The following is a 72,089-nucleotide window of genomic DNA, read 5'->3' as shown; positions in this document are numbered from 1 at the left end:
TTCACAGAAACACGGAGATACGCGGACATACACGCGAGGGCACTAAGCATTGCCATGTCATTCGCCCGTGGTTTTAAACTTCGCTTCATTTAACAGCTCGCATTTCAGACGACTTCCTCACCCTGTAAGTCCTTCACAATGGCAGCGTGAAAGTTCTGACTTACAGATACAGCACACGCCAGCAGCAAACACTATCGCAAACAATCGTTTATAACGAATACTATTTTTATAGGCGTGAAATGGCAGCCTCCCTTTGTCAAACCTAACAGGGGAATACCTATCAGGTGATTTTGACCTCATAACTCATCTCAGTGACCTTTTGTACAGGAATTAGGCCATTTTCCCCTATTTCCACTAAGGTGTGTGGGTTTGCTTGTGTGTGTGTGTGGGGGGGGTATTTGCATGAATATCTGTTAAATGATCGCACACATAGAGAGAAGCCAGACAAGGAAAACAACATTAAATATGAACTGTGGGAACAAACTGTTCTTTCCACAGTTTCGTTTTTACTTTTTTTTTTTAAAGTTTCAATTGCCCTTAACCTCCTTCATCGGTTACAAATGCACTGCCAACGATCATTAATTCTGCTGGAATCAGACATCATTTTCCTCTTAGGCTTAACATTAAATTATAGCAGGGAGCTTTGTCTACATGTTAAGGGCGGACGTTTAAAACAATAATCAGCCACTAAATCTAACAGCTGACTGAATTTGGCGCGAGTCTGTACTCTGGCACTTAGCCACCACAGATGAGATTTGAGTGGCACTGAACTTAATCATTTTCCTATAACAAATGTGGAGGTAAACGAACCTTTTATATGTTGTAAATTCATAAGTGAGCTAAATGTTTGTTCGAAGCAGAAGCGGCCATTGTCTGCAGATTTAGTCCATACCCATTTAGACCAAATATATGTGTGTGTATATTATATACTATATAACACTGTCCATACCCATATAGACCAAATATATGTGTGTGTATATTATATACTATATAACACTGTCCATACCCATGTAGACCAAATATGTGTGTGTGTGTGTGTGTATATATTATATACTATATAACACTGTCCATACCCATATAGACCAAATATATACGTGTGTGTATATTATATACTATATAACACTGTCCATACCCATATAGACCAAATATATGTGTGTCTGTATATTATATACTATATAACACTGTCCATACCCATATAGACCAAATATATCTCTGTGTGTGTATATTATATACTATATAACACTGTCCATACCCATATAGACCAAATATGTGTGTGTGTGTGTGTCTGTGCGTGTGTATATTATATACTATATAACACTGTCCACACCAACGTAGGATAGATAGATAGATAGATAGATAGATAGATAGATAGATAGATAGATAGATAGATAGATAGATAGATAGATAGATAGATAGATAGATAGATAGATAGATAGATAGATATTTTTATCTGCCAATTATGACACGTTACCTTTAGGAATTCTGGAATGCTTTGATCATGAATGCGAATGCTATTTCCACACAGAAAACCCGGAGATGATAAGGAAACCGGTTGTGGCCTGATGAATAATAAGGCGGCCTGCACTCTCCCCCCCCCCCCCTCGCCCCCACTAGCCGGGCCCCTCTCCCCACCTGCCCGTTATTCTGCTCCGTCTAAATAATTCACAGACAAAGTGAAACCAAACAAATACCAAGGGATGCCAGACAGTAAGTTAATCCCCCCCAAATAAAATAAAACTTTATCTTGAGGCTCAAATAAAACAATAACATAATATTAAAGTGTGCAAGTTATAAGGAAGCACAACCATGGCAACAAATAACCCAGAGCCTTGGGTATATGGTGTTAGTGTCGAAAAGATTGCTTTTTTCATATTGCCAGGAATCGTTTTCTGTATCTCTTCCTCTCCCTGTAAGGTGGATGCATAGTGAGATATTATGAACACATATGTACGTGATCTAAGGCTTCTTTGGAGGACGGCTGACTGGTATGTATGAAATCGGTTACACTGTAATATCGTATTAAAAACAGAACATCGTTTTCCATCATTTATTACATTTTTTATGGTCGAATTTCCCGTAGATGAGCAGGAAAATACCTCTGAGAGTCTCCCAGCCATGGTCGCGCATGCTGGCTACTGAGGGCTCACTGTGTCACCAGGATCTTACATCAGCCCCATTTATCCTGACCCGCACACCCGCCCCCTTCCTGTCCCTGTTAACCTTATAAGACACACATGCATCGCTCAACTCAGCCATTTTTTAAAAAAAAACAGCACTTTCTCCCTTTTTTAGGTGACAAAAAAACGGTACGACGCGTCATTTTAACTTCTATCTATTATATTACAGTAGATTCAACATTATGTCTTTGCAGGAAGTACAAGCAGTCACATGACAAGATGCTGATATACATCTATACAGCAGTGTTCTATAAATAAGATTAGAAATTTGGCAGGAAAATAAAAACACGTTTGATGTCACAGGCAATTAAGCAGACAGCACAATCAGGTCCCGCTGACCATGAGTTTGGGTTGGAACAAAATACAACTTATCCATAGGGGCGATTCTAGGATTATTTTAAGGTGGGGGCGTATTTGAGTGAATGGCAGGGGAGGAGGCACTCCAGGGGCCAATCAGCATTCAGCTGGGCCCAGTGTCCCTGTGACTCCGCCCCTGTAAATGCCCCTTGGGGCAGGTAGTGCTGTATGAGCCTCCTGAGGAGTCAAACCAGCCACATCGAAACACTTGGTGTTGAATAGGGCTCCTCCTGGGGGGTTTGGGTGGGGCACCCAGACAGGTGCCCTGCATCTCTCCACCTAAAGCAGCTGACTGTATTTATCCTGTCAAACAGCTGGAAATTCAGGTTAAGCAGCTTTCTTAAGTGTGCCGTGGACGGGCTGTGATGCCACACAAGTGAAGGATGGGCAAAACATCATTGTTTATTTGTATTTGTTTGGGAACCTGATGCTGAGCAGTATTTAAACTTGCACATCTAGTTGGACTTGCACACATGTGCAACCCATCCTGGGTTGTTCCCTGCCTCGTGCCCATTGTTTCCGGGATAGGCTCCGGACCCCCCGCGACCGAGTAGGACAAGCGGTTTGGAAAATGGATGGATGGATGGAAATCTGCACTGTATTACTTAATTATTTTAATTTCAAAATTACTATTACTATTATTATTATTATTGCTGTTGTTGTTCTTGTTGTTGATGCTGTTAATGTTCTTCATTTATGTGCTTTGTTGCCTGTGAATTCATGCACCAATGCAGCCAAGACAAATTCCTAGTACTTGGCCGGTGAATTGAATTCTGATTCTGCTTATGGTCAAACCGTAGACCAGCCTTGCGTCAACCAATAGGGATGCTGGACAACGACTGGTTTGGATCCGCAACTGTCAGCTGTGTACAACAGCCACAAAAATAAAATAAAAAACACTGAATGAAAGCTGCCAAACAAAAGCCAAAGTCATGAAGCAACCCAATGTCACACTGCAGATCCCTCCATAAGAGGCCTTCCCATACTTTTAACTAACGGCAGAAGACGGGTGCCTTTTATTTAACGTTATCTTTGAAGTATCCGGTCTGAGGCTTGTGTTTACAAAAAAAAAATTTAAAGAAATCCATACTTTCTATCCGCTTTTCATATCTTGGCATTCACGCGACGAGGAGAGGAAGGTTACTGTGACAAGTGCCACTGCTTCACAGGCCGAGCGAATCGCTGGTGACACCTTAGGAAGTTATTGGCAAGAAACAAAAGGCTTTTCTGTCTCGGGATACATTACACGTCGGGCTGAGGAGATGCACCAAAGAGTTCGAACTCAAATATTATCAATATATCTGCATTACTTATTAATCTGATTGTTTATTCCTGGGCCATATAACATGCCACCTGCAATGTCCTCCACGAGCAATACTTGGGCTGTGTATTGAGTTACAAGCTCCTCTATTTACCGGAAAACAGGTCTTGTCATAGCGATAAGGAGAAAGGCGATATTTACAGTCCCTCCCCACAATCTTTTCAGCGAGATCTTCCAGCTTCAGGTAGAAGCTGCACCAGGGAAAGTGAGTGTAGAAGGACAAAAACAAAAGGTTATCAACAAAGGCAACTGGGATGGAGCTGTTAGACAAGGACAATAGTTCAAGGAAGGAGGGGAGTACTAATTATTCTGGGGGGGGGGGGTCCAGTAGGGGATGGGTTGTGTGGGGGGACACTGATGTTAAACGAGGCCCTCAAACATACATTGCTTTGGTTAACATTGATGGGTCAGATGTCAGTAGAATAACTGGTCCCCAGTGCATATGAGCATATTGTGACTCAATCTGGGATGTAATAAACTACTTTGAAAATAAAGTTAGCAAAGAATTTAGCATATTTGTGCCACAGAACCTGGCATCCAGAGTCATTCCTGCATGGAGGGATGGATGGATGGATAGGTTTAGCATATGAGGTTAGCCTTATCATTAACCAATGATTCTTTTTCAGTCAGTGACAAGGGACCAATCAGCTTTCAGTTTCAATGTCCCATGTGGCTCCGCCCCTCTATGTAGGTGAGTGTTTCACAGAACATTCCATGAGCCCCTCACGCATGCCATGTGCTTCCTCAGCAAAATCACATCTTTGGCCACAGTGGAGTAAAGAAGTAAGTATGAAAGTACAGAGTGCATTTGGACCTAGAAGAACTTTAAGTTAATGAACGGGGGGCCTGCAGCTTTAGGGGAAGGGATTCCAGCCGGTGATGAAATGATCTTGGCAAAAGGAGAGGAAGCTCCACAAATGGCTACATGTCACGTCCACAAGCGGCACGCTCCGCAAACCTTCCCCCCCCACCCTGAAGGGGGTGGCTATTTAAGTACCTCTTTGGTGTTACGGACCCCTGTGTTAGTCAAAACTGAAGCAGGTCAGGCGTCTATCACCGGAGCAAGTGGAGAGAGAGAAGCAGAGAGAGGGCAGGCAGGAAAAGAAGCAGTGGGGGGGCAGCGCATGTGGCATAAAACGACTGCAAACAATTGCTTTGATGTATCTGGACGCCTCGGACCGTCTGCTCTGAGGGTAATGAGAGCGCCGCTCATTTATAATTTTAATAAGACGAGGCGCGTAAATGGATTTTACCGTCTCTCGGCGTCCCCCATGACGCCATTGATGCCGAGAGGCTGACTTACAGCAGCCGAGTCCAGAAGTGGGCGAACAGGACACGGCTACCTTTTAATAGCAGTCCGGCAACATTCCTGCGAGACCGAGGCCCAGAAAGACGGAGAATCTGCCCCATGACCGCGCTGGCTGCACAAGAGGAAGCGCGCTTACGGCGTCGTATTTTCCTCAGGCGTGGTTGTTTCCGTGGTGACTGTAGGGACAGCCGTGGCACCCTCTGAATGACTTACCATCTTTTTATTCTCACAGCCATTGGGTAGGGTGGCCAACCCTCCCATTATTTGCCGGAAGACTCAAGGAATAGAACGATGAGGCCTCCTGGAATTTCGAAGCTTCAGTCCAGGAGATTTTTTTTTATTAAAGAAAAGATAAATAGAATAGAATAAACAGAAACAGAAAAATAAACCGGTATCATGTCAATATTTGTGTCTCTCATTTGACTGAGGTTCCCACAATCCTATATGTAACCATTTTAGAATTTGATTGGCTGTCAGATTCATGATGCATTATGGGTGCTACTGCACACTAGCTACTGTTACTGCCCTCACTCTTTCTCTTGAAGTACATGACATAACTATAGTAGCTTTAAAAAAGTATGCATGATGGGATATGTGAAAACTCTAATTGCAATGTACTGGGTGCTTCCAAAGTATTTGTATTCTTGCCAATGATAAATAAAGTGTTTAATTACTGGGGATAATTATCAGGGTTTTACATTCTGACATTTCTAGACATTGTTATTTATATAAATTAAATAAGTTAACTTAAACAAAACAGTTTAAACATCTTGTGCTATTTTTTGTGATCTTTTGTTCAGGGGTATGGGGTAATTAGCATTTATTTTCTTTATGATGTTGTTATCGCTTGAATGCCAACAGTAAAACTGACCATTGGTGAGGACTGCAAGGTGCTTGAGAAAAAGTGAAAGAAAAAATGTTTTTTTATTTTGTGTCCGATTCAAAAAGAAAATAAGGCCTCTAATTCTGTTGAGGACCGTTGCTTTTTAAAGAAAAGAAGAATTAAGCTTTCCTTTTTATGATTATCCTAAAAATGGCTCCTTGCCTTGTGGATTTCTTTGCATATTCGTTTTGATTACCTGCCCCCCCCCCCATTCGCCTTCCACCCCCATTGGGTATTTGTGTCAATCCCGATAATGCATCTCGCCGATGAAAACATGTTCTTTTGTAAGCCTATCAAAAGCAGCTAGGCAAACAGGACTACACAGTTCATCAGGGTCCAGGCGGCTCCGTGGGGCGCGCACACACACAAACACACACACATTTGTAATTATATCTTTGTGGGGACTCTCCATCCATTTCTATGGGGAGAACTCTAATCCCAATAAGACGATCTTAACTCCAAAGTAGCCCTAACCATGACCATAAGCAACCAGACAAAATACGAGACTTCTGGCATTTTACTTTTTTGATTGCATTCATGCATCTTGCATTTTTAATTGGTAGATGGCAGCGGCATTTATTTTCGGGGGCGTAAAAGGGACCATAATTTATACAGAGGGGCTGACCGTTAATTAGCCAATGATATGTTTTGAATCCGTGAGTGACAGTGGAGCGGGCCAATCAGCTTTCAGCTATGGCTCCACCCCTGCAAATGACCCCTGACCGCCAAAACACACCTCTCCCCCCACTCACAGTCACCATGGGTGCCAGCAAGGTGGCCATCCAGCACAGATACCCAGACAATCCCCCCCCCAGGTTGCAGGCGTAATGTGCTTTGTGTCGTGCGAAGGTATCAATCAGCCAGGAGCAGATTATTAGAGTGTCTGAAACAGATCAGGCGACGTTGCCATCTGCGGCCACACATATGGCTGATTTACAGGCAGGCTGATAAAGCGTCGCGCCTCTCTGTCAGGGAGACGTGACGGGCCGCAGCACTCGCCGGATGAATCACGGCCACGACCTACGCTAATGTCTCCCCGCCCGGGAACCGCTGGCCCGTGGCCACAGGCACCACAGTAGGCGGCCGTGTGTATGCATGCGGTGTACGTAATGCTAAACTGTCTGCTGCTGCCCAAAATGCACTCCATGGGAGTACGCCAGGGGTGATACTAGGATTTGTCAAGGTGGGGGGGCATGTGAGGGGCTGTATTTCATACAGATGGGTCAGCCTTATCAATAGCCAATGAAATGTTTTGAAATGGTGAGTGACAGAGGAGCGGGCCAATCACCTACCAGCTGGGGCCTGAGGTCCAGTGGCCCTGCCCCTGTATACACCCCTGTGTTATGGCCACATCCCACAGGAAAATCTACAGTGAAGACTCCTAGACCACAGGTGACCGCTGAAGCTATAGCCAGCAAGGAATTTCAACCACACAAGCCACGAAGCAGCCTCAGAAGGCTGGGGGGGTCATTTTACCTTTGACTTGACTTGTTAATCGTCCCCTGCACTTGATATATTCCGACATATCAGAAACCAAAACTCCCAGCAGGATTGGAGTAATTTTTTTCTTTTTTTTCCCCGCAACATTGAAAATAATTTAATGCTGTCAAATAAGAATGAAATAACATTCTTTCCCAGGGCTCTGTGAGGCCCGTCAGTGCTGTGACATGCAGGTTGGTAAGGTTATGTAAGCTGCCAGTCAGAAGTGGGGCCCCTCTTACTCCGAAAAGCCACAGAATATCTCTCACGCTTTTGGCAGCGGCTTACGCAGCCCCTTAGCGAATTAGGCCTAGCTGTTAGCCTATAGTTTTAGCAGGAACCAGCGGAGAGGCCCAAGATTCCTAGAAATCGAATCCAGGAGGCTACTTGCTTAAGCTTTCCATTTAATGTGTGGTTTACACAGGATACCCCCCCCCATTCTTAATCAAGTTATTAGGCTGTGTGACTTCGCGGTCTAGCACACAGTGCCTGTGATCGGAAGAAGGTCGGCGGTTCAGATCCTGGGGTGATTTCCCTGTTGGGCCCTCGAGCAGGGCCTGTAACCCCAACTGCCCCAGCGGCCGTCTGCTTTCTCCATTCTCAAATTTCCTAAATGGCCGATCTCATTTCCAAAATGTGTGTCGCTCTGAATATCAGCATCTGCTAAATAAATAAAGCTATGATGTCATTCACTGCATTCAAACAATAAAGTTGAATTTGTCCCTGCTATCTGCTTAATTTCTGCCCCCCCCATGACTGTTTAAAGTAACCTTAATGCGTCTCTGTTGATATGAAGCCTTACGAGCTTTCCAACGATTTGCTTATGGCTTATAAACAATGGAGTCAAACAGCAGGGGCACTGTGGTATACAGGGCTGTGAAGCATCTGGTGGTACTAGATTTGCATGAAACTTTGTGCGACAAACTGAAGAAACCCCATAACCACAAAAGAACAGGCTGTCGCTTTAACCATCAGCCCACCAGACTGACTGCCCCTTCTCATTGACTAGACAAGCTCTTTCCTCATCACGTTAATATTAGTTCCTCTAGTGCTGCTTTACTTGCCCCAGTACGGGTACATTGGCATGCCGCTTTTCACATCTCCCATAATGCTCTCCTTTGAGTCACACATTTAGAGGTGGGAGTGAAGCCTGGGGTCCAAGCACAGGGTCAGCCATTTATGCAGCAACCAAGGAGCGTCTTGGGGGCTTAAGGTTCATGCTCAAGCACTCAACAGAGATATGACTATACTGCAGAGGATAGGATTTGAACCGACAACCTTCCAGTAAAAGGCGTAAAGGCCTAACCCACACCACCACCAATTTCTCTTGCCTACAGAAAATGGAAATAACTTTATTATTGTTGTCCCAGACCTTGGAAAGGTCTTAAAGATTGTATTATATATATATATATATATATATATATATATAGATAGATATATATATCACTTCAATATATATCGATCGTGAAATATATAATATACTGCCAACATGTTATTTAATTTTATCTCAAACTGATGAAAAAAAGGTGCAATTTATAACCCATGTGTCATTGTCTCTATTAATACTTTTCTGAATGAATGGATTAATATGAACAGCATCCATCCACCCATTTTCTGTATCCACTTGCAGAGTTGTGGGGGTCCACAGCCTATCCCAGAACCTACGGGTGCAAGAGCCAGGATGGGGCAGCAACCCATCATAGTATGAGTAGTATGTCAACCGAGGATGAGTGTAATTAAGGTTCATTATTAGTAAGTTTACATTTGCTTCTCCCCTATCATTGTCACCTCAGAGCTGTTATATTCCCAGTCAGCAGTATCAGCAGATCCCCATACCGCAGGGTCTTAGAGGATACGGTCGTCTAGGTGTGACACCATGACATCACATCCTGCCACAGTACCCAGCTTCCCCGCTGCCTGTGTGCCTTTGTGTCTGTGTGCCTGTGAACACTGCAAAGGATGCAGGGTTGGCCTTTTTCTCCGTTGTTTTTTTGTATCGGAAAACAAATGCTCAACTTTAAAATGTATAACAAAAGTAAACGACAATAAAGTAAAGCACACAAACTGAGGCGGAACAATGCAAAAGACGCCGTGGGAGCCGGCTCGCGACTTGAAAACAAGGTCTAACGATGGCTTGGGTTCGGTGTGAAACTGAACAAATGGCATAAGATGAGATCCTTGAAAATTGGCAGCTGAGAGGCAGTTATTTCTAATATGAATCCCATTAACACTTCTGTCTGCTTACCAAGCAATTCGCCAGAACTGCTGAACTTGAACAAAAGAGAAAGTTGCCCTAAAGACTCAAATGAATTTTTGTCACTGAGTTTTTATCCGGTTGCTTTTTCTGGCAATGTGATCGCAGGCACCTTCGCGAGGTCAGTCTCCCTAAATAGTATTGAAGAGTGATGCGTAACACACCTCAGCTGGCTTATAATTAACCAGGGGATGAAGCAAATTGAGAGAAGGAAAGCCCTTTCGGGTATATTTTTGGCTAATTGTCGGGAAATAACGTGCAGGCAGACAACAAGGATTTATGTCGTTTTTCCGGCACTTTCCGCTGGAGCGGGGAGGCAGTTGGGCTCCCAGGAAAGGTCCTTGTGCTAGTGAGGAGCCCCCCACTCAAATGCCTGAGTAAAAACACTAAAGACATTACATTTCTAGCTGTATAAACTGTAAAAAACTAAATAATAGTATAGTTAAATGCTCGATGTTCAAAACATTGTCTGTGCAGCCATCGTATTTACAGTACTGTACAAAAGTCAAAGGAAATAATGTTCACATATATTATGTTTGCAAACGTCTGTCAGCTTAACCATTTCAGAACCTCCTTTAGAGTCACCCCAGTATCTGTAGCAACCATCCAATATGCTCCTGTAGTTCTTTATTTGACCACTAGCATAGTATGTTTGGCTAATCAATACCTCAATGAGTAATTTGACTCATTTAATCAATTAATTAAGTGAGCTGGCGGTGAAATTTAATGAATACACGGAACGTCAGTGGTGCCCCCAAGGAGAGGTGTGGGAACCGAAGTGATGTTCAGTAACACCGGTAAGTAGAACTTTCTGGAGAAGAGAAGAAATTCTTGTTTTTCTTTTTTATTGTGTTACTGTTCATTTGCATACGTTCTAATGTCAAATTTGATTTTTTTTTCTGGACAGATATAGACTTACTACCCCGATAAATAGCTTGAAATATTTTCTTCGGTTGCCTGAGACTTTTGCACTGTACTGAATGTCAAAATTTTAGCATAGGAAATGTGGCCCTGAGCAAATTCATCTCTGGCGTAAATGCGTAACTCCTACAAGAGCCATTTTATCAGACATCAGCGGAGGCAACTAAAAGCCCCCCCCCCCCCATCCGTCCCTCCCCCACTCCAAAATCAGGCTCTCCTCTCTGCAACCAGAGACTGCGTTCCATTCCGAGCCTCCTCGCTAAGCACACTCGCCATACGTCTCCCCGGTAAACTCGGCACAGCCGGTGGCTCCGAACACCACGGGCCGGAAGACGGACGGCAGTGCCGCTGCGATTTTTCTCTTTTAAAAGGCCCTCCAGAGCTGCCCGAATGTAGCCGCCCTCCACAAATTGCGCATAAGGGCTCCCTGTAAGTTATGGGCCCTATTTGACCTAAACAACACGAGTCGGTCGGGTTTCCGCTTCTCCGACGTGCCCATCTGTAAGGCTAACGGCGCCTCATTCTGCCGAGTTCTCTTCCCAAAGTCCTACCGCAGACAGCTAAGGACACAAGCCATATTTGCTTGAGACCCCTTCGTTATGATGCATTAACGTGCAGGGTGACAATTAGTAATAAGCCCCACCCATGACCCTGCCCAACCTGAACTAATATACATCCCAGTGGGAAAACCCTGGAAGTACAATGGAGGCGTATAAGAGGGGCCATAATTCATACACAGGGGCCAACCTTATTATTAGCCAATGATGTGTTTCGAATCTGCGAGTGACAGGGGAGGAGGTATTCTGAGAACCAATCAGTTTGGGCTAGTCCCCCATGGCCCTGCCCCTATATGTCCCTTGCCCGAAGCTACCATGCATGAAGGCAACCGTGATTGTCCAACCAGCACCTTTTCGAAGGTGTTAGGAAAACCAGATTATCCTGCAGGCCGGTGCAGCACACTCAAGGCTTGAAATTCCCACCCTTTCTGCCAGCCGAGAAGGGCGGGATAACCGACAAGCCCATTCGCCATGACGGAGACTCATCCGTGGCCCACCGCTTCATTCTCAGACAGTGACCTCAGAACGAGTGCTGTACCTTACTTATTTCCTCAGTGTGACGCCGGAGGCGCCCGTGCAATCAGAAGCCTTTATAGATCCAGCAAAGTAAGTGAGGCAAAGAAACTAATTCATCATGACATTCCAGACAACAACCCGGAGCCCCAGGCCGGGACCCTAATCAGGCAGCGCTCAGACTGCGGGTCGCAAAATGATTTTCCGAATATGCTAAAAAAATGAAGTTTAATGCCTTCTTGTCGGCCTCGACAAATTTTACTGTTAGCATTTTTTGTCAAATAAATTTTTAATCCACCAATTTTTTATCATTTCACAAGGGGCTCCAGACAAAAGGAGGACCACCACCCCCACCCACTGTTTCTCAAATGGTGGGTCACGACGCAGAAGTCATCCCGGTCTTATGCTGACAAGTTTTTGCCGGGAGCTGGGAGGACGCAATCTGGGGGGTCCGCAAAAAGCAGGCTGAGAAACATTGTTGCAGAGTGTCATTTAACTCCTGCCCACCCCCCTCCCCAAGCAAAGTACGCATTATAGGTGTATTGCTGTTTATTCCCTTTCTCTCCCTTTTTGCTGCTATTTCACTGTTGTTTATGAAATAGATTTTTTTGGTTCAAATTAGTTTTTTTTAATTTTGGTCTTGGCTTAATGGCCAAGGAAAAAATGTGGATCCTGAGACTGAACTAGCTGTGAGCCACTGCATTAACTGATGCTCCACCCTGTGGATGACAAAGTCAATGGCATCTCGGTGAAATGAAATATTGGCCGCACACGGAGGACTGCTGGCACGCCGCGCGTGATACCTCTGAGCGGAAAAGATAGATTTGTGCATAAATAAATAAATCGCCCTGGAAAGTGAGTTTCACTCAGGCCTGGGAACATGACTATTTGATGGCCCTGCTTCTGTCTCAGGCTGCTTTACACTTTGATGACCTTTTTCAGTTCTGGACGCGGCTGAAGGTCGGAAGGAAAGTTCTCATGAAATAATAAAAAATAAAAAAAATGGGAAGAAACTTTGGCATTTTGCTAAAAGATACGTGCGCCATCAATCGAGAATTATGAATATTTCACGGCCATTTTATCCATTAGCGCTTTTCTCCACGCGGAAGAAAGAGGGCAGAGCGGCTGCGTTCTATCAAAGCTGGGGCTGGCGGAGGGGCAGGGGGTTAGCGCTTGGCTATAGCACCACTCCAGTGCCATTTCGACTGCCCCCCCGCAGCACCTAACCCTCCCCTATCTCCCTCAATGCAGCACCACCCTCCCATTGTAGCCGCACCTCCACGCAGCCCTTGAAATGACCTTTCTTTAATTAACTGCATCTTGATGAGCAGATCTACATAGAATGTGAAGGTTAATTAATGAAGTATCGCCGGTAAGTCTTAAAACCATCACCTACCGGATGACAGCCGGCCCGGCACTCTCAATATTAGCGCGGATCTCATTAGCAATATGGCCGCCTGACTGACGGCTCGGCTTTGGTCTTTGAAATAATAGCAAATTGCATTAACGACGTCCGCTGATTCCCAACCCCCCCTCCCTCCCTTTCCTTTCCGTCTTTCTTCCCTCCTCTCCTTAAAAGGGGGCTCTTTTAACATGGGAGGAGGCCTCCTGTAATGCAGAACGGCGGTGATTACTGTGGGAGGCATGAAATGCGACGGGAAGAGAGAGGTTTCAAAAGGAAGCACACCCCCCCCCGCACGAGTGCGCCCCCCCCCCTGCATTGCGAGTACGCTACATCGCCACACGCTAAATAATAAAAGTGCGAAATTCAAATTTAATTGCCCCCCTCGCAGTTTTCTAGTTCTTGTCTTGCTCCATTTTAGTCGCAATTAGACGTTAATTCCCCCTTAGTTATGGAAGATTAAGATTCATTCTTCGTGGCCAAATGAAACCAGACAACTAAAAGACACTATAAAACAAAAAGAGGTAAATAAAACCTTGCAATGTTTAGAGCATTTGAGCAATGAGGTGTTTTCTGTTCGCACTGTGGCAAAGCTTATAGGGTAGGAGCTGTTTTTGCCTGGCTTTTGTTTAGACGTGGAATCTATGTGGGTCATGTGACCTGGTGGGTGTGTCACAGGGCTGCAGGTTCCAATCAGGCCACAGCCCCCTGCTTGCAGGAGATCGAGTCGATATTCTCTGCATCCCGCGCTCTTGTCCCACATTCCATAGATCAAGTGGTGAATCTAAATTGCTCCGTGGCTGTGAGTGTTTGTTCCTAATTGTCCTGTGAAGTAGGCTTCTCTTTCAGGGTGTATCTTGCCAGTATAGACCCCCCCCCCCACCCCGATCACAGGATAAGCAGTTAATGCCTGTGTGTTTGTTTTCTTACTGTTTTTCCATTATAAAACCCCTCCCATTATCTTCGCAATAAAAACAGAATCAAATTCCAAATTATTCTTTGTCATCCTACAATAATGTTGACACGAATTAACTAAATGATTGATTACACAACTCGAGCCACTTGCTCTTTTGGGCCGATATTTAACTAACTTTGCTGTTTATGGGTGAATCTCTCTCAGGTTAGGAGCTATGAATAACAAAGATAAAGAGGAAAGTAATTCTGGAGGAGAGAGATGCGCACATTCAATGATCCGTTCTCTGTAAACCAATCCTTGATGGATGGTGCTGGATAAAGAACAGCCCGCAGGCCCTGTATTGGAACAAGGTCTCGTTCCGATAAGACCACCATTTCGGCCCGATTTTATTTCCAGATTCACATACAGGACACTTATCAAGACGATTTGGAAACCAGATCCAGGTTAGCAAATGGATTCCAGCAGTGGGGGGCTCTTCTTCCGGCACTGTGACCAGTCACAGTTCAAATGATAAGGATTCCAGAATTATAGTCTAATTTTTCAGTTTCGGAATCTATCTGTCCCTGCCAGGCGGCCATATTTATTTATCCACCTGGTAGAGGAACACACGCCCCTGCGTTTCTGCACGTGTCTGCAAGTCGGCGAGCTTGTGAGGACAGTGTCCCTGCCGTGACTCCCCCTGGGGCTGTTCCTCACTTGCATTTCAAGGTTCTTAACGTCTGCCTCTTCAGCGTCTGACTTCCAGGTGGACACCTCCTCCCCCAGCCCGGCGGACGCCTGGGGGCTAAGTCAGCGGTAGCCTGTGGCGATTCAGCCTGGCTGCTTATGAGCTTGCGGCCCTCGCGGGAGGTCAGACACAGACACCCGAGCCTGTAGCTCTTGCCCCGGTGGCCTGACAGGAGGGATGAAAAGCATGCTGTGTTTTATTCTCAGGCGGGAGATCCTCTTTGGAACTCTCCCAAGTCGACCCTGGATAAAGCAGATTTTACTGCCTGTTTAGGTGGAGGTGTCTCTTGAGTGCTTGTGCACTGAGGTGCCTGTGCTTGAGGTTTCAGCCTATTGGGTTCCTCCTGCTCATATAGCCAATGATGATGACGACAACAGTCACATGATCGAAGGTCAAGCAACATACATGTTTCAAGGAACTAGAGTCAGTCCTTGAAGCAATTGAGGTTTCATTTGACCTCGGGATTCAAACTGAGAACCTTCTGATCACAGACACAGCAGCCTAAGCCAGCACACCACTTAACACCACTTTCTTAGTACAGAACTGGCTATTAGTAAGCAGGAGTTTGTATGACATTTGTTTAGCTGTATTTTAAGATAAAGAGTTAAAATCATAATTTTTACGCTGCGTCTTTAACTGTCACCCCCGATTTTAGTTCACTGTGTTAATCTGCCATCTTTAATTATAAAATGTCATCCCCATCTTGACTTCAACACTGGAAAAAGGAAAACTCGATGGAGTCATTCGTCTCACGTCAACCAAGAAGGCGGCAAGTTTAAACACTTTGAGAAATACAACAGGGATAGCGATGCTTTCTTGGTGACATGGAGGTGTAGCGTGTAGCTCTGTTCCCTCACCTCCAGGCCTGGGGGGTTCAGATCTTATCTCGACCTTGTGTGTTTGGGGTTTGCGTGGTCGTCCAATGTTACGTGGCTTCACTTTGGGTATTGCGGGTTCCTCCTGCTGTCCACAAACACGCAGCTAAGGGAATTGGAGTCTCTAAATTGTCCATAAAATGTGTTTGGGTATGTGTGCTCTAGCATGAAACGGTATCCCGTCCAGGGTGCACCCCAGCCTCTTGCCCCCCCTTGACCCTGTACCGGATAAGCAGCTAGAGGATGGATAACAAGCCTTTTCCAAAGAGGTCATGTTACATTAGGGATATGGACCTGATTATATAAATCATGCTGAACATACGGTATGATGACTGTGCTGTGAATTACTGAAATCTGTTACTGTCACTTTAAACCATGACCTAAACACAAAAGCCCCCAGGCTGTACTAATTGTTCCTATTTTACCCAGAACTAGGGTAACCTATGGGTACCATTTGTGCATATATTTTAAATCACTGAAAAAAATAAAAGAAAATTCATATTGACGCTTTCCACACTCCACAGTGCCTGGGCAGTAAATCACAGTTGCACGAAGGGGGGGGGGGGTTCCACATTTGACCTGCGCCGAGTCACAAGCCGAATCTCCATTTTAATAAGTAATTATCGAGTCTTCACTTTGATTTATTCTCTCCAAGGTTCGTCCTTCCGTTGAGGGTGTGTCCACAGACCAGACGTCTGATCTGTAAGTCAGGTGCCCAGCATAACCGAAGGTCCTCCTCGTGAGGTGTGAGATCTGAGTTCACGGCCACATGTTTTGCTTAAAACTCGGAGAGAATCCGGAAAGACGGGAACCACGTCTATGACAAACGGTAAGTTCCCATGACGATGCCGTGAGCCAGTCCAGAGGCCAAGCAGACGGTTCTGTTTTCTTATGATAGTCTGAGTGGCTATGTGGAATTATTTTGTTTAAATTAGCATGATCCATTGTCTAAACATATGCATCATCTACCTGGAGTATTACAGGTTTGGTCTTTTAGAATGAATCATGTCCCTTAAGAAAGGGTGATTGTTGTGAAGGGAAAGCATGACTACATACACACACATTTGTGTGGTTCCCATTACTGATTACATATCATTACACATGGAATTGTCACAATCAAATGATCTAAAGACGTCCCATGTCCTGTAACCAAGGAAATGTAAACAAACATGTATGTTTACACATGCACATATGCAAAGGACATGGAAGCACTACATGTTCACAAGCATCCCGAGTAAATACCTCCAAGAGAGGAAGACAAATTTCAGCTCTTTTGAGTGAGAGTGTGTGTGTGTGTGTGTGTGTGCGTCAATTACATTGTGGAGCCCAAATGTCCCCATAATGTGATAAAATCCTGTTATTCTGACGTTTTGGGGACATTTTTTCAGTCCCCACAAGGGAAAACCCAATTTTCTAAAAATCTGTGACTGCAATAAAAACACTAAAAATGCCAAAAGTCTCGTATTTCCGTTGGTTACTCATGGTTAAGGTTACGGCTGAGTGGGGGCTAAAGTTGTCATTGCTGGGATTAGGGTTTTGCCCATAAAAAAGAATGGATGGTCACCCGAAAGATATGAATACCGATGTGTGTGTGTGTGTGTGTGTGTGTGTGTGTGTGTGTGTGTGTGTGTGTGTGTGTGTATGCTCTCCGCGGTACAACACATTTCCTGTTTACCAAAAGATGAATGATGAAAAGCGGATTTATATATGCAATATATAGAAAGATAAATGCTTTACATACATCCGTTATATATAAATATTCTAAAGGAATGGTATTCCCCATTGATAATTGGGATGGAATATTAACCAGGTGAGTTCAATTAGATTTTATTTTCTTCTAAGCTTGGCAAAATGATGTAATCTTCTCAACCATATCTGTAATATTCTTCACTGTCTTTGTAATATAGGTTTTATTGCATGACGTCTATAATGAAACATAGTCCAAACAAGCAATATTATAGAAATATGCATATATGTACTATTTCTTGTCTTCTTGTTTATGAGATGGTGAGGAGTAGAAAAAACATATATTTGTGTTTTCTAAGCTTGCCTCATGTCTCCCTTTCGTATTTTTTTTTTAATTTAGCAAAGCATCCTACTTAAAATCTGTGAATGTGTTCTTTTTATATTTTCTGCATTTAAATTGGCATATAAAACTTCTCTCAATCTGTCACAACACCTGTTCCCCTCACTTTTGTGCAGTCCATTTGAAAAGGTATTCTGCAAAATCAGAAGTCTGTCTTATTATTTCATTTCCCAGACTACCCAGCTGTCAGAAGGCTCCAAAAGACTAAACATTCTCAACATCTGAAGAGAAACTGCTGCCATGGCGTTTTTATTCAAACTGAAAACCTTGACACCAGATGTTTACACCTTATTTCCTTACTTCCTGTTTTGTTTTTTTTTTTGTGTGTTTTTTTTCCATCCGCTGCTGACTCTGGAGACCACGGGAAGTGACAGATCCCTCAGGTTTCACGGGCGTGAGGTTGGACTTTGTTATCTTCCTGACACCTCAGCCAATTAGGAGTCCTTCTCTCATTACGCCAGGACCACATGATCTCCCTACCGGACTAACCTGTTTTTCCCTAAGATGTTTAAATGCTCTTCTGTCTTTTGGTGTCACCACAGCCTGTGTCAGTCTAGGCAACACTAAACTCTTCTCTTGCCTGCCTTAATTTGCCTGGGGAAAAAAAAATGATATAAAAAATAATAAACACAACACCAAAAGCTAACCGCTTAAGCGCAAAAATTAGGCTAGCAGCACGTGTGCAAAGTTCCAAAATGTTAACTGCATTAAAACAGAGTAGTGCCCACACGGTGATATGAACACGCGTCACTTTCCTGATCTCAGGCCCCCCCTGCTGACACATCTTATGATTGCAGGTTTTAACACCCACCAACCACCTGGACATTCGGCGCCCAGCCATCTACACACAATGAATTTTATTCACAGCTTTCCCTTCTCTCATTTTGAGAATAGCTTCTTCAGAGGAATGTGTTTGACTTAAATGGGCCTCATTTCAGAATGAGCCTTTCGCCTCACAATAAATTTTACTTGGTGTTTAAATGTGTGATGTTCTACTGGAATCTCATCCAGGTCCCACCCCCTGTGCACTGTGGCATAAGCTCTAGACTCACCGTGACCCCACAGCCGATGTACAGTTATGGATGATGGATGGATGCATGTATTGTTTCTCCATATGGTCGCAGGTTCTTTTAAAGGCGACGGATTCTGTTCTGGAGCTGGGGACTTCCAGCGTTGTAGATCTTGTCAGCCAAGCCAGATGAGCACTAGCAAACTATAAAAAGCTGCAACTTAAGACAATATTTACATCGACGGAGAGCCGAAAATTCCTTCTGTTGCACTTAAAGCTCCACCATCACCACCACTACCTTCAAGCTTGACGTATTATGGCTGGTGGATTTACCGCCTAGCCCTGCCTGTTACTGAGCTATGCAGATTCCCCCCTTAAAGACTCGCCTTGAATCCACAGCTTGCTTCGCAGTCCCCCTTGCCTCAGCAAGCCCCATATCATGGCCATCGCTTGGCAGATGCCATAAAAAGTCCTGATTTGCAAGTAGGCACCTCGCTGTCGGCCTCGGTGCTCATTCCGGAGTGTTTCTCTCTTCTGCTCTTTGTGGGTTCAGAAGCCGCCTGACAGGCTTTAGCTCCCATCTCATCCAGAGTAATCAAAACATCATTCGACTGCAGAAAACAGCGAGTCTGCATGGTTACGATTCAAATACCAGATTCACAGGTTCCAAGAGCTGATCCAACACAAATATAAGGTAAATAGTATATAACAGACGTAAACAATGTACAAAAGAAGTAAACAGCCTCTCCCCTGGTCACGATGGGGTCACGTTCCAATAAACTTCTCGCAAGGTGAACATATCGTACGCCGAAAATGGATTTTAATGCAGTACACCTAACCTAACAAAACATCATTGTCTAGCCTAGTCTACCTTAAACATGCTTAGAACACTTACATTAGCCTACAGTTGGGCAAAATCATTAACACGAGGCCTATTTTATAATAAAGTGTTGAATACCTCATGTATTTTATTGAATAAAGTGGAAAACATTTACCCATCATAAAGTCAAATTATCATGAAGCGGGCCATCACAACCGTGCGTCTGCATATGCAAAATTAAACATATATTGAGGTAGTCAAACAGTAAAACAGATTATAAGATTATAAAGAGACCATTATCAAAGGTTATTGCACATACTTGCATACTGCACAATGCATCCATTACTGTAATATTTTTGCAAGATTCATCTTTGGGTCACAGAGTTGGGCTGTGAGATGGTCCTTGTGTCTGTTTGTGTGGGAGCAGTTTGTTATACAGGTCAAATTAAACATGAATTTTGGGACAACTCATACTGCTCTGCCAGGTGCCATATTGCAAAGATTATTTTCTTGTTTTCTTCTTCTTATCCCTTTAATAAAGTTAAAGGGATAGTGCTGGTCTGGGAGTCACGTGAGAGCTGTGAAGATGACAGAGGCCTTGCATCAGTCAAGGGCATCAGCTGAATAATAAAGTAAAAAACAAAACAAAGGCTATTTTGATTAGATCAGAAACTCCCTGTAGCCTTAATTATGTTGATCAGCTATTGTTTTCTCTTCCACTGCCAAAAGACAGCAAGTCCGCCACTGAACGAGAGGCCTGCATTGATTCCCTTGCCCTTCCAAACGTTGCACTTGGTTGGGTCATTCCCCAGGACGGTAAGCAGGCTGCCTCCGCCTAGCACCATGGGCTTCATCAACAATGTCCATAGATTCACTGTTTTTTTTTTCTTCTAAAAAACTGTAAATGCAAATTATCAAAATATACTGGTCACCGGGATATGGCACATGCTGCAGTGCTGGTCTTAAGAATGTCCAATCTTCCAGAGGTAGAAAGCTAGCATACAAAGGCTATCAAATCTATGTGAAATTATATGCATCCCTACTAGGATTTTCAAGTAGTTAGACTTGCAGAATTCTCTGTGGAGCTGGTCCTATCGCCTCTGTGGTTTTCCAAATTTCATCAATGTTTATGATTCATATACAAAAATTAAGGCAATAACAGCAACAAAAAAACTAGACATTTCATCAAATCAGCCTTCATTCAAACATGATTGTTGGGCAAACTCTTATATCCTCTTTAGACCATTCTGTGCCAAAAAAAAGTATATAAATAAACAGAAACAGTTATAAATTAAATTTAGCCTCATGGGTTATTTTATGTCTGTTATGATAATTTGTGTTACAATTACCTGGAGAACGAGTTTGGTAAATGCACTCTCTATCAGCCAAAACTGATGAAAAGATCTAACTGAAAAATAAATAAAATGAAATTAAAATAAAGCTTAAATCCCTCACTGTCATAAATAAGTACGAAGCCTTGGGGTGGCAAAAACACAGCATGTGAATATTTCATAAAAATAGTGGTGTTTCTGGCTCATATTGTGCTATCTTTCATTCATATGGGTGCTAGAGAAGCAACATGGTGTTTGAAAGGGGGTGTAATAGAGTTATTTTTGGGTCAGGAATGCAGGAGCATGCTCTAGTGGGGGTTACTGAATAGACACCCACATCATTACCTGTGGGTGCAGTTACATTCTGGTCCTCCACACCAGCAGGTGGTAGCAGAGCAGCTGGCAGTAGGTGGTGTTGCTCTGGTGCCCTCAGGTGGAAATGTACTATAATTGCTGTTGACAACCCACAAGTCAGTCTGCAATTAAAACGTCTGCCTGTACCACGGAGCCGCCCGCCGTGATACCTTGTGACAGCTCCTGGCCATTAAGCAGGCGTAAGCAGCTGGTGCGCCTCTTTAGGGGGAAATAATGTGACAATGGCGTCGTCCCCAGTGCTTCTGCCCTCCTCTCCGCAGGAAGAGGAAGGACACGGCTGCCCACGGACTATTCCTTCTTCATGTGGTATCAAAAGGCTAAAACGTGAACAACTGAGATGAACCTCAACATGGCTGCTTTAGCTGCCTGATCAGCAACAGCCCCAAACTTCGTAATGTTACATGAGGTGAAGCTTCCTTTGTATGTTGCGTTACTGTACATCGTAAATACTCAGATTTCGAAATACTGAAAAAATGACAGGAAGTTTACTATGGACATTTTTTGAAAAGTCGCTCAAATATATTCTGTCATTGATGTTAATTAGGGAGAGTTTTTTATTAAGTTTTTCTCCCTTCATAAATAATTTATTTTATTTGAGAAAGTACAGTTGTTCACCTTATCCCCCATCATTTCAATACGCCTGCCTGTCAGAACCTGGGCTAGCTGTGAATTGCGGATTCCATTTGTGTCCTTATAAAATTAAGGCTGAAAGTCAAAAGGTGACGACGAACTTTTCACCTCAATTATCTAAGGATTTGTAGCCTTATATTTTTCTAATTTAGTCATTTCTTTTTATTTTTGATATGTCATTACTTAGACATTTTAAAGATTTTTTTCTTCAACCTAGTGAATTTATTAATTAGGTAGGTGAAGCAATTACCTACATGTTGATTTGCAGGACCACAAAAATTATACCGGCAATGGTGATGCATAGAAGGTACACAATTCACACATGAAATATATGTCACTTTAAGCCTGAAACCGCAATTTTGCAGTCGAAATTGGTTTAATCCACTGAAGAAGTGCACGGTAATGAAGAAGGAAATGCAAAGTATCCATTTTTGTTTTGCAGTCTGGTGACAGATGTCTAGGCTTTTAATTAAATACAATTTGAACGAACACACATAATGCTAATAGACACCTAGAGCAGCTACAGCCTGTTCTAATTACTGACACTCATAAAGCTCCTATAAAAGTTACTTTGAATGGCAAGACTCTCCACAAAGGCATGGATGTCTGCAAAGCCCAGCGCGCTTGACTTGTTCGTCATGAAGCACAATGGGTATGATCTACCGACCAAGCCGCCTGAAGGACGATCGCGCTTTTCCAGGACAGGGTTGGGAGTCCTGAGGAAGCAGCGGAAAGAGCTTCCGTTGCCGAAAACTTTAATCCCCGATTCTTCATAAAGTCCGCAATTATACGCTCTGACGCCAGATCAAAGTGGCCGCTGCAGAGCTCATTCTGGCTTACGGCGGTTGCACGTTTCTCAGGGCGTTAACTCGTAGCAGCAAGGCTTTTTAATTATCACGTCTGTCAAGGGGGCGTCACACGTTTGGCATATGCAAAAGCTGAACTTTATGATGCACATTCAACAAAGGGTGTTTTTGGAGATTTTACGTATCACTCATGGAAATGCTCTTTGGCCGAGAGTGGTGCTCATAGTATTATAGCAGTTTTTTTTTTAATCAAGGGGAGATAAACGAGTGCAGATCCCTTCTTCTGCTCTGCATCCTGCAAGCTGAGTAAATGCAGAAGAAAAACGATAACTCGATGTCTTTTGTCTGTTGTTTACCTCCTAGCAGAGGCAGCACCCATAAAGAAACACCAACAAAGCATAACTGCAGAAAACAGGGGAATCTTCACATGAGCCATAAATTTTAAAGCAGGAGTACTGTTCAGGGACTAAAAGCATCGTGAAAATGATAATCAAATATCAATCATGATATATGGCTTCACCAAATTTGATTATCTAACCATTGCTTACATTTTACAACAATTCATCGCAGTTAGGCCTATGTAAACTTTTATAATAACTGATATCTGATTCGAAATACCACTGCACAATTAAATTACTGTGTTTATACCTCACAAAAACTGATATAGGCTTATAAGATGTAGGGCTGTATATATGTGCTGGAAAACACAAAGCAGTCCTCAGAACAACTGCTGTTATGTTATGTAACGAACATGAATATATTTAAATAGTATTGTTCTACAGGAACAATGAATGAACTACACGTTTTTTAGTGGACTTTTCCATAAGGTGATTTGAGGTGGGCAAAAAATATTACAAGGCAGGCGCCATTAACTAAAAAGTCACCCCTGCATGCGAACTGTCCCGATAGTCGGGTCATACATTAGCACGGATCCATCTGTGCGTCATACATCCTGGAGGAAGGGGGGACGGACACTTGGACCGACAACGATGGGAGCCAAAGCCATGCAGCCACCTCAACGGGCTCCAAATATGCAGCGGTCCCTTAGTGTCACCGGGTTGTTGCTGTAGCCTTCAAAAAGTAAATCAGCTCCGACAATATATGTCCGTCGGGATTAATGAACTTCGGAAATAGAGCGCAGTCTTGAAGATCCTCTGCTTATCAATGAACTGCGTCGCTGAATATCAGAATGGAGCCTGTCACTGAAAGACAACTGATTCAGCTATAAGGCAAAGAAGAAAAACCAGCTGCCTATATCAGCGGGAAGCCAAAGCATTTGTGCTGTATACAATGACTAACTGCATTTCTGTGTGCATTTTACTGCACGCCGATTTACTTTCTAACACCAGCGCATAGAAACGACATTAGGAAATGTAAAGTGTCATTAAAGCAATAACGTGGAGAACCCGCTCTAAAATAATAACCGTGGCATGATACGAATATATTTCTAGTTTAGGAGAACAAAAGAATTATACTTCAGACTGTTCCTCCCAGACAAGTGAAAATTAATAAAAGTGTAGAATTGTTCCCTATAGAGAGAGATCATGAATAAAAGAAAGGGAAGGCAATACGCAGAAAAAAGTACAATATTTGGGGGGCAGGGTGAGCCACTCACCGAATGCCCTCTACTGGGAAACTCTTTTTGTTATCGAAACCCATTTCTTGCTCATACAAACACCCAAATATCACAAAAAAATTATAATGTCTATTAAGGTGACAAAATGCTGATGCCGAGAACAATGTATTGTCACTTTTCTGGGGGGTCCGTTTTAACCGAATTAGGCACCTCACTGGAAATTTTTGGTGGAGATTAAAACGTTAAAACATAAAGCGTCGTTGCTTGACCTGAGAAGCTGAATCGCAGCAATGTAGTTTTCCCTAGATATTCAACAATTACTATCGCCATACAGATCCTTATTTCATGTAAAAACGGATATATCGTCGAGCCTGGATTTTCCTCTAATTGCTGTTCAACTGACCAGGGCGCCGCAGTGTTTATTTCCAATATATTTTCATGCATAAAAATATATATTTGATGTCGCATTAAAATTTCATCTTGGGTTTGGAAAGCTAAAGGCAGAGGCCGAGAGGGAGAAATAAAAGAGACATGTGCAGGCTTTTGGTAATGAAGCAGTTGGTCGCGTAATCTCTGCTAAGGAACAGCTCAATGTGCTGTCAGCCGTTTGCTGCCTCAGCAAAGCAGAGAGCGGCGGCCGGGCGCGTTTCTCCGCCGGTAAATCGGCTTCCCTCCGACTGCGGCTCTGCCGTAAGGGATCGGACACGGCGTCACTCATTCCACCGGGGGGCCCGGCATCCACCGGCGCTGGAGGTCGTAATAACTAAGGGTCTGAATATAAAACCCCGGGACAGGACACCACCTCTTCCTACAGGCTGAACGCAGAATGAAGCCTGAGAGCAGAGAAAGACAAATCCATTGTGAGAAGCGTGCGCCATGCATTTGTTTTCTCCACGCATAAACCGCTAAATATGATTGCTGTTGAGCTGCATTTAATTTTCAGTCCCTCCGGAAAGTCAGCAATTGCTCTACTTATGTACTTGAAGCAGTAACAGCATGGTCTCACGCTGCCATCTTTTAATTGACATGGGCAGATGCAGGTCTGTTTTGTGGACTTTTGACACTAATTTATGTTTTCATAGCTGAAAAATATTCATGCAAAAACTACGTGACCAAGTTTTCTAGGAAATATTAATATTTAAAATATAATTCAAAATGCCTTGTGTTGATCTCAGCACTACTTCGTGTTTTCCCAGTCTTAATGCCGTTTGTGTGTAACACACATATTTTCCAACACAACCTTGGAAGAATTCACCCAAACCTAATAGAATGGAAAGTACAGTTAAGCGCTATTAAACTGCGCTGCAATGGCTCCGCCTACAGCCTATAGTGAAAACTGCCGCGACAAAAGAAAATTGCCAGACTGTAAGTTCAATGTATTTAAATATTTCTCTATAAACAGTAGTGAAAAGACTAATTAACGTCCATTTATTTATTCCAGCATTTATCTGATTATTTTGTGAAATGGTTACTAAGGTTACTGAAATTATATATAATAAACACAATGGTGTTGGTATAATAAAAACAATTTAATTACTTGCTAATAAGTGCAGAATAATTTTGTGAAAATCCTGGCTAAAAAGCGTTCCTTATTAAAGCATTCCCTACTCCTGCTCACGTGTAAATTTCAGAAACGAGCATGTTATCGTGCGTAATAAACAAAACCACTTTTTGTGTGTAAATAAAAAGCAAGTCTGTATTTCTTTGTTGTTGTTGTTGTTGTTATTAGTGTAGCATTTATCTAGATTTCTGATTCATTGATCTTACATAAGTGTCCACGCATCCAGCGTACCCGAAACGCACGCCTGACACCCCGACGACATACCCAGCTGCACGAGTGCATCATTCATGCGTCGCTAACAGTTTGCCGTAAAGCACCCAGCAGCTGTCGTAAAAATGGACGTACGGCAGCAGGGACCTAGATGCCGCTTTAGGAAGATAGATTACTAATAGCTAGTTAGCTAGCTTGCTACTTGTAAATAAACTCGGCCAAATTAATAATGTGTTAAAGCAACCATAACTGTAAGCCGCACAACGTACTCATTCTAAATGTCCCGTAAATAACACGACATTCAGGAGCGTTTATTCTGGCTTGTTCAGGCTACGCGATTAGTATCGTTAGTTGATTAAGTGGCTAGCTTAAGTACTGATACTTTGGCTAGTTACATGGCATCGTTCAACGGAGACGGTAAGGTGTCCACCAGCTGTCTGGGTCTTTTAAAACCGGATATCTGTTGGCTCTGTTTGAGGACTAAACACGCAGTTAACTGTACACATAACTATGTGTGTTCAAAAGTCAGGTGAAACTTATTTTATTTTTCGTAGAATAAAGCGGTGTGATTTCGTGCTGCACATTTGAGCCCAAGGTACGCTACTGTTAAAATTGCATTCGGAAAGGATTTCAGGTGCATTGCTACAGTATTGCAGTCGGGCTGCATCTTTATTTGGTTATTGGTAAGCATCTAACGATAGCTGCCTGTCAGTCATTAGTTCCCTTGTGTAGGTAGGTATAGTTTATCATTTTTGCATCCCTCAAAATGTGGAGCCAGCACAAATAGTAGCCTTTCGACTAGTTTACTGTTCAATCATGTCTTCATTTACTTGGAGGTAGACATTAAACTCAGTGCTGGGAAGCTATGAATTACTTTAAATTGTAAAGGGGAGAAAAAGTTTTTGCTAGGTAAACATTAAGTATTAAGGAGAGCTCTTTACGTTTTTCACCCAATTTTATGCTCCCTCTTTATGGCAGTAGTTTCTGGGGGGAGCCAGGTACTGGTGGAGGTCAGTCCCGATATTCACATCTGTGGCGTTTGCAAGCAGCAGTACAACAATTTTGAGGTGTTTCTCGCCCACAAACAAAATGGCTGCCACATTCCCTCGTCTGACACGTCTGCCACATCAGCTGTTCCTACCGTCACAGGTGAGACAAGTGACAACAGTACTGTGCTGAAGCTTTGTGTCCTTACATGGAGATGTCTTAAACCTGTGTCTGACTTTTAGATGACTTCTAAGGGAAAGACTTGCAGATCATGACCTCATAGTGAATGCATACCTCTGAGGAATTTGGGAACAGTTGAACTTGTCAGTTTCTCTTTTTCATTAGTGCTTGGTATGATCATTTCTGTCCTTATGATTCTTGCCACATGCATCTATAGTGTCGAAACCTTTTTTGCGTTCCTAGTAAACCTTGTGTTGTCCTAGCATTTGTCTGGTAAATATACACCAGCATTCCAGGTATGTCCTGGTTTTTTGAGCTGGTGGGAGATATTTTGCATATAGATCGTAAAAAGAAAGCTTGCTTTGTGTCTGCTCTACTCAGGAGTGTCTGAAGTTTGGCCTGGGCAGTGTGATCTACGATGTATGTGTAGATGCACCTTGAATGCGTGAATTTAAAAGCATCCATTTCGTAATAAATTACCGTGCAAAAATTCTGAGATGAATATAGATATTTGGAAATAAATGCAGCAGGTATGATATTAAAAGGCAGAGCGCACATCTGGATAATCAGGTGTGAAAATATTTGCACAGTAGTCAGAAAGTTCCTCCTTGAGTAGTCAGGAGCGGGATCACGTGTCTTGTTGTTTTGGTGTTAATGGCAGCTTTTGGATATTGGGGTCAAAGGTTTACATATAATATTTTTATTTTGCAGTACTTGTGTGATTTGTGTACCCCCAACTCCACCCCCCCCCCCCCCCCCAACACACACACACACACACACATTTTACTGTGCAGGAACGATCAGCAAATTTACCTGCAAGATCCAAGTAATCCAAATATTGGACTATCAATGCTTTTGAAAATACCGTCTGATTGACATGTATAGTAGTATAATATCTGTATGACTATTTAAAAAAAAATTAGATACCGCCCAAGCCCTGTTCTGTTAAATCAACATCTCGGGAGAACCTGGAAACCTTTAAAAGCTGTTTTTTCTTTCTTTTTTCAAAAGAAAAAAAGACATTTTAATTGTCTTGGTTGGAATAGATTCCGGCGCGGAGTTTGTTTTTGAGGAGACCTACCAGGCCTGCGTGGCAAGGGGCGTCAAAAAGACGCAAACCAAAGCACCGAAGATGCCGGTGAAAAAATTAAAACCTGCGCTGACTGCAAAGAGACGTAGCTGCTGCTTCACAGGTGGGCATTTCTCTGTGTTATCTCATTTATTGGAGGGTCCTGTAATCTGGTGCTAATCACAGCCAATTGGCCCCGTCCTGGCTTGTGCATTTTACTAGCATTTACATTATTCTACCCATCTTCTACACAGGCCCGATTGGCTCCAGTCGAGCACCAAGTGTAAATTACTTCTTATTTTTTTATTGCGATTGAAATGACAGGGAAGGTATGAACATCTGGGCCTGAACTATGAGACATTTAGTTTCGCTCGTTCTTGACGTTAAATGCTTTTCAAAGCACAGGTTCCCTTAGACTTCATCCAGGCATCAATGAAGATGTCAGACTTTCTTTTAATGCACGGTTTAACTGACCTGAGTATTCTTACGTTCAGGCTGTTCCTTCAAAACACAGTATGGTCAGAAGGACATGGAGCGACATCTCAAAACTCACACGGGTAGGAACCGACAGCGTTTAACTTTCCTTTAGCATTGTATTTGTGGATGATAATTACGGTCTTATCCCTCTTCTTTTTCAAAATGGATATTGTATAGCTCTTACACTTGTACCAGAGCATTCATTGGAAACTCAGCCTAGCTATACTTATGCCTAGTCAAGTCCTTGACAGCATGGATGTTTGTAATGTGCTAAGTCTCATTTTTAGATCGCTTTCGACAAAAGCTTCTGCTAAATACATTGAACATGCAGTAATGTAAGTGTAGTCCCTGAATTCCACAGTGTCCGGCCTACAAAGACACAATTTAGAGAGGGTTTCCCAGCTGTGCATAAGGTTACGGAGGAGCTTTGCATGCCACACACTGGGGCTGCTCATGTCCTCTGCAAGCCCTCTCGGTGCTTTCAGCCTTAGTTAGCGGTTTCCATGGTATCCTGCTGATGGCGGATCATGCTGGGGACAGGCTGTTTCAGCAGTGGCGTTTTCTGCAATGTTACCACTACCATGTTAACCACTAGGGGGCACACGTAAGCCTTAATACTTTAGGTTAATAAAAACTGTGTTAAGCATTTTAATGTACCTAAAGTTAGCATCAACATATTTGTCTGTGGATTTGTTTGTACATGATTGCAGCATTTTTTACTGGGAGTATAAATAGATGATGATAATGGCTAAAAGATAGGGAAAGTCAGAGATTAACTAACTATAGGAATAATTGAAGCTTACTGTAGGTCTTGTCTTTTTAGATAATGATTGATAATTTGTGTTGTCCGTTTTGTGTTCTTGATTTGTTTTTTGTCATCCTCTGTTCATTCCTCTGTTTTTGTTTTGTGCGTTCGCTTTGCCCGTTCGTTCGCTTCGTCCATTCGTCCGCTTTGCCCATTTGTTCTTTGCCTGTTTGTTCGCTTTGCCGATTCCCTTGGCTTACCTGTTTGTATGCCGGACCATTCGTTCATTTGTACCCTTTTGTGTTTTGTGCCCCCATGCCTGCAGGCGAGAAGCCGTTCGAGTGCGAGGTGTGTCACAAGCGCTTCAGCCGGCGGGACAAGCTCAACATGCACAGCCGCTCGCATACGGGCGAGAAGCCGCACAAGTGCAAGTACTGCGCCTACGCTGCCGCCGACAGCAGCAGCCTGAAGAAGCACCTGCGCATCCACTACGACGAGCGGCCTTTCAAGTGCCAGATCTGTCCGTACGCCAGCCGCAACTCCAGTCAGCTCACCGTGCACCTACGCTCGCACACCGGTCAGTCCGCCACCGATCCCCGAGGCTTCAGGTAGAACAGGGTAATAGTTCAGACTCGACTTTGAACATGGGATCCACTGGGGACAAGGGAAGGAGGCGTGTGGCTCAGTCGGTTATGATGCTGTACCAGTGATCGGAAGGTCATCAGTTCAAATCCCAGTTGGTACCAATGGCCATAAATTATGGGGGGGTAGTAACCCCCCTAATAATCAAAACCAACTAATACACCCCCCCTCCCCCCCAATAATCATGTCTTCCCATAAATGGGTGGAGACCTCAACCCCCATAATGTTCAAGCCAACTATTGGGACATGAGCAAGACCCATAACCCCATAGTTGCTCCGGGGACCTTGATTTCTCTTAAAAATATGTCTACTAAATACATTAAATGGAATGTAAAAGGCGGATGTCTTTCTTCCCTACACTCATTTTCTGGAGTCTTTGTCTGTTAATGTTTGGTGGCGACAGGCGATGCCCCTTTCCAGTGCCACCAGTGTGAGGCCAAGTTCAAGATCAACTCGGACCTGAAGAGGCACATCCGCATCCACTCGGGCGAGAAGCCGTACCAGTGCGAGTTCTGCGATTACCGCTGTGCCATGAAGGGCAACCTCAAGTCGCACGTGCAGATCCGGCACAGCACAGCCGACTCCTTCCGCTGCGGCCAGTGTGACTTCCACTGCGGCAGCAAGATGGCGCTGCGGCAACACTCGCGCGAGCATCAGCCCGCGCAGCCCATTAAGTGCGGCAAGTGCAGCTACTCCTGCTCCAGCAAGGGAGCGCTCAAGATTCACGAGCGCATCCACTCGGAGGAGCGGCCCTTCAAATGCGATGCGTGCGGCTTCGCTACCAAGCAGCGCAGCAACCTTGTCATCCACCGCAAGAAGTTCCACTCCGAGGGGGCTGAAAAGGGTGGGGGCGGGGCAGGCAAGGCGACCCGCGGCGAGGAGGCTCCCAAGCCCATCAGCTCACGCTACCCGCGCCCGCCTGGACGCTGCCCGGGCGTTCTGCTGCGATGTCTGCGGCGCCTCCTTTGTGCGGGAGGATTCACTGCGCAGCCACCGCAAGCAGCACCGCGACTCGCAGCTCTCCCTTCTGCAGGCCACCGATCCCGGCCGCCCCACGGACCCCAGGGCCCTGCAGCCCCCCCAGTTGTCCGCCTACATTGTGGGCCACCCGCTGGCCCAGGACGGCACCTTTGTGCCGGCCACTGTGGATGTACCGCGGGCCAAAGGCAGCCCCGTGGTGCTGAGCCCCACTGGGCCGGACATGGTGGTGCAGGCACCCATGATACAGCAGGTTAGCTTGCTGACGCCCGTCCAGCACGTCCTGCCGCACGCTGAGGTCGGCGAGACCCTGGAATCCCAGGCGGTGCTGCTCACCCACCTAGGCCCCGGGCCCGGGGACCCGCTCCACCAGGCCCTCCTGCAGAGCGCCGCCGTCAGTGGGCACGACTCGGCCAGCACCCAGGCCTTCATCACAGCCTGCTCCGACCTGGATGGCCTCAATGCTCTCATCCAGGAGGGAGGCACTGAGGTGACGGTGGTGACTGAGGGGAACGCCGGCGTAGGCGTGTCTTCCTCTGTCGCCGCATCGACTGCCTCCCAGGATCTGACCAAGCCGGTCCCCGATGACTCTGCCCCCGGTGCAGACGCCGGCCTCGTGGTTCCCAACCTGAGCATCAGCTCGCAGGGCGTCATCATCCACAGCCTACCTCTGGTCGTCTCCGCTCCCCCGCAGGTGTCGCCGCAGGGCATGTACCCAGACGCACACGCGCTGGACATCACCATCGAGAAGTGAATCACCGGCCTGAGCACATCCGACTGGCCTGTACATGCCAGCTGCCAACTGAGAGATATTTATTTTCAGAAGCTGCTCGCTGTCCGTCTAAGGAGGAGACGTGGGATCCCAGCGTCACAGACACTCACAGGCTGGGGGTCTCGCGTTCGGAGGACTGAAACACAGATAGGATGGTTATTTTTTCAGAACTAGTAGACTTTGGGATTTTGCTCCCACCGCCGTTGGGATCGCAGAATCGGAAAAGTTTTCTGTCAGAAATGCAGACTCTGTGGTTTACCGCTGGCAGTTTCCCCGTCTGTCCATATTTCTGTCTAACAACACGTCCCACACTGAACACACTGAAACCTAGTAGCTGCTGCATTTGATCATTCCGCAAGGCTTCCAGTGACACAAAATCAGACCCGTTAAATGTGGACTGTTTTCAGGTTGGTCAGAAAAGGCAAATAAAGCTTAATTTCTTTGGTTAATTAGACTTTTCTTTCCTGTTGATTGTGGGTTACGGTGAGGGCCTGAATCACTGTGTGAGATCAAAACAAGCTTTGGTGGCTTTGAAGGTAAGTGAGCCTCATAGAGGGTTAATCAGTCGCCATTTCTCGTCCTCCTCGTTGTCGTTCAGCTTGCAGTGTGGTCCGCATTGTCATTGTGCTGTTGATTCCTGTCGTTTTTGTTTTAATTGCCATCTTCTGAAGTTGTGGTGAGGTACAAGGTTGTAGGCTGGTGTGGCCACGGCCGTCCTTGTACAAGCCTTTCCGGAACTGCGCTCTCTGTCTTTTTTTAATGTTTGTTTTTTGTAATATGGAATTTCAAAGTAATTTTGGTGCGACTGCCTCAGAATCGAAACCGTTATTGCTGCACGACCAAGGCCGATGGATGCTTTTCTTGCTACTGTTGGAGACGCCATGACAATAGACAACTAACAATTGTGCAATAATGCAGACAGGATAAATGCAAGGTATGTGGTACAAATCAGACAACTGTCCATATCTAGCTGCACGTTATCTGTGATGTTGCATCTGCCAACTCTGCACTGCACTGGTTTAAACTGCAGAAACTGCTCTGTTTCATTTTTTTTTCCCTCTCTCTACCTCCTGCGGGTCACATTGAGTAATGAGAATGGTGTTTGTTTGTTTTTTTTCAGTTTTTTTTTTTTTTTTTTTTTTTTTTTTACCAGGATATAATCGAATTCACTTCATTACACGAATGCAGGGAGGACATGTTAGCATGCAAATGCGATACAAGCTGGGAGGTGTGAGGCATCAGTGCTGCCCACAGCGCCACTGCACCCAACTTGCCTTTCCAACTTGCACAACATCCCCCTGTTCCTTGTTCCATATTGGGGAAAATGCAGAACGTATAGAATAATATGGCACGGAATCATGAAAAGCTTTTCTCTTTTGTGCGCCTCTTTTTTTTTCCTATAAATATCATATTTGTAACATTTATAATTAACTGCTTAAATCCACAAGGTAAAAAAACCTTTTTACACTGACCCTCTACAGGCCCACTATATACCCTCTAAAGGGTCCCACTATAGATATTCTGGAATAGATTTGACATTCCGACACTAAAATGGTCAATGATGGCTGCTCTAGTACATCTCTGATGTGCTTGATATTTTAGCATTCGGCAGGACCTCTGTTGGGTGTTAGATTATGAAAAAGCTTTATATCTCTCACAGGCATCTTTATGTAAAGATGCGCTTTTTGCATGAGGAGGATGTTGTTGTGGCTGCTGATTATCTTGCTTATGTCTCCAAATGAAAAGGACGTCAGCAGATTCCTATCTGAACTAAACCATCTCATTAACGGTATTAATAGTGGCTGGTGAGTTTACAGATCTTAGAAGGCTCTGTGTTATGAATTATATTTTAAGCTTTGATTTTTTTTTAAGGGGGTTACAAGGATATTTTTCTTTTAAGCCTTAGAAGGGATTGCATCGGGTAACGCTTTACAATATCTGCACCTTCATAATGTGTTCATAGAACGTTCATAAGCAGCATGTAAGTATACCTTAAAATACATTAATAACAAACACATTTGTATAATATGTTTGTTATTGTATATTAAAGCACATTAGGATGTTATGGTATACTTACATGCTGCTTATGAATGTTCTATAAATGCATTATGAAGGTGCACTGAGTGTTCTATGAATGCTATATAAAAGCATTGTGAAGGTGCAGTAAATGTAATGCCTTACCTATTATTGTTTATAAGCTGTTATTACATGTTATCTCACCATTTTGCTTCTAGGATTTTGTTTTGGGTCCCATGGCTGCCTTTGTCACGTCTCTGCCAGTAGCATCATTCATGCTAAATGCTACAGGATCGTGCAAGTAAAACACACCCTCCCTGTGCTCCACTATTCTCTCAGACTCCGGAAGCATGCGCTCAGGCTAACTGGTGACAGTCCTATTGTAACATCATTGTGTTCCCTGCCCTGCAGTGGCATCCCCCCACTGCCCCCGCAGTGGCATCCCCCCACTGCCCCCGCAGTGGACCCTGCAGAACCTTCCACTTTTCAAACAAGGTATAAAACTGCTTGTTATAATGATATTTTTTGTGTAGCAACCATTTTAAATTTAGTTTTGTGTAGTAATTTGCTCATTTCTAGCCAGTGGCCACGGCATGTTTAGCTCCTTGGGTTAGGATGCTGTTTTTGTGATCAGGAGGTTGGTGGTTCAAATCCTGGTATCAGTTGCTTTGTTCTCTATTGGGTCCTCTGTGCTCCAGGGACTGTCCATGTGCTACTTTGGTGTCTGTTAAGTAAAAATGTGATGTGTTTACAAGCAGTGGGCTGAAGGCGGTGATTTTGAGCGTCACCTGTGCTCCATGGGGTGTGCTTCCTCCTTCCGCACGGCGTGAAACTGAGGAGGGGGAGTCATGCGTGTTTAGACAATTGTGCAAAAAATTGTGCCAGTGTGCCGGAGTGCGATGCCAGAGATACACGGTAAGTTTGGTTACGCTCCTTTCTGAATGGTTTGCCTAATTATACAGATAATATACAGTGTCTCTATGACAAACTGTAGGGTTAGGGTTAACTTTTTTTTTCCCCTCATTGTAACTTTTTTTTGTGGCTTTGTGAGCATATACACAGATATTTCAAGTATCATTTTTTGGCATTTTGGTGGTGTGTAGTCAGGGGGTTAGGATGCTGTGCTGGTGATCAGCAGGCTGCCAGTTTAAAGCCCAGGTGTAAAGTTCCCTAAAGCTCCCAATATCAGCGTCTATAGTGAGAACCGACGTTGCATGGTTAATACTGGAAGACACATTGTTAGTAGATGTTGCCCTTGTATTTCACAGGTTGAGCATCAGGTGCTGCTTAATGATAACATCTTGGTGAATGCTGAGAGAGTATGGTGTGCCCCCCCCCCCCCCCCCCACATCAGTAAGATTTCCTTCCAAACTCGAGTTTCAGGTACTGGTTTACTTTTTTGGAGAACGTTCTACGGGGAGCAGCTGCACAGTCGGGAAGTAAGGATGGTGCTGTATTTTGAGATGGGAGAGTGGGAACTCCCTGGCCAGAAGGTCAGAAGTAAACTGTGTTCATAAGATAAATATTTACGATTTCTTTATTTAGCGACTGAGAAAGCCGGATGAGACGCAGGCTAAGGGCCTTTCTTAAGGCCCCCCTACTGGGACTCAAACCAGCAACCTTCTGATGAGAGAGAGTGACCTACCCCACTGGGCCGCATGCCACCCCATATTGAACGCTATATCGTGAGGCACCCACTGTCCTTTATGGCGCAGTGTGCCATCTACATAGTTTATGATTTCTATGAGAGTCCTCTTTTGTGTCCATCTTTCAGTCTTACTCAACAGGGTCATATGTGGTCCATATACGTCACCAAGCAGAAGATCCCATCCATCAGAAGACGCATACATCCTGCTGGCAAATTAGGGATGCTGATCAGTCTACAAAATGCCAGCTGCACACGGAATGAAGAGGTTGGATTTGTACCCCCAACCCTGTAGGTATGAGGCAACAGCGCCACCTACTGGGCTACTGTACTATCCCCATTACCCTGTCTGACATTTTTGAAGGAAGCCTTCAGCATTGTATGTTCTTTGTTGCTACTTGTTCATGCTTTTTAAAACCAAGTACCAAAGCACTGCCTTCTACCAGCAATAATTGCTGGACAGTTAAATACTCCGTTTAAAAAGCCCTCGGAAGGACAATTGATAATTGATTTTTCTGCCATTAGTGATAATGGCTTTTCTGAACTCTCTGCTGCCTTTTCCATTTCTTCCATACAATATTGGGGTATTCTAAGCCTGCTGACGCAAATCAACTATCTATTAGTTAACTGCATTTGGAAATGAAATAAATAATTTATGTAGCATGTAGGATTTTCTTGCTCTAGTCTAACTGGACAAATAGGTAATAATGCTGGATTCTTAAATGGGACTCAGCCTGTTAGATGTGATTGAAGTTTTGCTTTCAAAGTATTTCAACTTTTGCTTTGTTGTGGTTATTTTGTACGTTTTAGTCATTTTGCAGGTCGCAGAAAGATCTGTGTAACTTCCGAGTGCTTGCTTGAGCCAGTGGAGGGTAGGGTTAGGTTTAGGTGGCATAGGACATTAGGCAGAGATACACCATGGATGGGATGTTAGTCTATCAAAGGGAACACACTCACACATACAAATACACTGTGGGCAATTTAGAGATTTAAATTAGCCGATCTGCATATTGTTGTATTTGTCGAAGAATAATGGCAAAAATGTCTGACACACAGACCTCATATATGATATGCATGCATACATATACTGTGTGGGCAATGTTGTCAACTTTATTTTCCATGCACTGCCTATAGGAGGTGCTAAAGGCTCAGCTAGTAGTTTGCTATCCTAATACCTACACTATGGATCAGCTACCAAAACAACAGAATTAAAATTACAGTATCAAGTCTAAAACTGACATTTATATGTGTGCCATTTTTAATTGATATTTTTAAGCTGCTTTGCTTTGTTTTGTTTTGTTTTGTTTTATTTGCGTGCCCCCCATTTTGCTGGTCTTATTGATTGACGGCGGGAGGGGGGGGTGCTTGTAACATTCCATCATGGCCTGAGATGGACGCTGTGTGGGAAGGACAGGAGGTGATTTCTGATACATCTCTTTGATCTATTATCTGCAACCTTCCAGAGCCTAATCCTGAGAACTCTTGAGGAGAGTGTGGGGGTTGATGGAGAAGTGGGTGGGGGAGGGGGGGATGATTGTCTTCTCTCACATTCTGAATGTGATGTCAGCCGTAAGCCAAGTTTGTCATACCTCAGCCAAAGCGTTTGCCACGGAGGATTTTAGTTTTGCCTCAGAAAAACACACACACACACACACACCAATCTTTGGTAATACAATGCCAGCATACAACCTTTATATATTGTACCTTTATTTTATTTATTTGTTTTATTTGTATTTAATGTTCTTGCACCGGATAGATGATATTTACATTTCATTGACTCTGCACTAGTGCTCAGCACAGTGATAATGAAGTTGAATCTAATCAAAATTGTGGATGTTTTATGAAAAACATAAAACGAGAGCAGACTGGACAGATTGCTGCTTTTTTTTTTAAAGAAAGGCACCATTGCCTTGAAGTCCTCTTAAAGAAAAATTCTTCCCAGAGAAGCAGCACCCATTCCCCAAATAGACACTTGTGCGTGCACAAAATGTTGTCTTGCACAAAGGTGTTCCGGGCCGCTTTGCTTTGTTGGAAAGGTAGCAGGAAGTTTAAATAACCCTCTGGATATGGTGTGGCACTCTCTGGCTACTTCCTTCCTCTGTTTGGGATATCAGCTATTGAATGGGGTCATAAATGCCTTCCAAAAAAGCAATTTCCAGTCACGGCCGCTTAAAGAAATTGCAGTTGACGCACATTCTCCTGTGATGTGAAGCAGTTCCAGCGAGGACAGAAAAAAAAGAAGAAACTACATCTGAAGTCAGAGTGTTCTAATTAGCCGTTGGTGAGTAATAAAAGATGCAGCAGAGGTCAGAAAGGCAACAATGAACCCAGCGAGAGTAAATATAATGTCAGCCACAGATGTTCGGTATCCACTGATAAAGACGGGCTTAATTTGCTGGGAGGTGACATAAATAGTTCGGTTTAACAAAAGTGACAGTTGTCATAATATCAGTTTCTAGAATTTTTGACTTTAATGTTAAGCGTATGTTAAAATCCATTGTGTGTGTGTTGTTTTTTTTCATTTATTGCTTATATATAGCAGGCCATGATCTCAGTGGAAGTCGCTATATGAAGCGTGTCTGCTAAGTTATTGTTGTGTGATGTCGGTTTGAATTTTTCAGACAAAAGGATTTTTCGATATCTAAAGGCAGAAGGGTCAAGCTTGCGTTGCGATAGAGAAATATGTTGGCAGTCTGAAGCGACTGTAACGGCGGATGAGTCACAAAAGCTGGGTTTACAGTTACAGCTGAGTTTAAGCGAGTGAGTGGAACTTCTGGTAGGAATTCCACTTGTGCAGCAGAGGTGGTGAGAATTGCGTTTGACAATAAATGGACAACAGAGGGATTAACATTCCACAGGCGGTGGTCATTCGGCCCCATTCTGGCCCTCGTGAAAGAGATTCTCTGAGATATGAGTATGTGTGCATGTGAGGCGACATGCTATATTTCGCCTGCCTTCATTCGAACTTCCCAGAAAGGGAATTTATCCATTTATTTAGCAAGAACTTTTATCCCAAGTATCATACAACTGAGAGAGCAGGGTCTGCCATTCCTTGGAGCAACTGGGGAGTACGGGCCTTGCTCTGGAGTCCAATAATGAAATCCCTCTGCTGACTCTGGGAATTGAACCAGCACTCTTCTGGTCGCAGATATAGCAGCCTGATCAATTGAACCACACACTAGCCCTCATAGTGGGCCTGAATTAGTCCTTTTGCTGTCGGTTGTATTTCAGCTCCATTATAATTCAACAAGTAAAGCATTGTGCTGTTAATGTAGTAGGCTGTTAGTTCAAATCCCACGGAGCATTCATAAAACCTGTAATATTTCCGTATACCATAAATTGCTTTGTATAAATGTGTCTGATGAATGAGTAGCAGATGGAGAGACACACTTGAAGATGCATGTTCTGTCAAGTACAAATTTCTGTCAGTACAATGTACAGTATGCAGGCATCCAATGAAACAAACTGGCATTCGTCTGTGACTTTAACAGCAGCTTTAAACATCACATGACAACTCTGACATTAAGGAGTAAATATATGCTGTGTCGTCACCAAGGTATTTTATTCTTTGCCGTTAAAATAGTGCAGATCACTGTCCTGTTCAAAATAGCAGATTATAAAAGCATGTTCATGTGTGCATAATGAGTTCAGAGTTTGCTTGTCTTTTCTTTCAAATTATTGATCCATAGTAGGGTCCAGAAGCTCAGCACTGTTCTCTTCTGCTAAAAATGTGTCTTGTTCGTCATTAAACATACCTTCAGGGCGTAGAAAATATCAGCTACTCAGTGCTTAAACCCTTCAAGCTGAAAGGCCTAACCACTGTTTGAAACCAAACACAGACGCTCTCTAAACAATTTAAGGATCTTCTGTTTTACAATTCCTTCACCAAGGAATGTAATCCTACTGCAGGCAATTCTGTAATCCAGATTACACCTCTCACACAAGCTCATTTGGGCTTTCTCAAAAAAAACACACTTTTCAAAATCATTTACTTTTAAAATCTGCCAGTCAACAGGGTTATTTATCTAAGAATAATAGTAATTTGATACAAGATTGGCCTTGGGCCTGGTTTGTGGAGTTTGTTAATCTCTTTCCATACTGTGCCTGTAGTTTGGTCGCCTCCCACCTGGTCTCTTTTTTACATTTTTATTTGTTTAGCAGATGCTTTTATCTAAAGTGACATATATTTATGAGGGATCCGAGTCAGACACTCCCTGAAGCAATGGGGGGCGGGGCATGAGGGCCTTGCTCAAGGGCCTAACAATGTAGCCACTCCACTCGTGTTGGGATTTGAGCCTGTGACCTTCTGGTTACAGACACAGTATCCAATCTTGCTGAACCACACTCCTTCCGTTGTAGTTTCACTGGCAACTCTGCTTGCCCGTACTGCCACTGCTTCAAAACCGAACTTTCACACCCACTCTTCACCCATCCTTCGCAGTTGAATCACATACGATGGAGAGCGTCCTTTAAGCGCCCAGCCAAAGTGTGTGTTCACCTTCAAGCGAGCAGGGCCACGAATCTGCGAGCCGAGCTCCGTCAGTTGGTTTGTTCCTTTCAATTTTTGTTGCCCTGCCTAACCGTAACCACCCCCCCCCCCCCCCCCCCCCAAAAAAAAAAAATCATACAAAAGCTCAGAGTGTGATCAAAGTGCGAGCGTTTCTGTTCAATCGTGTTTACACGAGGCACAGAAGGGCGGGGTGCACCACAGAAAGCGAGGAGACCTTGAAAACTTTCAGCCGCTGTCAGGTGTCCCATGCTTGGGCTCCTGAGGCCGCCGCTTTCACACCACTGACATCAAAGGTATAGGCGGAAACGAAGAGGCCTGCTGTTAGCTGAGGAGCCTGTGAAAAGCAGTACAGAGGGGCCTGCAGAGAGCAGCAGCCCAGCCTGGTGACGGGACATCGACGAGGCGCACTTTTCCTTTAAAACATGGTGAGTTACAGGCCGCTCGCTCTCCAGATTCACGCTTAGCTGGTGACCCTGATGACTTGTGGAAGGTTTGTGTAGCGGCCAATAATGTAATAACTACCTATAATGTAGTAATATGCCAATAACGTAAGAAATATCTCAGTTCTTAATGCGATAAAAGTCGATAATGTAATAAGTTATTACGTTATTGGTTTGGAAAATGTTTTATATTATTGGCCAGTTGTTACATTATCAACTTTTATTGCATTAGGAATGGAAAAATTATTACATTTTTGGCAGTTACTATGTTATGGGCAGTTGTTACTGCTACAAGGTGACAGGGTTAGCGTGTCAACTGACGCGCTTCATATCTGAACAAGTTCCTCTCAGTGATGCTGAACCATGCTAAGGCTGAGGCTGAACCAAGCTGATGCTGAGGCTGAACCAAGCTGATGCTGAGGCTGAACCAGGCTGAAGCTGATGCTGAGGTGGAACCATGCTGAAGCTGAGGTGGAACCATGCTGAAGCTGAGGTGGAACCATGCTGAAGCTGAGGTGGAACCATGCTGAAGCTGAGGTGGAACCATGCTGAAGCTGAGGTGGAACCATGCTGAAGCTGAGGCGGAACCAGGCTGAGGCGGAACCAGGCTGAGGCGGAACCAGGCTGAGGCGGAACCAGGCTGAGGCTGAACCAGGCTGAGGCGGAACCAGGCTGAGGTGGAACCATGCTGAAGCTGAGGCTGAACGATGCTGAGGTGGAACCAGGCTGAGGCAGAGGCTGAACCATGCTCAGGCATTAATCCTCTGTCTGTACTCTTTCTGAATTGACTATCCAGCAAGTTTCACATTTTGTATACAATTTCTTGCACATTCCGTCAGGTCATATTGTCAACAAAATCATTCCATTTGCTATTTCCTCCTCATCACGTATCTGTCATTTAAAAAAATCTGTTATTCATTATTGACTTTTTTTCCATCCCTTTGCTGTTCTGTTAATACTACATATTATCTGAATCGTGTTTTCTGTGTTGGACTGACTCTACAGTTTGTCCGATTGCACCTTTTCCAAATGTCCTGCTCACACACTTGTATATACTTTCTGCTGCTTAATGCGATCATGTTGCCACACATTTTGCACACGGTTTGCGTGAGGAACCTGCAAACTAGGGTGTGACTGCTGCTCCTAATGTAATGTGGGACAAGACGCTGAAGGTTACTGAGGGTTGTCGGATTTGGACTGGGTTTCTTTGTAGACCTTTTGGAATTTTGTAAAGTGGCTCTGGGAGATGTATTGGTAAGGAGAGATTTACTGATCTTGACTAGACCAGGCAGAGGGGACGCCAAAGTAACACCTAGCTGTGGCAGATAGCTGGGTATTTCTAGTGGGTGGGACTGGACTGCATGTCAGCCTGGTACCAGTGCATGCTCCCCAGCCTGACCTGACCATGTTACTGTGACCAGTTACAGCAAAACAAATGCCCTGAACTGGGGCTGTACATAACAGTATAAAGCTGTTTCTCATTCTGAGATGTCATGGCCACAAGCAGACAGCTTTGAGGAAGCTAAGAGTTTTCTTTGCTTGCATGGACTTCAATTCTCAGGCCAGAAAAATGCTGTAAATGTGATGTTTGCACATGGAAGGCAAACCGACCCATGGCCTGGTCTTCCACTCAGCCCCCGTGTGTTTTTTACGGCCATGCCATGCCTTGCTTTTATCCATACATCCATTTTCATTTTCCCGCAACTGCTCAGCCGATATGGCGTTGTTGTGTTTGTACGGTCAGTCCAAGTGATCGATCGGTGATCCAAGGACGATTCCTCATCCTATCCCTCAGGTCCAAGGGCTCCGGTTTGGCGGGGCAGGAGAAGCAGAACCGGCTTAGAGACTGGAGTCTTTACTGAGCCTGGATGTCACTTTGAATGGACTTGCTGCTGAGACTCAGGCTGTATAATAATTACGTGGTAGGGAGGGAATCTTTTGTTGGGACCCCAGAAACCGTTTTTTTTTTTTTTTTTTTGCTGAGAACTGACGACATTGAACATGAGACCCATTAACTCCAACTCTACGTCTCACGTCACCTTTCTATTGGTGTGCCACCCTCCAACCCCACCCCAACCCCGTGACCCATTATTACGGTCATAGTGGGTACTGGGCCATTACAATAAGTGCTCATGGTCCATAAGAGGGATTTTCCCTACGACCCCCCCCCCCCCCTTTACAGCTTCGCCTGTGATGCAGCTGGCTGTTTTTAAGCTATATCACACTGGAATGAGGAAAGATCTGACTCAGAAAAGCACACTTTGGCCCTCTAAGCCTGTGTTTTATAAGCGGCCGCAAGACACGGGAAAGGCAGCGTGTCATACCTGCAATCTGCCGGAACCTGCATCTCGGAGTCCCGCACAGGTGGACCTCTGGGATCCAGCTTCATACTACTGCGAACAAACCGGCATCTTCAGCGCCTGCATGCAGGGGTCATCAGCGAACACCCCTCTGCTTTCTCTGCACCATTTCATATTTATTTGTAGGCTGAATAAGGCTTTAAAAATGATATAGTTCTCTCATTAGGAGTAACTCTGCAAGCCTGTAACTGATAAGCAGCTGGAAGATGAATGGATGACTGAATATGTCAGTAATAATATTTCTCTAGTTAATTTTATAGAAACTGCAATTTTGCGCAGGTGTAGTAGTTCGGGTCGAGTTGTTTGTGTCTGATGGTTATAAGTTCATATCCTTCACTGCCCCCCCATTCATTGCTCTCTTCTGTTCAGCCCTAGTCCACACTGTCTGTTCACATTTTCCACTATTTTGAGAGCTGCTCTCTTTGTTGGATTTTTACGTCAAGGCTTATATGGACTACCAGCTAAGCTATTAAACTCAAGCGAAGTCAAGTAGGACTTTATTGTCACACCAATCATATTCTGTACACAGCATGTAGTGGCATGAAATAATGGCCCCCAGATGATACATATATACATACATATACACATAAAAGGACAATATTGACACACAATGTCATTGTAAACAATGTTGGAATGTTTAGAATAGAAAATAATGGAAGCAGCTGAGCTCCACATAAATAGCTAAGCATTCAAATTCAGCGTTAGATAGGATCTTCACTAAACATTATTTAGTTATCTAACCTGACAGCCTGCAGCGAGCGGGAAGGCAGAGCTGCGTGTATTACAATGGAAGCGTTTGATCGTCTCCTCACTAGTGCGTGGATGTGCATCACGTGCAGGTTTACCTTAGGAAGTGACGGAGCTTTGGCTTTCAGCGACCTCCCGCTGGTGTGGAACGTGACCTTTCCCAGCCCGCGGTGTCAGTGCCCATTCATAGCCTGCACAGGGAAGATGAGAATTATTTCGAGTTTGGATCGGTCAAGAGTCCAGTGACTCGCCAGGTACGGAAGAATGGACGTGGATCCTCAGGCTACCTACAAACACATGAGCTACTCCCCTCAAAGGCGTGTCCTTTACGCCTCAGTGGGTTATGATATGGAGCCTGTGATCAGAAGGTCGCTGATTCAAATCCCAGATTCAGCAGAGTGATGTCACTGTTGGACCCCTGAACGAGGCCCTTAACCCCCAGTTGCCCCTGGAACTGTGTGACCCTAATTTCTCACATGTATGTTGGTTTGTACAAAACGCAACTGCTAAATAAATTAAATGTAAATATAAGGGGATCTGCCTAAACAGTTTCAATGCTTCAAATGAGCTAAGAAACGCAACCAGAATTTCATCCTTCCGCTGAGTTAATATGCCACTTTATCTCATGTCATTTTAAGTTTCACTGTTTCACAAGTTTGCTCCTTCATATATCTCTGATGCATTTTACCGGCTCTAAGTATTAGACTGTGAAGTTTGCAGAGAAGACGTCCCGCCACAGTGTCCTCAGGGAGACGGCCGCCTTGTTTTGTTAAGCTGGCAGGAATGTGTCGAGGACCTTGGACATCTGCTTTATTAGCATATGTGGGCCCTGCCCCCCCCCCCCCCCCAACTGCTGGATTTGTAGGTGGTCCGATGTAACCTGACCCCTTCTTCTTTATTTCCTCAAAGATGGGTGCCCCCACCCCTCCTACTCAGTCATTTTTATTACTATTATTACCACCAACAACAACAATAATAATAATAATCATAACTATCATCATCATTATTATTATTGATAATATTATAGATTGTTATACAATATTGATATTTACAAGTATTTAGATAAGTTCTACACTATCAAGAACAACAACAATAATACGCTATTGTTGTCATTGTTGTTTTCATTGCTGTTGTTTATAGATTAGAACTTATCTACATAAATGTAAATATCTATATTCTGTTATTTTGTATTATACTCGTTATAATTTTTGTTAGATGTCGATTATTACTCGGCCACATGTGGCGTCCGAGGTGTCTGACCATGCAGCAGAGTGAATTCCTGGGACACGCTAATGCCCTCGCTGTTCGGAGCTCCTTTCAATGCCCCTTCCTGCGTCCTGGGTTAGCAGTGGATTATGTGAAATGGTGAATAACGGGTTCATGTATGTTTGCTGGGTAATGTGCTGTTGGCCGGGTCTCACTGCAGTGCCCCTTTAAGTGCGTGTCGGCCCTCTCGGGAGACCCCCCCCCCCCCCCCCCCGCACGCCCCCCGATCCGCTGCTTGCTCTTCTATGCTAATTGGGTCTTCGTTTACAGAAAGTGCGGGGGACCCGGCGTGAGGATTATCTGTTTGCGCTGTGACATTGGATCTGGCCTTTAAAGATGCATCCCACCCTCGGCACATAAGCGCAGTGCCATTGTCCCCTTTGTTACGCAAATCGCTTTATTGTTGCACTCAACTGATGGCAGGGTCTCCAATTTTGATTGGTAGAAAAAAAATGCAGTAAAGAATTGGAATCAGGCATGTTTATTTTGGGTGTGGGACCTTCTTTGTCAGGGATTCTAAATATTTCTCATTCATTTTAAAAATGGAAAAATTTTAAATTTCAGGTCTGCATGACTGTGTATTTGGAATTGAATATGGATGAAGTCAGGCTGTTCTTTTTTACATGCATTACCAATGCCCTTCTGTCTGCCTATGCACTATTATTTACACTCTTGTCATAGACATACACCTTCTTTGGGGCAGCTAATTTTTTATTGGGGGGGGGTGGTCATCTTGAGATGCAGCATTGTTTAGATGGATCTCACCTGTCGAGATGGGGCTTTGGGGTATTTCCTGTTAGCACAGTGTAATAGAAGGGAGGGGAGCAAGCTCAGGAGAGAAGAACCATTTCTCAGGAGCTTGTATTGATAAAGATCAAATGCAGAGGTTTTGAGACCCCCCCCCCCCCTTCCAGAAATCATCTATTAGAAAGGCCTGCGTAACCTAACACCAATAGGGGAATGCACTCAATCATGCCTATTGTTCCTGCTTACATACAGTTCCTTTTGGGCAGATAAGTATGTCCTGGCTATAGAGATAACAATGCTTTAAAAGCTCGGATGGGGCCAAAGCGTCAACACCTCTGCCGCCAAAAAATTCCAGTCCAGATTAATGCTCCTAGGTTGGAGAGCAGAGGATGTGTTCATCAATAGCCAGGAACTGCGATGCCACCGCGAATCAATTACATTGCATTTGCTTATCCATTGTGAATAATACGAAAATAAGCACAGGGGGCTCATTTAACATTCAAATGCAGGCAAAATCCTCAATGTGAAATCAAAATTATCAAAATAAGACTTTTTTTTTTCCCTCAGTGTTCGACCATGTGTAGTAAAGCAGTTTATAAAACACCTGACTGGAGATGGACCCTGGACACAAAGGATGTACCTACAGCATTTACCCGTAACTATTAATATATACTATTGCATTACTTTTGTGAATTTTTAATAATGCTTCATGTTTTTGAACATTCGTGAGGGTTCTGTCACAAAGTAAAAGCTTTATACATAATATAGATCCTGTTCCTTTTAATAAAGAACGTCAATAAAATGTATCCTCAAGCAATCTTTAAAACTTTAGGTAGCCAGGTGTAGTAGTCACAGCTGAGATCAGGTGAGAAAAGATCATACTAACTGAACAGCACTTCAGTTTGATTTACAGTTTGGCACTAGCTTTGATTTGTAGGTGCTACGCTGTGCGGTAAAACTTGGTAAAATAAAAGGTTTTCCTATAACCATCCATTGGCACTACAGTTTCAAATGAATGAAATGATATACATGCTTCGCGGTTCTTGCTGAAAGTCTCCGGGCTGCATTTGTTTTTTTTACAGGAACATTCCTGTTCTTTGTATCCTCAGGAAATGAGGACTGAAAGTTGATTGTGTTTCACGTTCAACCAATTTCCAGGAACTGGTCAAATGGCCTTTAGGGTTTGTTGTCAGATATATGTGTAGATTGGCCAGCCCCCCCCCCCCCCCCCCCCCAAAAAAAAATTAAAATGCATTATAGATTTAGACTATGGAAGGGGGTCAATAAGGCTGAGAAGTTTCTCTGAAATCTTTAATGCAGTGGGTGGGGCTTTACGTTTCATCGCGTGGCAGTAATAAGGTCTGTGGTGTTTGTGGGCCATTTCTTAACCATTCTGTACACTGGCCACAAGTTTGCTTTAAAGGCCTTGATTCTTTATGCATAATAGTCAAAAGATGTTACTGGTGTAGCCACTAATACCCCTGCAAACACGTAACACATAGATTTATTAATTTTGCTTAGACCAAGTCCAAAATTTTGATTTGACATATACTTACCTTTTGAAGGCAAATTATGACTTTCTATTAAATATAGTGCTAGAATAATAAAAAATAAAAAATATATCTTTTTTTCTTAACATTTTCACAAATGTAGTTAATATTTGTAGGGATAATATGCATCAGATATGACTTTGGTTCAGTGATGTGTTTTACTTTAACGTTGTATAGTCATTTGAAAGCATTTCGACGCATTTTGAAGCAAGCAAGTAGCCCATTTTACTACTGACAGATGTTGTTGTTGACCTTTCCTCGCCCTCCGCTCTTGGGGAACGCTTCTAGGGCCTCTTTGTGATGGGATCTGATCAATTAACCATATAAAACTGAAAACCGGTAAGGACGTGCCCCGTGTGATAATATGTGCGACTAACATGCGCTATTTTTGTTGCATGGCATCTATTTTTTCATCCTGAAATGCTGTGTTTCATCTAGGTCGCAGGAGGAGCATATAATCTCTTCCATATGTGAGGTCTTGCATGCAGTTAACAAGGTGTTAATTGCATAGTTTGCGCGCGATACCAACGTAAGTGTCCTGCTAACTGCAGGGCAATCTCACTATGCGCTCCCCCAGGGCAGAATGACACTTTGTTTGCTCAAAAATGCAACAGCATGGCACATCCGGCAGGCTCTACCGCACACTGCGTGTAGGACGTGGGCGCAGTGTCACTGGCGCAGTGTCACCGGCACAGTGTTACCGACAGGCCGCTAGAGGGGAGAGAGGTTTTGTTTTTGGTCTGTGAGCATGTGGCACAGAAGTGGGACTTTATATCGATGCTTTATATGGGCTAAATGCACCGATCAACCAGCTATCCAGCTGCTGCTTTCAATGATAATTCTGTTTTTTCAGTTTGCAGTGCTTGGGGTGGCGGGGGGGGGGGGCATTAGGGGGGACGTGGGGGTCGGGAGGGGGGCTAATCCTTAACAACTGTGCTCCTCTGGTGCCATATCTGCACCACGGCCAGCCAGGGGAATGCAATGGATCCCCCTTTGTCCTTGAAATTGTTTTAATTAGCTACTCCGCGGGGGTGCGGAGGAAGTGGTCGGATGCGCTGGTGGGATCAGGAAGATCAGAGGATTTCCAACCCCCCCCCCCCATATTGAATATAAGTCCCCCAAATTGCCTCTTCATAATAACATAATAACGGCCAGGAACACATAAACATCTTTACAGATTTTGTGATGAGTGATCTACACATTATTCATTCACCATAACAGTGCACTTAATTAATTTAAAAAGTTTTTAAGACACTTTTGTGTATGTGTGTATTGTTTTAAAACATGTTTTTATTAAAGATGGCTTAACAATATTTGCATTCATTTTGCATTTACATAAGTATAACTACACATATTACATAAAAAATATATATACTTTTTTTATTCAAAGACCCTTACAAAGACATGTGAGTTTTATAAATGAGTTGAAACAAAAAGAAAAAAGGGTAAATTGTGAAAAGTAATGAATTGTGCGTGCTGAGGTCTGATGTCATGAAAATAGGTATGCCGTTCCCTCCTCTGCTCTGGAAAACGTCTGTGAGAAAGTTAATGGGTCTTTGCATTTGCCTGCAATGTCCTCACCATTCCATCGGTGGTGCTGTTGTGCAGCAATTACGCTGGAAGCTGCCGCTGTGAGTCCGCAGATGTGCTTCGATGATGTGCGAACCAATAGTCCAATAGGAATGGGAAACATGGAGCTGGGGTGTGTTAGTCAGAGGAGTGAATGACCCAGACCCTGACGCACAGCAAAAACACACACACACACACACACACAGTATGCTGCATTGTACCCAGTTTTATCACCAAATAATGTGAGAGAAGTAGCGAGGACTCAAAGTAAGGTCATAATATACTGCCTTTAATATAAAAACAACCAGTGTCCCTTTTCTGAAATGCACATGTTGCTCCAAGTCTGTTCATCCTGGGTGAATAAATAAAAAGTAGCAAACTTGTCGGAGAAAAAAATCTGAATTGCACTAATCATTAACCTGCCCAGATCTCAAATTCCCAGCTTAATTTCCTGTTTGTCTGGGGAAAAACAGCTAAACTTGCCCCTCTGGAGAGGTGGATCTGGCAGGTGTGTGCCCGCCACTGGGGTTGCTCCGCCAGGACGGGGCCTTCCCAAAACAGGCCTCCCCACAAAACTGTCCAGAGCCACTGGTCCCACGTCTCCCCAGGCAGAACAAACAAATTGGGACTGAGTGGCGAATAGCAGCTCCCAGTTGCCCTCCAACACTACAGACCAGCTACGGCTCAACCAGTTATACAAGCAAATATTATTCAAATATCAATCATACAAAAATATATCCCTTACGACTGCCAGAAACCCATTTCTGTATTGATTCATAGCATTGCATTGTGACATTTTTTTTAAACATCTGCACTCTGGTACTCATTTGTTATTGTGGGATGTATAGTTTACATTATAGTAATTATAGGGCAGTTAGGTATTCTGCTTCAGGGTACAACCCAAATGCAGAGAAACAAATATAGGTTCTTCTTTGTTCTCGTGGAAAAAAAAAACTGCTAATTTAGAAACTGGCTTAAAGATTGTGTGTAGAATCAGTTTGCAGAACAGGGACATTCTGATATTTGGGGAATTTTTTGCAAAGATTCGCACACAGTACAACAGTGATGAACATCACATATAGCGTCAAAATAAGCCTGAAAAAGCAAAGCCAGTTTGCAGCTAATGACTGCAAAGCCTTAAGCCAGAGGGTGAGAGACCATCAACGCCATTCTGTGCCTTTATCAAGCATGCAACTGCTGGAATTTGTCATCTATTGAAATGGAAGTGAAAGATTCCTGCTGGACTGGAAGGTGGTGTGCATTCAGGAATCGAGATCTCATTCATGCAAGCGGAGAATCGCTGTTTATCCCAGCTGTTGGGACACATCTGGTTTAATTAAGGTGTATGACAGTAAGATGGGGCGACGTGAATTAAAAAGGAAGAGAAGAAAAACAGAAGAAAGGACCTGATTGGTCATTTTCTGTTGATACATTTGACCCCCCAACCCCCTCTAGCTCCGTACTCCTGCAACTCAAATGAGACTCCCCGCTCCCCAAAAGCGGGGGGGGGGGGGGGGGGGGGGTTATTGAAAACCATCTGAACCTCTTTTAGTTGAGTGCTCAGAGAAGAGTGAAGACAATTATTCAAGACGCATTCCTCTAAAATGGACCCCCCTCCCCTGCCCAAAGTATGGAAGGCCAGCTGTGACGAGCGCATTTGTTGCAAGGCTGCTTTGTTCCTGCTGCCGCGGCCATTAGTTAAAAATGGCGATTGAGAAATCAGGGGTATGAATATGCATACCTTCTAACCCGCTGTTTAATAATTACCCCCGCGCTGGTGATGCATGCTCAGGCATACGGACGGCCAACCATTAAGCTTCGTGCTAAGTTACCTCCCGGTGGGGGGGGTGCATTGAGCATTTGGTCAAGGGTACTGTAAACATGGACATGTATGCCCCCTCCTCTGAAAAACTTTTGGCCACATTACCCCAGTCTCCTTCTCTAGCTTGTACTTCCTTCCATGGATGTGTGACTCAATAGAGAAGAAATTGACACAAATGTATTAATCCCAAAAGGAAACACAATGCACACATTCAGATATTAAGAGACAGTAACAATTAATAGTAGCAGTGCAAGGAATATCATGGAAAGTATTGTGCAGAATTCCATAGTAATGGCTCAGAAGTAAATGATACTTTGCACAGTGGGTTGGTATAGAAGTGCTTGCCGGAGATAAAACAACAATTAGGAAAAATTGGTAACTGATCACCGTGACTAACAGCCCCCACAAGAAGTTTCTTTTCATTCTTTAGTTTTCTTTCCAAGAATAATAAGTATCTCTTACTGGGACGGCATCGTCACTATATGAATTTACTGGTTTTACCAACCTCAAGAAAAATTATCATGTGATAATTTATTTATTTGTACATTTTATATGAAATGTATTTCTATATCAAATATATTTCATATATTTATAATACATAGTAATGTTCAAAATTAAAGAAAATGTTTAAAGCTATTTATCTGGGTAGTAAGTGTGTATTTGCTCATAAAAAACACATGATTTAGTATTAGAATATATACAAATGAAGTGTAACAGTAAATATAACACAAACATGCATCTCTTCTGAAGTTACTGATATCTAGTTGGATGGCTAGATGAACACCACCTCAGTTCCCAAACCTCTCCTCAGTGGCACCCCAACCATTCCATGTATTTATTAAATTTCGCCACCAACTCATTTAATTAATTAACTTCATCAGTGAAATAATTTGATAAGCCAGACATGTTACGCTAGTGGTTGAGTTATGTATGAGTTTCCGGCAATACCGTGGTAACTTAATAAGAGATTTTGAAATAGCTAAGCTGACACATTTGGAAAAGATGTAAAATAATAGTTTTACACCAACATGAACATGATTTAAATGCAATTTTCTTTGAATGCCTTAGATTCTTGTATTGTACTGAATATTTTTATACATTTATAATTTATTTAAATATATTGTTATGGATGGATATTGTTATTTCAAATAGTTATGTATGTGTGTATATATTAATATTTTTTACCTAACTATAAGTCAATTATAAGGTAATTGTAATTAATCTGTCTCTTCAACTGACAGGAAGCTGAACATAAGGTCACCGTAAACAGGCAGGAAGCCGACGAATCAGTGAAGCCCAGCGTTTAACATGTGTTACCTCTTTGCCCGTGGGCGGCCATTATTCCTGCTCAGGTGTGGCCCAGTGTCCCAGGTCAGTTGACGTTGGCGAGATATTAATTGCCTGTGAGTTGGTGAGAGATCCAATTGCTTGCGCGTTTAATGGAGCATACCTTTTCCAAGACGGGGCTCCATGATTCCCGTGAGATTTGGCACTTTTTCGCCTCTTTGGGACTCGAGCCGTGTAACGTTTAAAAAAGCCCTTTGGTGATTGGTTGGCTTTGATTCGTGAAGTGCCTGCATCCCTGTATGCCATAGGGGCACCTTGTTTCGCCCCGAGGGCATGCTTACAGTTATTTAAGAATGTCTTTTTACGGCATCTGGGCCGGAACAAAACACGTCCCACCGTTTCAGCTACAAAGGAAAAATGATGCACTAGGAACGAGCAGAATATTACACCTTTGTTTGAGCTGCCATTACCTCAGTCTGTCTCCCATTGTCCTCAAATTTGTTCAACGCACTTTTCAGTTTTAAATCTCTGCTTGTGGATTGGTGAATTGTGCTCTTGTGGTTTCTCGCATGACAGTGTTAAGGATCTCAGTTTTTTTATCTATGTTAACACTCAGTGCTAGTCTGCCCACATAGAAATAAGTAAATGAAGTGTTTTAACATTAGTATTCTTCTATAAACATCTAGCATCAAACTGTCCCATGAAAGGGAAGACATTGCAGATTTGTATTTTTTTTTATTTATCTCTGAATGGTCAGACTTCCGCATTCCCCCTGTAACCTTTTATTAACCTTCTGCTGGCCAGGATGCCCAGTATGCGTGTTCTTCTCTTGGACAAAAATGAATGGACAATGAATTTGAATATGCTCTATGTGTATGAGCAACACATTCCATGGGCAACACATGACCACTCCACCCTGTTATGGCGTCCATTTCCATAATGACGGACTAGGAGCAGGTCAAGGTTAATTATGGGTTTGTCATTGCCCCATTAATGTACTATGTGTTGATAAGACTGTGGTCTGAAGCCATACACTTTCCACATAAGCGGCTCTCTGTGCCTTTACAAGGTGAACTCTGCTATCCAAACATGACCGCAGTGGGTTTGTGTGGTCTCTGACAGGCTGAGACCCAAACAGGACTCATTCATGGACTGCGTTTGTTTAAAAAAAAAAAAACTTGCACACAATTATTTTCAAAGTGAACCAACTAAGAAGAGGGACTAGGGCTTAACATAGGAAAAGATAAGTTCCTTCGTAAATTTTCCTGGTTCTTCCAAACACTAGAGGCTAGCTATGTATGGAATGTGTCCATATTCCCCAGTTGATGAATGACTTGGGATAGTTGAGTAACTTAATGTCTACCTTAAAAATTGACAATACTGGTAGAGGGGACAAGACCATCAGATATATTTTTGTCTTGATGGTGGTGAACTGTGTAGTTCGTCAAACTAGTTATGTTTTTTGGCTTGTCTAGAGTTTTATATGTTACCAAAATAATCCAAAGAATGATTAACAGTGGACAACGTTTTACGGTCTTCCCATACTGGTTAGAAGGTCTGAGAGATAACAGAACCGATTCTTTAGCTAATACATTCTCACACAAATTTTTGGAGTCTTTTTCCTATAAATTTTTACTTATGTAGTTCATACCTCAGGACTTTGATTAGCCTTCACTCGCATAGTGTTGCATGACACATTTCAAGATCGTGGCACAATCATTCGTTTGTCAGAATATACAACAAGCCAATGGTGACCACAGGCATCTCTTTAAAGAATAAGAAATCAAGGAAGTAAGTGTACAAAAGATTTCATTCATTGATCAGCCTTGCTTGAGATTGTCAACACAGATTCCTCTCTGTGACTGTAATTGAATACTTGTTGCAAAGAAGAATGCACATTAATTTGTCTGGGAGATCTCGCCTGACAACTTTGGTAAAGTCCACTATAACAACCTTTAAGGGCCCCCTGACCCAGGGAGGGGGTGACCTCTGACCTTATTTGGGCCTCTTTTATGAGGATTTTTTGGGTCCCTGCCAGATGGCTAAACTATCAAAGGGTTTTTTATGAGAAAAATCTGCCAACAGAATGGAGTAGTATATTTCTCTTATTGTGAAGGTGAAGCCACAGTAGTACACTGAATAAGAAATGTAATTCAAACACAATGTGAATGCAGCTATTTGAGGTTCTATTCTGGTTTGGATGATGCTACAGGGCTGTGAGATCATGTGACCAGCGTGTTCATAATGGTTCTGGAAGTCAGCGTGCACATTTTCAGGCTGACTGAATAACTGACGCTGGCATTTTTGCCTTTTTGCAGTTAAACCCCCCGTTTTGTACAGATAGGATATATGACGGTCATGTGACAGATGGTTCTCGTTCCGTTTCTGATTGGCGGACGATGATAACCCACATTCTTCTCAGAATTCAATCAGCCCCTCACAAACCAAACCTCAGATTTCCAAACACGCACTTCATGTGGGTTTTGGGTCATTTTCCAGCAAATGCCACATTTTCTCTGCATTATTTCTAATTCGAAAATGATGTCCCTCTACTTTCCATAATAAATGATGCGTTTTCCGTTATTCTCATTACCGCAAAAGCAGTGAACGCTAAATTAGTTTAAAAGCTCTGATATCACTGTGCTGATCTAACCCAGAGTTGTCTAGTATTGATGCATATGAAACAAGACAATCATTGGTTATTTTCTGTAACACATTTAAACTACAAGTTGACAATTGTTACAGCTGCATTTAACTTAAAAAATATACCCCGATTCATCCCAGTCATTGTGGAAATGATCAGAATGAATTATAAGTGGACGTACACTAGTGACCAAAACTGGGGGAGAGCCCAGCATTTTTGGCATTAAAAATTACTACACAAATATTGACAGTAGAGTTTATAAATAATCAAAGAATGTTTACAAACATCATGCACTGGACGATTAAATAAGTAACTGGAGCAACAGTTGAATAGTTCTGTAATCCCTTGGAAGCATTTCCACAGTTTTGGCCACTAGCGTATTTTAAGTTAAATTTCGTGAAACTTGCGTAAACCTTCAAGGACTATGAACGACTGAATAAAAACAGAAAGAAAGAGTAATAGTGACTGACATTTAATAGATATTTGAAGCATATTGATAGTTTCACTAGGTAGATCTTTACTTTTGAAAATGACACATTATTTATTCTGCACAACACATTCAAGAGATCAATAAAGGCAAGACGATTGTTTAGGAGTAGTTAACCTGGATCGAATAATAGTGGCCTCAGCGACCAATATGTTGCGGCAATCCTGATCCAAGCTGTTTTAATGTTGGAATTACAGTGAAATTCTCCATGTAGGTTGCAGTACATGTAACCCGATGTAACATGTAAGTGTATATAGCATTTCCCAGTGAGACTCTCAGGCTGTTTATAGATGTTTCTAAACATTTTATAAATGCCATCCAGTAACAGATGGAGCACAGAGTTCAAAATAGAGAATGGATATTCATGTAGAGCAAATTCTGTTTTTCATGTGGGAAGGAGCTGTATGTCCCCTGATCGCGATAACTTTCTATTTCCACACCATTCTGGCTCTGGGGTTTATGGGGACAGGACCACACATCCTGTCCACATTTTCAGAATAAAAACTGAGACCCTTTCGTCGCTTTCATTTCCTTTTGCTGTTGTTTGTTCCACCGCCAAACGAAAATGAGACAAAACAGAAATGAAAACAAACAAACGTGGCGCAGTGTTCCCAAAATGGATTTTTCCTTAGTATACATACTGGTACAATAACTTGCCTCATTGGCTCTCGTTGAAAAACTGTGCATCGCACTTTGCAGGAAGGAACTCTTTCTGTTAATGACAGCTGCTGTAAACATCACCCACGCACACCCTCACCACCCCAGGTCAGCCCCCGGGTCTGATCACCCCTCCCAGTCCAACTAGTAGAAAACTATCTTTTTATGTCTTTTGGGGGAAATGTCTCCTGGATCCACCAAATATTTCCACCTGAAGGTCTGAGGACAAAGTACTTTTAGCTTAATGTTTTTCAGTGAGCCCTGTGTTATGCTACAGTATTGTAATTCGTTTAATATTAATTTTTAGCAATGCTGTTAACTTATAAGTGTTTCCTCTATACACAACAGCTCAGTGCAGCCGTCGCAGGCCGGAATGTTCCTGCCGCTGGCTTACATGTGAGCTGTCTCAGAACATGGAATTGAAAAGAAAACCTGCACTATTTGCAACCTCTTGTGTGTTCCCCAGTCTTCGTAAACCCAAAGGGTCTGAGGCCTGTTGTTTTAATGTGCCAATTCCTGTTCCTGATTGCATTCAAAGGTCGTGCAGGATCTGAAGTCACTGGAAGCAGTTAATGCAGGTTATGGGGGGGTTATATGCATGGAGGACCCCGGCTCAACCAAGCAGAGACGAGGGTAACTGGGGCAAATGCTGAGAGCTTCAGGAACCAATTAAGCTAAGGATGACTGTTTACACAAAAAGGGGCACCCCTGGTCTTTCTTACTAATCAGTGCATAGCTCTCAAACTTTCTTCAAATTCAATCCTCCCAATAGATTATGCACACTGTACATATGTGGCCTTTTCAGTGTTAAACATGTTTATGATGAGATATTAAATATGATTATTAAATGCCAATATTCATATAAATACAGACTAGGAATGAGAGTCTAAATTATTAAACTTTTCATTTTTAATTGCATGTAAAACTTGTTTTCTTTTGTCACCCTTTATCCCATTTTGCCAAAGTGAATATTTCTACTTGCTGAGCAACAGGACGACCAAAACAGTGAGATTACAGCCCCTGGCCATCCGGATACCACTACTGCCCATTCTACTTATCTGCCTCAACCTTATGGGAGGATACTGCAGATCATGTGAGCAAGTATCACCTGGTTAATTAACCAGCTAATACAACATCACATAAACAACAAGTACAACATCAACAATAATACTACGAATTATCTTTCAATAGGATTACAAGAGCCTTATCCCACGGAGCTTGTGGGGGGGGGGGGGGGGGGAGTATACCTTCAATGGGATACCAGTCCATTTCTACATTACTGGGCTCATGCTTTCACACATGCTAAGGCAGATGCCAATTAGCCTGCCTGTTTCAGTGGGTACCATCTCTAGTGCTGGGGGTCTGAATTCTTCTTCTGGTCTCTATAGGCGTGGTTTGTGTGTTCTCATAGCCTACTTGTGCCCTGCCATGGACTGGCATCCCATCCAGGGTGTCCCTCTGCCCTGTTAGAAGACGGATCGGTAATAATGGAATTCTGGGTTCTAGTCTTCCACGGGCTGATCTTCCCAGAATGCTCCAAAATGCCGTCCCTAGCAGTCGGCTAGCCGAGTGTTGACAGCCGTCAGGGCCTGGCGCTCCGTGGTTGGTGCCTCGGCGAGGTGGGGAGCCCCAGAGGAGGGCAGCCATGTCTATTTCCTGTTTGCCTTCCCCCTGGTGGGGCTGCCACTCAGACACAAAAAGTGCAGGAGTGTGTGCAGGACCTACGGAGTGGAGTTAAGCGGTGACCCCTGAACATGAGATCAACACAACAGCAGGCAGGGTGCTGTGCCAGCGAGCAACCTGGCAGCTTGGTGACAACGTCAGTCAATGGAACTTCCACGGCACGGCATACCCATATATTAGCCAATGATATATTTTGAGTGACAGGGATGGTGGACTCCGGGGCCAATCAGCTTTCAGCTGAGTCAGGTGTCCCTGTGGCCCCGCCCCTGTATGTGCCACTCTTTGTTGTTGATAAATTAAACAGTTTCACTAGTTCAATTTCCCTAACACAATAATGTAATTAATAGTTTAAGTGGATACATGATCATCAATCAGGGAAGATTTAATCAACAGTTGGATTACATTTTCTCCCACAAAACATTTCTTCAAAGCAGGACAAGATAAGATATAACTAACAAAAATAACTACATATTATTATAATATAAAACATTTCGTAGTCTTATGCTGTTGACAGTGATACTGAAGTTTTTCACAAATGTTATGTTTGTGTCGGCAATGAAAGATATATCTCATACACACTTGGGGGTTAAAATCAAACCTGAACTCAGTAAGCAATGGCTTCTAAGATATCTGCTATTCCAAATCCAATTTCAGTTTTATCAGAAACAGATAACAGAAATGTACATCTCCATTGTCTAATGCATGCTGGTGTGACATTACTTATTGTCCGGCTTCTTCACGAGACTAAAACACTTAAATAAAAACATATGAATATATCAGCGTGGTCTTTATGAATCGCTCTCAAGTGAATGTCTAGTGAATCCACCCCCTTGATGACACCGTTGATGCTTCAATGACAGACTGCGTACCTGGTTCCTTGTGGTCTTGACATCGACGTTCTCCAGGTTCCCCTACTGTTCCGTTTAGCGGCATCACAAAAGACACTCATATCCTACACCCTGCATTTTCACAAAGCCCCACCAGTGACCTTCCACTCAGCTGACGGCATACTTCATGCTCACAAGCACTTTGCAGGTTTTGAAACACCCCTGCCCACTTCGTTTACTGGATGTATGTTCACCCCCCCCCCCAACCCCCTGCTCCCCCTCCCTCTCCTCTTCCCCCTCACAGGTAGATCAAGCCCGCCCACTATGACCAGGGACACTGCCTCTCTGGGGCTTTGGACCTCACTGGCCTGGCTTGTTAGGCTGCTGTCTCTGTGATCAGAAGGTTGTCAGTTCAAATCCCAGAGTCAGCCCAGTACTGAGCGAGGCCCTTAGCTTTTCGGTGTTTGGTTTTGCCTGATGTGAGTTAGCTTACCTGTTCTACCATTACAGTTCATAGTAGTACAGTTAGAATAGTCAGGTCATTCCCAGAACCCCTACAACACTATGCAGTTTTAGTTAGTAGGATATATTCAACATTATGTTACTTTTACACCTGGAAAGATGCATCAGTGTCCTTTGCTGATCCTATGGTATATTTATTTAGCAGATGCTTTTGTCCAAAGCAACTTGCAGGTGAAGATCAGAGAGCAGGGTCTTTGCATCCATGGCCCAGCCAGTTGGGGGTTAATGGCCTTTAAGAGTTCAATGGTAACATCTCTGCCCCGACACAGGATTAGATCCAGCGACCCTCCAATCATGGGCATGAGTCCTAATCCCACAGAGTCTCATACAACCCTATGTTATTCCCCCCTCTTCCATTCCATGGGTCTGGAGCCTAGTCCAGGAAACACACAACACAAGGCAGGGAAAACACCAGACAGAATTTTAACATATAAGTTTGTTTTTATTGCTCGAATAATGGGTCTTCCATGTACTGTACATATCCGTAGGCTGAGGCTTGTTCCTTGAGGTTCAAACAATGATGTGTGAGCCTTTTATGTCAAGGTCACTGTACCATTACCTTATAGAAAGCTACATTTAATGGTGTGGAAGGAAGAATCAGTGGGGTTTGAGGTTCGAGGCCCACCCCATTTACTGTGGATTTCCTCTGGGGACTCCAACCCAAAGGCATGCAGTATGGCTAATTGGTGTCTCTAAATTGTATCAAATTTGTGTGTGTATGGGGGGTCAGATATACATTATATTGTGAGGCCCAAATGTCCCCACAATGTAATTAAAAACTTGCTATTTTGAAGTTGCGGGGACCATTTTTTGGTCCCCACGAGGAGAAATTCAATTTTATAAAATTTGTGAATCTACTTAAAAAACTAAAAATGCCAAAACACTTTTTTTCCTTTTGTATTTTGTTTGGTTTCTTATGGTTAAGGTTAGAGCTGGGTGGGGGTTAAGGTTGTCATTGCTGGGATTAGGGTTTTGCCCATAGAAATGAATGGACGGTCCCCACAAAGATATGAATACAAACATATGTGTGTGTGTGTGTGTGTGTGTGTGTGTGTGTGTGTGTGCCCTGTAGTGGACTGGCATCTGGTTCAGGGTGTACCCCAGCCTTCGGCTCCATGCTGCCTTGGACCCCTACAGGTGACCCTGGGTAGGGCAACCTAACCCCTCAGAGCTCTGTCTTCTCAGCTCCTTCCCAATTTCCTTAATTGCAGTACAACATTATTGCATTTGCCTGTATTGGTATTGAGTACCAGTCAGAAGTCTGGACACAACTACTGAAAATCATTTTTTTCAAGACAAACTTAACTAAGCCTCAAGGTTATGTAAGTGGATGGAGTCCTGCGGGAGATTATCTGCCCCCCACAAGCCCCCCACTCAAACCCTATAAAGCTGTTTTAGGATGAGTAGAATCGAAGAGTAGGAACACTTTTCCACTGCACCAGATACTTTTCAAAAAAGTACCAAACAGTACAGGACTTCAAGGTGGTGTAAAAATGGTACCACCACTGCACCACCATGCCGCCCCAAGGCGGGGTATTTTCTACTGAACTCAAAAAATGCGTATAGCATGTTATAGGGCAGGGAGATGTGTGATATTAATACCAACATCGCATGTCATGCACATGCAATTCTCACATTACAAGGACCATGATAGTCAGCAGGGTTGCAATCAGGCTTTTTCATACCTTCGTACTGTCCAGACGTTATAGTGCAAGGAGTTTCACTAAAACATTTTTACTCTGTCATAGGGAACGAAACTTAGCAAGCTTTGCCATTTTAATGATTGTTCCTTTTCAAGATTATCTAGTACATGTTTAAAAAATCAGTTTAAAGTGTATCAGCGCTACTTTACATGAGTTCTCCATGTGTTCTCCAAGCAGATCGTAATCATTTTCATCTTTGATGTTTAAATCACTCAATCACTTTAAATCACTTTTTTAACATTTTGCTTTATAAATATCCCAATATTTATTACAACAAAATCATCAAAATCATTTGAATTTTTTCAAATACCTTGCTGCCTTTTATATTATATTATATTATATTATATTATATTATATTATATTATATTATATTATATTATATTATATTATATTATATTATATTATATTATATTATATTATATTATTGTTATGTGATCCAGATCTTCCTACGGTTCTTTCAATTAAAACATAGGTCTCTTAATTTGTCCATGCTACATTATATTATTACTATTATTACTATTATTATTTTCAGACTTCTGACTGGTACATTACTTAAAAATCTTTTCTCCAGAAATAATGTTTTGTACAAGTTTGTTAGCCACATGCTAGCTACATGTAAAAAATAAAATGTATTAATCTGAATGAGATTCTTCAGAATTTCAAAGTTCTATAAGGGGATTTGGGTGTCTGTGGTCACCTCTGCTTCCAAGAGATATGCGGTGATGGGATGCAAGTCGCCACCTGTGACGCTCTCCTGGAGAATGACCCATTTGGATGGTGCCCCCCTGAACGGATACCATAGGGGGGGCGACTCGCCTCGCAGAGTATCTGAACAAGGGCTCCATCAAGGGGGTGCAGAGGTGTCCCCGGGCATGGCACCAGAGGTCCCTCTGTGCTCGACCTATGGGCATGAGATCAACCCCCACTTACTCCCAGTACCTCCACTTGTTCTTCTAGCCTGGGTGCCCCACCCCAATTACTTTATTGTTATTTTTTTTCCATACTTGTCTGCCTCGGCTTGTTAATAATCAAGGAGACGGTGTGTTGCAAATACAGTTTCCCGTCGCAAGGTTGCATTCCTGCAAGATTCTGCGCGTCGATGTAATGCAAGGCCAAGGAAGTTTCCGGACGCATGCGTGATGCACGAGGCGTAATTAAGTATATCGGTGTGCATGCTTTCCATTGTATACAGCCGACACAGACACACAGGATCCTCCAGAACACCCCCCCCCCCCCCTGCACCTCGGCCCCCGCACCCCACAGTGCTGTTTTTGCAGTTTTTTGGGCCATAAAGACCCCCCTCCTTAGCTGACCCACCCCGCAGATGGCTGGGGATCAGGGGCTGTCAGCACACTTAGGAAAGCCAAGAGCCGTGGGTCCCGCCCAGCGGGGGCACGTGGCCGCTTGAATGGAGGCATTTCCCCCCTGCTCTATAGTCACCCACTGGGCATTTGTAAGATGATTTGTGGCAAATTTGTTTAATCAATATGGAGGTTCCCTCTTCATGTCTCCCGGGTTTTCTGAGATGCTCCGCATCAGAGAGGATAAACTTACATTCAGCCCCCCTCCAGGGCACGAGAAAGCGAGTGCAAGCAAAGCTTTGGCCGAAGCGGTTTGGGAGGGGGGATGAGTAGGTTTGATGGACACGTCCTGCTTCGGTTTGGATGGGATGTTTTGTATGGATGATCAGGACAGGCTTGCGTGTGACGGGTGCCAAGGAGATGATGCCTTGTAACGCACGTGCGTTGCTATAGCGATGAAGGGGACGCTGCTCCGGGGGGGGGGGGGGGGGTCTCTGGCGTGTGCCAGCATTGTATGCCGTAGGACAGGCGGGCGAGAAGACAGGTGTCTCCAATCCCCGTCACAGACCTCCATTGCTGTGTATTCACAGGACAATGTGACAATGCGAGAGAGAGGTGGATGGATGGATGGATGGGTTCAATCTGAACTTGTACCTTGTGTGTGTGTGCGTGTGTGTGTGTGGGGGTTATATGTACCACTTTCCCAAAACCTTTTACATTTTTTAGGTCCCCACAATATAAACCTTAATTTAAAAAAATCTCTGACTAGAATAAAAACACTAAAAACTGTGATACAAATGAATGGACAGTCCCCACAAAAATGTGAATACAAATGTTTGTATGTGTGTGTGTGTGTGTGTGTGTGTGTGTGTGCGTGCATGCAAGTGTATGCGTGTGTGTATACGTGAGTCATGTATGCGTGCAAGTGTATGCATCTGTGTATTCGTGTGTGTATGTGTGTGTGTTTGCGTGTGTGTATGCATGTGTGTGTATGCGTGTGTGTGTGTGTGTGTGTGCGTGTGTGTGTGTATGCATGTGTGTGTGTATGCATGTGTGTGTGTGTGTGTGTGTGTGTGTGTGTGTGTGTATGTGTGTGTGTGTGTAAGTGTGTGTGTGTGTGTGTGTGTGTGTGTGTGTGTGTGTGTGTGTGCGTGTGTGTGTGTGTGTGTGAGTGAGCCTTTGAAATGCACACATCCCTCTGAAAGCGTGGTCCAGCAGGAGTGTCACAAAGGGCCGGTCCTCTTTGGGCACCGACTGCCCTATTCAGTCGCTGGAAGCCATGTTCACTTCACAGAAGCCTGGCATGCAAAATGCTGTTCAAACAAGCTGCATTTGCATCTATATAGACAGATGAAAAACACATTTGCCCTTTAATGCCTTGGACAGGAAGGACAGAAAAAACATATACAGGATATATGACAGAAACCAGTGGTATCCATGCAAATCTGGAGAATTATGGAAACCAAACCATCATAGCCGCACAACAATGTCAGTATGATATATTCAGACCTGCAGGGAAGCTGTGAAGATCTCTGGGCTAAGCAGGGACCTCCTGTGTGTAGGACAGTCTGATTCATTAATCTGAATGTAATTCTCGATTAAATAGAACAATTACTCGCTGTCTAAGCTTATCAGCATTTACCTATTTTTATTAAATTAATATATTAATTTTGTTTTGTATTAATTGTAATAAATAACATCATGAACAACAAAAAATTGATGAAAAAATAAAACGGCACACAACAATGACACTGGCAGGTCTACAGTATACAATTGGTGCAAGATAGGATAGCCAATATAGACATCAGCCAATATTAACGTATCATTGAGGTATTAATGCCAAACCTGTGCGATTACTCCTGAGATACTTCTCTTTTTAGCAAACGCGTGCATTATTTTTTTATTTATTTGATTATTAATTAAACCGCCTAAGATTTTAAACAAAATAAATTGCATTATCGGTGTTTCTTTGAGGCTATCATGCAGAACTTCTCGAATTAGTCTTGAAATGCTGCTCTTTTGAGATCCCGTCTTGTTAGCTGTCCAGCAAACAGATACGCGTCTTTGCGTGGACCTGCACCTTCCCCCGCGAGACGGGCTTCCACCCCCACGTCACCAGGCCCTATCTTACACAAATAAACAAGTCGGAGGTCCCGAAAGAGCCGCCCCTTCCCCTGCCGTGTGAAAGCTGAGATCACTTCTCAGATAAGATAACGACCGGTCCAAGCTAGCTAGTGAAGGCATTCTGATTTTGTTTTCTTTTTTCCCCACATTTGCATTTGACAAATAAAATCCACGCGGAGATGAGCCGAATGCTTTCAATCCAATATTTTCAATTTGAATAATTTTGAAACTCTTTCATCTGGTATTTGCTTGGCGATGCGCCAAAAGGCGTGGTGTTGTTTGCTGACAAACTTTACTGCTATATTAACACCAAATTATACTTTACAGAATTTATGCGAATTTTACGGTTATTTAATCCTTGCTTCTAATGTAGCAGACAGGAGATAATAATAAATAACGAAGTATATGTTTGTTTAATTATATCCGCATTGCTGCAGTAGTAACTCTTAGTATTTACCGACATGTGCTGCGTTTTATTTGTACTGTTAGGATTTTCGTAGACTCTGTAAACAATGCTGTTGCTTATAACACCGCTGTAATTCCTTGTTAGAAAAGCCGGCTAAAAAATCAAGTGTCATTTTCAGGGTCGATTGAACAGTAATAATGCGTCTCCTGGACCACACAATTAATTTCCAGCAACAAAGGTATGTATGAATGGTTCTCATTGAATTCTTTTATTTCAGAAATGCCCACCCCCGGCCCCCCAAAAAAACCCATAAATGGTATCAAATTTTATTTTTCGTTAACCGAGCTTTCAAAAGCCATCCATCGTGTCTGGTATTTTATTGCTTTTTATGTCCCCTTTCCACCAACAATAGCCCATAGGACAAGCACGTCCTAAAATCCAGGCTCCCCGCCACCTTTTAAACACTGTAGGTATTCTGAAAAGCATAGGAAGCTTATGGATGAATAAGCCTGAATAAGCGAAGATTAAAGACACCTGAAATTTGAGATTATTGACCTAATGTGTGACATGTGCTTAAAGGAATCTCTTTCCGCCCTTTGGTTTCACACATCTGCTTTATTATATTTGCCCGGCCTATTTTATAAGACAAATATATATATGTGTCCTACAGCACTTCCTGAGGCACACTTGATACTTAAAGGTATAAGTATATATCTTGCTTTCTCAGCCTGCTTTGGATATGTGTGCCTACGTATCTCCATAATCAAATTCTCATTTCCACAGCCTCCTTTTTTCAACAGGGGAAGCCGCATGGAAAATAATCAGCAGAACATCCCATAGTTTTGAATGGAGAGCAACAGATGTCTAACAGAAGAAAAGGCTCCCGGACCACCCCCAAACCCTCTCCCTTATGCTCTGCTAAAGGAACCATTTAGGTGGTTACCATGGCGCTGATAAGACACTTTCATCCATTCCGTGCGCCGCATGCATGCTGATGCTAGATCATCATTCCGCTCCACAGAAATGACAGAGGCTGCCGGCCCTCATCGCATGTAAGGGAGGCGCAACTCTGGCTGCATTAATCACGCTCTTTGCTATGTTCTTCACAGAATTCCTAACGCTGGTAACATAAAACTACCAGTTGAGCAGTATAGAAGTCTCATTTGGAGCTACAGAAAGTGCTTGATTGCAATTATTACCTGAAGATGGTGTGCTCCACAACATTACGTTAGGGGTCCCAATAATTTTATCGGTGCCGTCATCATCTGTTTTATTAAAAATTATATGTTACTTCATAAATCAAAAGCACCGTATCTGCTCTGTGGAATATTACGTAAAGACTTTTGGATGCCAATTGTTCTTCTGTTCTAAATAAAATTCACAGAAAATTGTGATTGTGATTATAAAAAGTAGAAGGATTCCATACCATTTGCTACATCGCTATTATTATTATTATTATTATTATTATTATTATTATTATTATTGTTCTGTTGTTGTTCTTATGTGACTTTTTCAGCTTAATGGTGTAGAAGCTCCCCCAGAAATGTTTATGGACTGACTGCATCAAGCCCAGTTCCTACAGTAAATGTTGCCACTGTTTTGCAGATGGTTGGATGTATGACTCATTGACAGAGGTGTGAATGATTAGCTTTGCTTTTTCTAGCTTCATTCTCTTTAACTTGTCTTTACCACATCACACATTGCATGGTGGCCGTGGGGAAACGACGTTTCACGTTAGCCATGTGCGGCCTGCTTCACAAATGTTGGTGCACATGTATCTTCACCCTGCCTCTGTGTCACAGAGCCCAATTTCTTGCTTAGCCAGATAACATGTCAGATTTAAGGTACCCCAGTTTATATGGACTTTATCTTCACTTATATTTACCCCAAACTACCTTAAATACGACAAGTTACCCAGCTAAGCAAGAAATCCCGCAAATACTGAACAGTTTGTTCCAGACACTGTAAGGAACGGTGAAACCCTGAATAAAGCTGATGGCAACTGGGGGGGGTAACGGACTGGGGGGGCTTCCGGGTCAGACTCCCGGTCCCCCGGGCAGGTGTTCCTGCCTCTGGAATGGGTGGGGGTGCTGGTGGTGGGGGGGGACAGTTGGTGCTTTTCATTGTCAAGTACCTTATGCTCCGTCTTTCAAGGGCCTTCTGTCCCTTTGAAGTGCCCCCCCCTCCTTGGTAATGACCCCCTCTGTGCTCCCGCTTAGCGCTGCTGAGAGATGTGCAGGAGACTCTCCTCCGAGTGATAAATGCAACCTTACGCGTCATAATTGCATCAAGGAGTTCCTGGCCAGCTAAATGCATTTTCATATCCGTTAATTACAGTCAGGCGCGTTTCGCATGTGCTACGAGGGTTTTTTTTTCATCTTGTTTTTCAATGGAGGTCAGGATATTGAAACAGGAATTGGTTTTTCGCAGTGCGTCGCATTATGTACTAGAGAGTGTGTCTTTATTTACGCAGCTCTATTGTTAGACGGGTGCAGGGTTCTTATTTTTATGCATTATTTACTGAATCATTCAGATGCGTATCATTATGAAGCGCGGTGGCGCAAGGGGTCCGGACCGAATGTAATCATTGTTGATCTGATTGAATTTTTCATGGCTGACTAACGGCTAAAGAGTCCCCTTCGGCACAGCACCTGCTCAGCCAGCAGCTGCCCGAGGCGCGTTGGTCTCCTTTCCTGACCAAAACACCCGCCTCACCCCACCCCCCGCCGCCCCTGTGCACAGTCACTCCAAAACTTTAAACTCTGCATATCCTCTAAAACCAAATGAAGATTGTAGATGTTATTGTCATACCATGTACAGGTATACAGTGGCAAGAAATAGTGCTGCCCTAGGACTGCAGTGTGACATACTGCCAGTGGTTTATATTTCAGGTCCAGCTAGTGAAAGTCCAGACCAAGATTTTGTTTCAACCGACTAGTAAATGAATATGAAGACTCAACTGGTTGGTTGAAACAATATCGTTTTCTGGATTTTTACTCTCTGGACCTGAACTATCCACCTCTGCATACAATAGCAGTGAGGATTTTCAAGATACTTAAAGTGCAAAAAGCACAGGACAGTGTCTCATGCATAGCTCTACCTAATATGTAGCTCCATGTCATAGGTAGCTCTATGTCATGGGTAGCTCTATGTCATAGGCAGCTCTATCTCATAGTTAGCTCTATCTCATAGTTAGCTCTATCTCATAGGTAGCTCTATGTCATGGGTAGCTCTATGTCATAGGTAGCTCTATCTCATAGGTAGCTCTATCTCATAGGTAGCTCTATGCCATAGGTAGCTCAGTCCCCCGTCATGCATCGGTGGCATTACCCTAGCCGTTGGGTACCAGTGCATCATCCTCATTTGCATTGCTACCTTGTTTACTTTATCCTCAGAATCCTACACTCTGCAGCCTCTTACACACCTTCCAAGTTTCATTTGACCCATGAAAACAGGTGAGCATTTTACTAAAGCTGTTAATGTGTCCCACTGCCAAGCCTGAGGACAGCAGATCCCTTCCTGCGACGGACATCTGCAGGTCTTCTTCCCTAGTCCATCTGCTGATCATCAGCCCACTTCTCTGCATCCTTACTCCTCTTGACGCAGGATGCAACCATTTCACTTCTGGCTCAGTCTGGTGTAAAAACTGCGTGGTCTTGCCTCTTATTTAATGTTCCATCGCACCATAACCTATTTATTTAAGTGCTGTGTTATATTTCTTTGGTTTGCTTTTTGCATCGTTTGACTGATTACAAGCAATATTGAAGCCTCGGGGTTTCTGGATCTACAACGGTGCTGCTGTACAGTTCATATGCTCTTTATGCATGATATCACTTATTTTCTCTTCAAGGCAGGAGATGTTACTAAAAGATGTAAATTTCTAATAGAATGGTAGTTAGTGTGACTCATGAGACACTGGGGGGCAGAGTGCATTTCTGTGATTTAGATGGGGGGGGGTGTCAGTGCATCTTGACAGGAAATCAGTGGAGAGAGGGGGGCTTTTTTACACATGTACAGCATGTCGGGTACGAACACTGTACCTCTGTGAGGATGTGTGATTGGCTGACCGTGACGTTTCTGCTGACTTCCACTTGTGTATTGCAAGACCAACAGAAAGGATAATAAACCAAATTTTAAAACTCTGTGACAGAAATGAGTGGCAAACAAGTGACTTTACAGTTCAGACAAGATTAATGTAGTATTTTAATTGATTCATTCGTCTGGTCATTCGTGCGTTGTCCCAAAGTTGTGAGCACAATAGTAATAATAATAATAATAATAATAATAATAATAATAAATGGTGTCATACATCATTTATCAAACTAAGGATGGCCAGTTAGCAGAAATGCTAATACTTCAGGCATGTTTTGAGCAACTTATAAACACTTCCATAATAAATAAGTATATAAATAAGTATATAATACTTATAAAAAGGCATAACATTTTAACCATGTTCATTATGCTCTATGAATGCTTTATGAAGCTCTCATCAATAATGCACTATAGATCCCTTTATGATGCATTATAAGGGTCGGTATTAGCATTAAGCATGCTTTGTACTGCATTATAAAGGTATCTATACTGCATTATAGATGAGCGCTTCATAAGGCAGTCATAATGCATAATTTACATGGCTAAAATGTGTTATGCCTTTTTATTAATTATAGCCATGTCTATAATGCTTTATGAATGCATTATTATTTGTTATGAAAGTGTTCATAAATTTTTAAAAATACGACCTTGGGTAAAGTGTTGCCATAGGAACTGTGTGTGTGTGTGTGTGTGTGTGTTACGTACACGGCTAAAGGTAGCTTTGTTTGGTGCCATTGCAGGTGACGCGACACAGTGGCACTTTGTTCCTCTGTCTGGGTAGCGGCGCCCACACCTGCCACACGCAAGGGCCTTTTTAACGAGGTGTTCAGGCTGCACAGAACACTGCTTCCTCCCTGGCCAATGGTCAGCATTCACACAGACAGGTCATAAATCTGCCCAAGACAACCGGCAGTGTTGTTTTGTGCAAACTAAGTTATACAACAGAATATAGAAAAACTGGATAGTGAAGAAATTGTCTCGTTGCATATTTTATCTTGCTTTCCGTGATTCTGTGTAATGTAGGAAAATATACTTTTTATGCATAATATGGACCCTGTCCATCTATCTTTGTGCGTGTCTGTATGTGTATGTGTGTGTGTCTGTATGTGTGTGTGTGTGTCTGTATGTGTGTCTGTATGTGTGTGTGTGTGGGTCAGATATACATTACATTGTGTGGACCAAATGTTCTCCACAATGTTGAAAAAATCCTGTTATTTTGACATTGTAAGGACCATTTTAGGTCCCCACAAAGACCTGTGAATACAATCAAAAAAGTAAAAATGCCTAAAAGTCTCATATTTTCTCTATTTACTTATGGTTAGGGTTCGGGCTGAGTGGGGTTAAGGTCATCATACTGGGGTTACAATTTTCCCCATAGAGATAAATGGATGGTCCCCACAAAAAATATAATTACAAACATGTGTGTGTGTGTGTGGGGGGGGGGGGGTTGCATAGATCACATCTGAGGACCAAATTGTCCCCAAAGTGTAGTAAAACCTGAAATTTCCCTACTTTTGGGGGCATCTTTTGAGGTCCCTATTTGGATAACCTCAGTTTTATAAAAAAATAAATAAATAAATAAAAATCTGTGAATGCAATCAAAAAATTGCCAAAAGTCTTGTATTTGGGTTGGTTACTTATGGTTAAATTTATGGTTTTCCCATAGAAATGAATGGACGGTCCCCATTTAGATAGGTACACCAACATGTGTGTGCATGTGCATGCAAGTGTATGCGTGTGTGTATACGTGAGTCATGTATGCGTGCAAGTGTATGCATCTGTGTATGCGTGTGTGTGTGTATGTGTGTGTGTTTGCATGTGCGTGTGTGTGTGTGTGTGTGTATGCATGTGTGTGTATGCATGTGTGTGTGTGTGTGTGTGTGTGTGTTTATGGGTGTGCCCTGTGATGGACCTTGTGTTTTCTGGAATGGACTCTAGGTTTCTCCAAACCCTGCATTATGTTTCTGGCCAGCACATATCAGGAAGAGAGGGGAGATGATTGTCATGATCTGCTCTCCCAACAGTCCTACGGAATACTGGCATCATATGAGTACTCACAGAGGTCTCAGGCTGTACTGATGGCCCATGAGTACTCACAGTGGTCTCAGGCAGTACTGATGACCCATGAGTACTCATAGAGGTCTCAGGCTGTACTGATGGCCCATGAGTACTCACAGTGGTCTCAGGCAGTACTGATGACCCATGAGTACTCACAGAGGTCTCAGGCTGTACTGATGGCCCATGAGTACTCACAGAGGTCTCAGGCTGTACTGATGGCCCATGAGTACTCACAGAGGTCTCAGGCTGTACTGATGGCCCATGAGTACTCACAGTGGTCTCAGGCTGTACTGATGACCCATGAGTACTCACAGAGGTCTCAGGCTGTGCTGATGGCCCATGAGTACTCACAGAGGTCTCAGGCTGTACTGATGGCCCATGAGTACTCAAGGTGGTCTCAGGCAGTACTGATGGCCCATGAGTACTCACAGTGGTCTCAGACAGTACGGACAGCCAGGGGCGTACCTGGAAATTCTGAGCCCACTGATAAAATGTCATCTTGGGTCCCCCCACCCAATTCTACATTTAATATTACATATTCAAGGGCCCCAATCAAGTGCTGGGCCCCCTGAATATGTCAGGCTATCCATGCCCCTTCAACACCCTTTCTGACAGCCCCTGAGTCCTCAGAGGTCTCAGACAGTATTTACAGCCCATGAGTACTTTCAGAATGGGCTGGCCCCCCATCCTGGGTTGTTCCCTGCCTCGTGCCCATTGCTTCCGGGATAGGCTCCACACCCCCCGCGACCCATTAGGATAAGTGGTTTGGAAAATGGATGGATGTAGTACTTTCAGAGGTATCAGGCAGTACTGACAGCACATAAGTACTCACAGAGGTGCCAGGCCGTACTAGTAGTACATGAGTACTCACAAAGGTGTTTTTTTCATATTTTGTTTATTAAAGAGTTGCCATATTCTCTTTAAAATTCATGACATAACAAAATGGTATCTATCTATCTATCTATCTATCTATCTATCTATCTATCTACATTCAGAAATACTGCTGTTAATTCGCTGCTGTGCTGCTACCTGTTACCTTCACCTGTTTGACCTAGCCAGCCCTGAATAAGAATATGCTCTTAAAGTAAGACGTGTAAATCAGCTGTCTTGGTCTTCTTGTTTTTCTCCTTCCAGATTCTGAAATGATTTCTGTGTGTGTCCTTCTCACCTCCAGTGTGACTGCAGACCCCCCGCTGGGCAGCCCACAGTGACCAGGCATCCCATTGTTGCATTTTCAACGTGAAAGAATGTGTTAGACAATAGCAGGAGTGATTGATTTCCAGAGTGTTTCAGTGACCCCCCCCCACCCCAACCCACTCCATCACCACTTCCACCACAATCCCAACCCGGCAAAAAAAAAATTAGCCAGACAGTTTTGTTTATTGGCAGCTCATTTTGTGAACGTCGTAAATTAACTCTCATAGCTAGTTTTTGAGTTTCCATGAATCATACACTGCACTTTTCTTCATTAAACAGGAATATAAGACGATGATCTCTGCGTCGAGAAAAATAACAGGCATGAAATACAGCTGTGACTGACCCCATAGATGCTGACCAGCAGCCCCTGTCGCATCTCACCCGGTAATCAATTACAGCTGAGGCCACATGGTGCCTCAGGCTCAGAGATGCCCCCCCCACCCCCCCCCCCCCCATATAGTGGCTCCTGGGCTTCTTCATCTTT

The 72,089-nt window shown here is 43.4% G+C and overlaps 1 protein-coding gene across 1 annotated transcript; it reads left to right on the top strand.

Annotated features, from left to right (window-relative positions):
* The first annotated feature begins 26,178 nt into the window (after positions 1-26,178).
* On the top strand, positions 26,179-32,394 carry zfp64 (zinc finger protein 64 homolog (mouse)). Its single transcript, XM_049018424.1, is given in 7 exon segments — positions 26,179-26,512; positions 27,074-27,244; positions 28,309-28,455; positions 28,826-28,888; positions 29,879-30,130; positions 30,599-31,104; positions 31,106-32,394. Coding segments are annotated over 7 exon segments (1,983 nt in total). The 5' UTR covers positions 26,179-26,490; the 3' UTR covers positions 31,928-32,394.
* The last annotated feature ends 39,695 nt before the right edge of the window (positions 32,395-72,089 follow it).

This window comes from Brienomyrus brachyistius, chromosome 6 (assembly GCF_023856365.1).
Source record: "Brienomyrus brachyistius isolate T26 chromosome 6, BBRACH_0.4, whole genome shotgun sequence".
NCBI lineage: Eukaryota > Metazoa > Chordata > Actinopteri > Osteoglossiformes > Mormyridae > Brienomyrus > Brienomyrus brachyistius.
This window is presented reverse-complemented; position numbering and strand designations above follow the sequence as displayed.